Source organism: Varanus komodoensis, unplaced genomic scaffold, assembly GCF_004798865.1.
Source record: "Varanus komodoensis strain SLA01 unplaced genomic scaffold, ASM479886v1 scaffold37, whole genome shotgun sequence".
In the NCBI taxonomy this organism is placed as follows: Eukaryota; Metazoa; Chordata; class Lepidosauria; order Squamata; family Varanidae; genus Varanus; species Varanus komodoensis.
The window spans coordinates 4,600,399-4,672,487 of NW_025335889.1; the positions used below are offsets into that span (position 1 = coordinate 4,600,399).

Here is a 72,089-nt window from a genome sequence, read left to right on the forward strand (position 1 = left end):
CTGAAATTTTGCCAGGCTCAACTGAAATTAACTCCTGGCTTCACCAGTCATTTGATGGGTGTTTGACATGGCGGATTGCAAGTTGTGCAGGCCTTGCTTGAACACAGAACAACACAAGCCCTCTTCACAACCATCTCTACTCATTGTCTGCTTGTGCAATGTGCACGCCACTCCCCACATGCACCAGCCCTGCCCACCGGCCCAAAGGTCTCCCATGGGACAGCCATGTGTGTGTTGCTGTATACACGCAGGTGCGCCATGGCCTCGGGCACCCTGCTTATGAAAGATTCTTAACCACATGGTACACCTGGGTTCTGAAGTTCAGGTTCAAAACCCTTCTGCACCAGGTACAGAACATTGGGACAATACCTTTGTGCTAGTTCCCACATGCCTGCCTTGCATTTCCAGGATAATCTAGTTTTACTCTGGATCTCGCTCTGTTTGGAATGCCTGTTGGCCTTGCATCGGATGCTATCCCTGCACTACCAGAAGCAGAACAAGGATAACTTTCTGCTTCCCTGCCTCTGACCTTTTCAGGATATACGTATGGTTTGCCTTTCTACTTCAGTGCACACAGTGACTGCCAGACAGATGATATTTGCCTTAACCATGGAGGGAGTCAGAACACTCTTTCCCAGTCCACCCACCTGGGAGCATCGTTCTGAGCAAGGCATCGAGGCTCCAGGACAGACAGGGCAGCTGGAGCACAGTGGCTATGCTACCTGCCACTCCTGCTGATCTGCCACCCGAGACAAGCAGCACGGCAGAGGAAACGGCTGTCTTGTTGGGACCACAAAGAGGAGGGGTTGTTTTAGGTGGTGGGTTTGCTCTGCAGCAACTTTATTGTACAAGGGCATCATCAAATCCAGTGCATGTATACCCAGATCGCAAGGGGGGTTCTCAGAGTAAATTCCCCTCTATATTTGGCACCAACCTGAGAATCATCGCATTGATGATTCAACTTCAGAAGGCCTTTTTTGCCCTGTCAGTCTCACTCACCCCAAGCCTCATTCTGTTGTGTGCTCCAGAAAGGGGAGGGGGGGGGGAGATTGTGCCAAGAGCAGTACAGAGCTCCAAATGCTCCAGAGCACGAAAAGAGATTGCAAACAAAATGCATTGGACCCTTGTGGCTGTCATAGTACTATGGATGGTATTTGTTCCCCCTAGAGACTCTCTAAAAAACAAAAAACAAAAAAACCCTCTAGTATATAAATTCAGGGCAAATTCTGGGGGTAGCAGGGACCACATGTGGTCTGCAGGTTAAGGGATACCCACCTTGTAACTTTTAGTCGTAACAGATAACGGTCAGCATAGGCTTCTTCATTTTGGGAAGAATAACACAAGATGTGCCACACAAAATGGCCTCACTCAGGCAAATCCTCACTCAGGAGAGAGCAACACACCTCCTGCAGGCCACAAGCTGCTCCTGCCATTCCCACTGCCACCAAAAAAATCAGGAATAAAGAAAAGCAGCAGTTTGTGACTAGGTTTGGCACTGAACTGCTGAAAAAGCTCACTGAAGTCAAATATTATCTGAAAACAAACCCAGCTTTTCCTTAATAAGTCTCCAGTGTGTTTTGCTGCTGAGTTTTGTGGCAAACCTCAAGACCACACATCTGTTGAAGTGTGCATCCATGTGTGAGCATATGTGCACCCATGCACACACACACACACTGTCACACCAGAGGAAATTAGCCCTGTTACTAAGCAAATTTTCTCACACCTGGTTTAAAGAAGGAAGAAACTTTGTAACACAAAGTATAACCCTGCCCTGGTTAACATCTTCAGGGTAGATTAGAATTTAGATAATAATATTTTTTCTTTAGTTCGGCATCAGCGGAAACAAAGAACAATTGGAAATGAATTTCTGATTTCTATTTGTGTATGTGTAGCATAGCCTGGTTAGTTGTTAGAGTCAGTGCAGCATAGGGCCACAAGGTTGGTGGCCGGTTTGCAGGGGATGAGGTATGAAGCAAGACTGAGGGAACTGGGTCTCCAGCCTGGAGAAGAGGAGACTCAGAGGGGATATGTTGGCGACATACAGGTATGTGAGGGGATGTCACATGGAGGTGGGTAGAGACCTGTTCTCCCCTGCAGAGGAAGGCAGGACGCTCTCCAACAGAGCAAAGCTCAGGGAGCCAAGGTTCCATTTAGATGCCAGGAAGCACTTCCGCACAGTCAGGACCCCGAGGGTGTGGAATGGGCTTCCATGAGAGGTCGTTGAGGCCCCATCTGTAAGGGTGTTCAAAGATAGGCTGGACACGCACATGGTGGGCATGTCGTGAGCAGAGCCGGCTGTTGCTGGAGGTCAGCCTAGATGGCCCAGGAGGCCCCTTCTGACTTGCTCTGTTTCTATGTTTCTATGTTGTGTGATTTGTTCTGCTGTCCTATAAATAATACTGGCTTTCATGCCCATCAAAAGAAAACTGTGTATGTGGGGAGAAATTAATTCCTTATGGAGTACAGTTTTACACACAGGCACAGATATACACCATCTCTGGTCAAGCTTATAGTGGGTTCAAGGATGGTTTTTGCTTTGAGCTATTTAGTTTCCCTTCCAACGATTTCCTTCTGCCCTCTAGTGATCATGACTATGAATAGCAGTTCACCCTTCCATTTTTTAAAGGCATGCCATTTAATATCTTGAGCCCTTTCTAAGAATAACATCCACTGAGACTTCAATATGCCTGGAATTTTCCTCACCCAAAAGAACTTGGAGACAACATTCTTGGGCATTTCCAACTTAAGCAGACTGGTGTAAAAGTGTGATATAGCTCTGCTAAACAAGTTGACAAGAGAGCAAAGAACAGAAGAAGCAAATATTCAAAAAAAATGTTGAAAAATTGATGTTATTTATAGTACATTAGTGTGGCAATTTTCATAATACTGTTGCATTATATACATATCTCATGCAATAATTATATAACTGTATTTCTTTTCTTTAATGGGAGGAGGAGGAGAATCGTCCTCTTGGATCCACAGGGAATCAAGTTCATATTTTGTTATGGGTTTTTCAGAAGAATCTTAAGGGCAGCAAATTCCATTTCCTGTTGCACAGACACTTCAGAGGCTGGTACAGTGATTGCAAAGAAACTGTTGGAAGAATGAATGCATGCAGCCGCCATTCTACTGGGATAAACTGAATATGGGTTTTACATGTTAATTTACTTTTTTCAAAAGCTATTAGCTGATACATAGAAACCTATAATTTCATCCACCAAAGTTCCTAAGATGCAACTGAAGAAGCATGCATAGTAACAATTTGCTGGTGATTTTTCTGGCCATATTCTCCTTCTTTCTCTTCTGGTTTACTATTTTCTAACAATTTCTGGGACTCGGAGGAGAAAGGTCAACAAAGCACAGTAAATATCAGTATGTGATTGGGTGGAAAGTGACTTCCTGCAAGAGAGGGTGGATGGTCTGCTGAATTTTAACCCCATATACTCTGTCTCTGGTGTTTGGGGTGTTTGACACGAATGCTCCTGTGGGATGTTACGCTGGAGATGAAAAGGAGAAGAGGGGCACAGGAAAAGAAAGAGAACAAAATTTTACTGGTCAAATGTAGTCCATTCCCCATCTCAGAAAATGTTGCCACTGATCTTACATCCCTGAAAGAGAAACTCAGACTGCAAGCCCATGTCTGTCCAGACAGAAGAAAGTCCCTGAACTTCTAGCAAGCTGAGAATTGTAGGCCTTTTTGTTGTTGGCCACCCAGAGAGCTTTGACTATTTGGTAAGGCAGAAATTCAGCAGACTACCTAGGGATGCACCCACAGCATGCAGTCTGCCTTGTTAAGCTCAATATGCTTTTGTTCTTATTTGGTGTAACCTTAAGGGAAAATCCATGGGCAGGCAGCTGAGGGGCCATTGGATGCTGCAAAGTTCCTTCTCCACCAGTGGAGGGTAGGCCATCAGCAGCTGTAGCAGGAGATCTCTCCTCAGAAACACCACAGTTCCACCAGCAGAAAGTTCTACATCCACCAGCCCTTTGCTGTAGCTCTTCTGACAGTAGCAGAGACTGAAAAGGTGCACCTCAAGGCAAAGGAGGGAAGATGGGCGGGATAACAGTATCGGAAGAATCTCAAACTCCTGTTCTCCCAACATGTCCATAATAGGAAAGAAAGCTACAGCACTTCAATGCAGGGATGATTCTTTTCCCTCCCTTAAAGACAGTGGGAGGGGGGAAATTTCGCAGAATGGCCAATTACAAAAAAATGTGGGGGAAATTAAAAACCACCCCTCCACTTCTTGGATATGGAGATGTCCTCTGTCATACATTCTCCTGGCCTCCACAGCATTGGTCTGTTTATGTCCCTTTAGAGGGTTAAACTTTAACCACCAATGATTCTCCTGGGGAATTAGGCATGAGAAACTGGTAGGGTGATGTTTGTTAATGGCTCAACTAATATCCCATGGCTTCCAGTTTTCCTGTTTGCATCAGGCAAAGCATTACAAATTACATGTAATGCAGTGGCATGCAATAAACATTCATCATATGGAGATGAAAATACCTTATCTGCAGGTCCTGGCACAATTGTAATAGCAGCACCTTTGTCTTCCTGGGCAATCGTTGTCATACCTACAACGATCAATTCCTGGAACAGTGCATCTAAATGGAATTCGTGGGCAGCTCCAAGATATCGCTAGGATAGAAAAGCAGAATCATTATTAACACAGGCAGGTGGCCGGACTCTGTGAATGGAATACTGGATAAGATGGACCAGGGCTGATCCAGCAAGACTTTTTGTGGTTTTTACCAATATCTGAGCAGCAACTGATTCATTTGACCATTTTGATTCTGTACCTAAAAGTCCTCCTGGAATGGACAATTAGCAAGTCCACACACTGAGGTGGAGGGTCAAACTTCCTTGCATTCCTGCTGCTTGCATTTGATAAGTTCTGTATCCATTCCAATCTATTGTTGACCAGAAGACGTGTATCTTTGCCCTGAAGCCAATGAGAGCAAGGCAATGTGGCCATTCTTCAGTCCGATGCCTCCTGGGGCGAGAGCTGGGGGGAATAATGGCTGCCATTTGCCATCACCCCCTTTACTTCCAAGATAAGGCCCCAAAGTTCACATCCTGGAGAGAGGTAGTCTGGCCTCAGCAATCCACACACCGGTAACTTCAGGACTGGATCACTGCATCCTGTTTTGTGTGGACTTGCCCTGAGCCTGATCTAGAAACTAGCTAGTACAGACATCAGCAGCTAGGTTGCTGAGTGGGGCAATCTATTGCAATCAAGAAATACCTTTGCTCTGAACACTACACTGGCAAACAAAATGCTAGTAGGTCAGGGTGATCTTCTTGGCATAGAATGTCCTAAACAACATGGAAAAAATTTCAGGTGCTCAAAGAAAATACTTGTTCTGCCCAGCATATTTTGTAAAGCAACAACAGCAACCAAAAAAATCCTTCTTCAGGGGCCACTAATCTTTTTCCAAATTTTTATTTGTTCATGATTTATTTCTTACATTTTATTCTGTCCCATAGCCCATGGGCTTTCTGGGTGGTGTACAATTTAAAATAATTTAGACAATAAAAGTTATATTAAAAGAATATAAACCCATAAACAGAAAATAGTAACAAGGCAACAACATTGCAGATATAGTAACTTAATCTCCTGTCGCAGCAGTAAATAATAATATCCTAGAATTAAATAGTTCTTCATCAATTAAAATGACTGGAGAATTTAAAAAATCAGTAGGCACTGAAATGTTAACAAAGATGGTGCCATGTACCTCTCGGGGGAGCATCTTCCAGAGGCAAGGTGCCACTGCAGAAAAGACCCTTCTCCTAATTGCTACCCGCCTCACTTCTTTAGGAGGGGTTCCCTAAGAAGGGGTGCAACAGACAATCTTAAAGAACAGGGAGGAACATGTGGGACAAAGTATTCCTTCAGATGCATGAAAAAGAAACTTTTTCAATGTCTCTTCTGTACTGAAATGTTCCATGAACATCTGACAACTAGGAGAAAGACCTTTTGGGTACACCACATTTAGGATTTTCTCCCCAGTACAGTGTATCACACACTAACCATGATCATGTATCTTCAGCTGCAGAAGATGTATTTGTTTAACCAAGCATTTAATACCTAGTTCTGTCCAGTTTTCTGTTTTATTGTAGATTTTTGTCTCATTTTTTGTTTGCTTGTTTTTTAACTAATAATGTATTCTGACCTGGAATTTGTAATGGATTAGTGGAGAATGCTACTAAATGTTTGAAAATTTTAAAATAAATAATAATAACATTATTCATGTTATTCCTGACCCCTTCCAACCTTGTGAAACCAAGTTTTGGGGTACATGGAATTATGGCAAAGGCTTATTATTTTGAAGCCTGGGTCCAATCTGAAATGAATGCAAAGTGCTTGTGACTGTCACTGAAATAGCTGAACTCATCAGATGACAAAGAGTCCTGTGGCATTGTAAAGACTGACTCATAGAGCGGCAAAGCATTTCTCAAGCTAGACATGGAAAGCTACAGAAGCAGCTCTGGGTATGAAAGGATCCATGGAATGATGCTGAAATAAGAGGGTTCAGGACATTGCACTGCACTGCATTGGGTAATGGATGTTTCCTTGTAGACTAAATTGAATTCAGTTTACATATTTATACTCCACTTCATACTTTGTTCAAGGCAGTTGAGAGAATCCTTAGAATGTAAAATAGCAAGAAATCACCATATGCTATAACGAATATTTGGAATAAATGCAGCAGCACCATAGTCACAGAATCATAGAATAATAGAGTTGGAAGGGGCCATGAAGTCCATCAGTTCCAACCCCTGCTGTTGCAGGACACCAATTTAAACCATCCCACTAGATGGCTGTCCAGTTTCTTTTTGACTGTCTCTAGTGTATGCAAGCCCACCACCTCTCTAGGCAGCTGGTTCCACTGTCGTATTGCTCTGACAGTGAGGAAGCTTTTCCTGATGTCTAGCCTGAATCTGGGTTGTCACAATTTGAAGTAATTATTCTGTGTCCTACACTCTGGCATCAGCAAGAAGAGAGCTTGACCTTCCTCTTTGTGACAGCCTTTGAGGTACTTATAGAGGGATACCATGCCCCCCTCAGCCTTCTCTTCTCAAGGCTGAATATGCCCAGTAGTTCCAAAGACCAGATTGAAAAGATCAGCCAAACTCTTCCCCATACAGACTAAAAAGGGAAGTGAATTCATGTACCTCTTCAGTAACATCACCCAACAGCCTCAGGGCCACCATGGAAAGATCTCCACCCATCTGTTCTTACTAACTGCTGATCTTATCTGCTTGATAAAAAGAACTTGGAGCAGCTCCCTCCCTCCTGAACTCTACGAGAGGAGCATAGGCTCATATTTTATCAAACTTTATGTTCTTACTCCTGTATGTAACACCCGTCAATATAATTCTGAAAGGCAGAATTGAGCCACTGATGTCACCTTAGAGAATAAGACATTCCAATCCCAGCCAGTGTTGGTAGTAAAACCATCCCCCACAGCCCCTGGCTTCCCTACCGGCATCACGCATATTATAAGGGAAAGCAGTGGTATAGGAAGCATGTTTTGTCATAGACGACAGTACCTGGGCGGGTTCTGCAGCCCCGGCCACAGCGAAAGTTACAGCAGCTTAGGTTTTGTGGGCAGTCATAATCACTCCTGCAGCGATGGATTCCTGGCAGAGAGCACTGAAATGGATTTCCTGGGCAAATCCCGCCTATTGGAGACACAGAAAAAGAACAGTATGGATCCAAACACAAACGTGCATGCATTTAGCACATCCACATAGTAAACTCCACATTTGAACTGATTATCAAGGAGTTCACACTGTGCACGTGCAAGACCTGATTATCTTGTATTCTCCCCACATGTACTTTATAGGTGCTGTTTCTCTTTTGGTTTGCTTGAGGTTAGAAACCCAGGAGATGCTGCTAAGGGGAACTGTGAGTGCTGAGTAATGAGGCTCCCATACATCTAAGTGTCTGCCAGATTTTAAATGTAAGTACACTTTGATTTGATTTGAAATTTTGTCACACATCCACCATCGCTTGAGTTACTGTCTAATCGATAGCACATGCTAATCCAAGTGACTCATTTTTGTTGCTTTAATCAGGAAGATACTCCAAATAGAGGTGTTCCAGAATGTATAAACAGCACACATGCAATCTTTAATTATTTGTCACCACCTGCCAGGGTGCAAATCCTATGGCCTCCTGACAACATCTGAGTGACCCCAGGATTATGTGGAGTCCTGGGTCTGAGATCCTGCAATTTCAAACTGGAGGTTTGAAAGCAAGTTCCCAACTCCCTCGCAACTGATACAGAAAGAGCCATGTTGGGAGCCTTCCTGAGGTCACAACTGTACCTTGGATGGGAGAAAAGGGGGCACATGGGGAGCTAGGAGGAGAGCAGGCTATGGCCAAAGGCTTGTGCCAGTTCCTCTCAGTGCTCCTGCCTCCTTCCCACCCTCTCCCTGTGCTTTACCAAGATGGCTGAAAATGGCTGTCCAGATGGTGGCAGAGACCACAGCTGTGCCTCATCCTATGCACAGGATGCGCATAGGACTCCAAGGTCAGAGGCTTGCATGCACCAAGGGAATGGGGTAAAGGAGTGTGCCCATGAAACTGACTAGTATCAGCAGGTGCCTAAAATTAATTTGACTGCTTATTTTATGCACCACCCTGTTCACTTCTAATTTGTTGTAACTTGACATTTTAACTTGCTCTACACTGTGTTTATTTCCTCTATGGTTAACTGACCTTCTGGCAACCTTGATTAGAAAGGTGAGGTATAACTGAATTTACTTAAATAAATGGAATTTAATTATGTCATAAAATGCAGTCTATCCAATTTCAGCTTGAGAGGGAAGTAAGAACGGCTCCTGGCTTCTTATAGCCTTTATGCAGATTCCAGAATTCTGTCAGAGTTCAAGGAGAATTTCCCTGGGGAACCTAAGGGTAGACATAAATATTAGCTCTTTTAAATCAAGGATAGACTTGTTGGCGCCAATCAAGTTTTTTCTTTTTCTTTTCCTTAAGCTACATGGGGAGGGGGGAAGGGAATCTGAAGAAAACGGTAGCTGAGTAAGAAAGTGGTAACTGCTCCTCTAACTCATACTTGATGGTTCTGATCCAGACCAGGGGCTAATGCATTAACACAAAAGTAAAAGAAAAAATTACGATCATTTACAGGCTATGCACTGAACATCCTATCTGTCTACTTTAGCCCTCAAAGAGAGTTTCATAATGCAACCCTATGCATGTTCCACTGTGCTGCATATACAAACTGGAGCACTTTCTAGGAAGTAAAACCTATTGAACACAGGGGCTTACTCCCAGGTAAATACAAACTTGATTCTGCTGCTGCATGAATTCCCTTAATCTTTCCTACATGCTTTATGCAAAATTCAGAACAATCAATTACTGAAAAGCCAAAAAAACACATTTATTTTAAGATGCCTTAATTTTCAACAAGGGTCCTTTCTCCGGTTCATGTTACTTTTCTTAAGCTGGCCACATGGCTATAAGACTGATGCCCAGCTTTAGCTACTAAAATGGGTTTTTCTGACCTGCATTTCAGAATCTCTTTGCAACCATTTCATTTCTTACCCCATGGAATTCTGTACCCAGCCGTGGAGGGTATTTCTATCCAAAGGGCGAGAAGCCCCACGAGAAGAAAAGCAGGCAGTGTCTTCATGGTGCCCTCAAGAGTCCAGTATGAACTCTCAGAATGGAACAAGCCTTGTATTTAAGCACTGCGTGGGTAGGGCTAAGATTACATCTTTCCCACCTCTTGGTTATAGTTAATAGCAACTGCAGTGCAGTTTTCAGAAATTTTAAATAATTACATTGTACCATCTTTACAGACTACATGTGCTGTTGTCACAGCAGCCAGGCCTGGGACCTGAGGGTGGCAACACCTGTAATGCTTCCAACCCATAAACATCCTCGCTTCAAAGAACTCTTGCGGGTCACACCCTAATTGCAGCTTCTTTGAACATGTGAGGAAAACTCACTCACCCCTGGGAATGGGACCAGGGCAGGGCTTGCCTTGTGAATGAAGCTGGACTTCCTATATTCTAGGTAATAATTGGAGATGGTTAGAGTTGTCACATTTCCAAACGGAAGAAGGAAAACAAAACAGCCATGGGGTGGGGTGAGGCATAGCTCAATAGCACTGCATTTCCGGAAAAGGTATATCATAAATTACAGAAGTGATCCACTGTATTTCCCAACTTTCCGAGCAGTTGAACGAATCTGGAAACAATACACAAAATTCAGACAAAGTATAAAAAACGTGGAAGTTGCATGGGAAGTCCTCATAACCAGTTCCAGAGTGAATCCATCAACTCTGCACTTTGTGGTGTCTAAATGACCACTGGCAAAAGGAGTGTCAAATATTTTTCAGATGGAAGAGCACTGATTTCAGGTAATTTTCCAGTTGCACTAGCAAGTGCTACTTTCCCATAGTTCAAAGGTCTGAACATCACAAAGGTCTTCAGGTTTCATGAGGTTTACATCTTGATTCTATAAGGGTCCGGGTGTCATTGTCACTGAGAACTTTATTAAGAAACAATCCATCCACTGCTTCCCTTCCCTTCCCTTCTTGCTCTGTTCTCTTAATCATGCTAACTGCTTCCTCTTTATTCCAAGCCTATATTCTGGACAAACAAACTTATTGACTGGCAGGATACAACAATGAAGGCATGGATTTCGCCAATCTGGTGCCCTCCAGATGTTTTGGACTTCAACTCTCATCAGGCCCTGCTAGCAATGACCAATGCACTGGAATACTGGGAGATGTAATCCACAAGATCCAAGGGGCACCAGGCAGGGGGAGGCTGCCCTAGACCAAAACCACAAGCCAAATAATTCCCAGCATTTTAGTTCTTCAGAAATCCTTCCTAGTGAGCATATAGAACACAAACAGGGATAATAACAGACTGTTGTAATCAGTATCACTCTCACATTCATTTGACTGAGCATGAGTGTAATTGATAGTAAAGTTCATAATATCCTTTCAAAATAGGCTGAAGGATAATTCTTGTCCTCAGTTTCTAGGACTAAGCAGGCATCCACAATCAAATATTTATTTATTTATTTATTTAAAACATTTCTATGCCGCTCCCATTGCAACAAAGCCTCGGGGCGGCTCACAACATCCATAAAATAAACATAAAAATACAATCAATAATTTAAAAACTGGTACCATCTCGGCTATATATATTAAAATCTATAAATACAATAATAATAAATTAACAGTTAAAATAACTTTTAAATAAAAAGGTCTTTGCCTGGTGCCGAAAAGCAAATAATGACAGTGCCAGGCGGACCTCTCTGGGGAACGCATTCCATAGGTGGGGCGCCACCGCAGAAAAGGCCCACCTCTGGGTACTCACCCTCCTAATATCCTTCACAGAGGGTTCCCGGAGAAGGGCATCCGCTGCCGATCGTAGGGGGTGGGCGGGCACATATGGACACAGACATTCCTTTAGATAACCAGGTTCCAAGCCGTTAAGGGCTTTATAGGTCAACACCTTGAATTGGGCCCAGACTTCAATAGGGAGCCAGTGAACTGATAGAGAACTGGGGTTATATGAGAACAACACCCAGTCCCTGTCAGCAACCTGGCAGCTCTATTTTGTACCAAGTGAAGTATCCGGACCGTCTTCAGGGGTAGCCCCACATAGAGCACGTTACAGAAATAGGGTAATATAGAAACATAGAAACAGAGCAAATCAGAAGGGGTCTCCTGGGCCATCTAGTCTGACCCCTCAGCTCCACTCATGACATGCCTACCATGTGCATGGCCATTACTAGGCTCAAAGTATACATGCACTTTTCTCCCTCCCTCCCTCCTAAGTCTAAATCAGCTATAGAAGCTGTATTAGCAGATTGACACAGCAGGGATTGGGGAGTGAAAGACAGAAAGGGCACCTTAGCTGTTTCCTCTGTGCTTGTTTCCCTCTTCCAAATTCTACAAGCTTTTACCCTTATAAATGAAAAGATACGAGTACCTGTATGCATTCTCCTATTTTACCAAAATCAGGGTATAATGCAATTTGGACGTGAAAAACTGGGACAAAGCAAAAGGTTATGATGGCTGCACACTCACTTGTGCACAGCTACCTGCCCGCAAAAGAGCACCTGCAGCCTCCTCGGCTCCTTTTTCCTTCTGTGCATCGCTGTCCAGAGCCCAGAGTGAGGCTGATGGCCAGGTCTGTCACGCAACCACCACTAATGCAGTGGCACAAAAACAGAGCCACACGGGAGAGGTGGTGGGGCTTCCTGCCTCAGGCAATTCTCTGCCCCGACCCTCTGCTACTTCATGGGCAGAGTTTTTCATGTGGGCATCATCTCATCTTGAAGGAATCCTGTCAAGAACTCTAGCACTGCCAGGACATGCTCAAATGAACCATAGAAATAGAAGAGCCATGGAAACTATACTGATTTTTTCCAGATGCCCGTAAGAATACACTGCAGAGGAGAATGGCCTTTGGAACGCATGAAGCCAGATTAATTGTTTGCTTGCACCCTGGCATCTCAACATTTCATTTCATGGTTTATATTTCTATACCACTGAAAAATGGTGGGTTACAAAGATAAAACCTTAAAATGCATTATTAAAAACCATATATGCACAAACTTACAAACAGCTGATAGAGAGAAGCCTAAGAAATGTTAAGCAACGATAAAAAAGATTTTAACATGGCGCTAGAAAGATGCCAGAAAGATGCCAGGCCAGGTTAGTCATGGAGAGCATTCCGTGAGTGAGGGTCACCCCGCAGCGGGCCCTCTCCCTTGCTGTGATCTTCCAAGCCTCCCTTGGAAGGAGGCACCCAGAGGAGACCCCTAGACGAAGAACACGTATACAAGTAGGTTCATTCCGGGAGCACTTCAGCCTACCAGCAGTTATGTGTAACTCATAGAACTAGGGATGGGTGAGAATCTGTGACTTGCCCATCCATGGACCAGGCCTGCAGTTGCAACTAGACATGCATTCTTGCAGAACACTGTGCTCAGGTTCAGTCTTTCTACAAATGTGCACCAAAACCACACATATTTTTAAAATGCACACAAATATGTAAACATTCAGAAGCAATATGCACAGTATCTCTTCATCCTAGGGAAAGGAATGTGAAATTTTCTAAAATGCTCACAGAAAAAGGCAGAGATTTATCTGCGGATTTTAAAAAGAATAGTTTGCAAATAGATACGGCCAAAATTATATCCCACATGCAAAACCTGGACTCCTTTCAGAAACAGGCCCGACAGGATCACCTATTCCTAGGTGACCAAGGGAAGGTGACCAAGTGACCAAGGGACCAAGGGAAGAAAAATAATAATAACTGGTCTGACGTGATCTGGATGATGTGAAATACAGAGCTGATCTGTTTCTTCTGTATGCTGATCCCAGAATGAGGGATACTGTATTACTCCTATGAGCTTGCAATAAAACCTTGAATAATTGACAGACAGTGATCCAGTGAGCAATATGACTGAGCAGAAATTGGAATCAAGACGCAACACGTCTTCTTCACTGAGAAATAAGGCAGATTGAGAACAAGTGCTGATGGCATTAATTAAATCCCTTGCGGTTAATTGACTTATTGACATCACTCTTCCCAGTTCAGGGCTATTTTACATGAGGCTTTTATCATGCATTCATCATTCCCTATGCACAGTTGTCTATGCTTTCTTTACACAATACAGTGACCCTCCGATTTCACATCTTTGTCTAACCAACACTTGCAATGAATTTTTAAAGAGCATTTAATCATGAAAGTGAAACTGTGATTTTCTCTTGGCATTCTGCTACCCCACACTGCCAGCCGCCTCCAGATTATGCAGCAGAACAGCAAGAAAGGAAATGCTTGGATCTCCATTTGAAGCTGATACTGAAAGTAGAAGCATCAGATTAACAGCTTTGTGCAGAAATGCTCTCGTTTGAGTCCTTGCCTTTGCTTCTCTGCAGAAAGAAATGCTCATTTCTAGAACGGGGCAGGTCAGCTGAGCTCGCTTAAGGAAGCAACCTGTCCTGATCACTGTTATGCTTTTCAGAGTTATAAATTCAAATTAAAAATAACTGCATAATATTCTTATATATTTTTATTCTATTTTTATCATTCATTCAGTTTTTGAATCACACCACAGCCCCAGGCTCTCAGGGTAATGCATATAATAAAAGCAAATGCATGCCTGAAATCTTCTTCAAGAGATGATTTAGCCCTTGGAACTTCACCACTACCCTAGGCACTGCAAATTGACAATGACAGACAGACAGACAGACAGACAGACTAGGGCTCAGTTGATCCTCTAGTGGGAGGAGCAAATTTAGGCCTCGAGCAGTAGGCAGCCATATCCCTTGGTGTTTCATGGGGGTCCAGCACGAAGGGGAGGTTACTTGATCTCTGGTGGCAGGGCCAGTTTCTTGTTACTTTTGTTGTGCTTTCTTTTGCTGCCTTTATGTGTGCATCTGGTTGACTATTAATAGAAGATGGTGCAAAATAAGCCTGCACATATGATCACCGCAGCAACAAATGATGATGCAGCCCAAAGGAAGCAATGAGAAAGCACTGTGAACTTCACACACACTATTGGCTTTGTACAGAATTCAGAAATGAAAAATGGAAGAATAAAGAATTCCTAATGCATGGGTATTCGGTATACCAAAATTTAGAGAGTAGCTTCAGACTAGGAAAAATTGAGAAACTTCTTGAATAAAGATAAACTTGTCTCTATGCAAATGAGATCTGGGCAATGCCTAGTAAAATTTCCAAAGCTGAATGGATTGAAGATATTTCTGCAAGTCAGAATGTGGATCGTCATTATCTTGCAGCTGTTCATTTCTCTCTATAAATAACTTAAGCAAAAGAAACTCCACATTTCCTTTGTTTGCCTCATTCATACCAGTTGCAGAATAGGGGATTTTTGGAGCAGAATTAGTATTAACTTGACACAGATCAGCTCAGGCCTGAGATGAAAGACCAGAAGCCTACTGGGCTGGCCATGGAATCTTACTTGAACATGAATTGTGGAGTAGCATCCCCCACAGCACCTGAGAGCAGCAAGCTAGCTTAGGGGGTGCCACAGAGCTCCACCCTCCAGCACTTGGATGCCACCCATTCACTGCCTTTGCTGCCTACTCAAATAAACACTGTGCCAGTTATATATATCTGCATGTATCAGTGAAGAATTCCTTTACCTGCCTGGGTGTAACATGAATGTGTTGACTGTCAGCTTTCTGGCTTGCTCAAGGGCTTTTTCCAGGGATGTTGTTGGTTCATCACTGGAAAATTCAACAAGCCAGCTGTGCCCCCAGCACTAAGCACCAAAGTCTTGGAGGAAGCCACCACAGCCTCATGGAACAGTCTGGACAGCTGCTACCACCCCCACCAGCTTTGCCACCTGAGGCTGCCCCTCACTGTGCTCCAACTCTGGCCTCACCAGAATTATGTCATTTGATTTGCATTCTCACTGTCTACCCACCCCATCTCATTTTTAGTGAATAATCTATATGTGCCTAAATACAGATACTATTCCTCCACTTCTAAGGAATGCAGATGATTATGATAATGGCAATTACGATGACTTTGTTTCAACATCACCCCATCACTTAAGTTCTTTGAACAATAAAATATGGTACAAAAATATGGTACAATAAAATATGGTATTAAAACCAGCATAAAAATAAATACAGAACAAAATTTTAGAACTATTTGAGGAATTAAATTCATTCAAGACTTTGAATGCTTGATGGAGAGGACAACCCTAACTTGGCACCAGAGTCAGCACTAAGCAGGCCTCAGTGGGGATCTTGCTCCATAATCAAGGGGCTGCCACTGAGAAGGCCCTCCTCCTTGTTTATTTATTTATTTGGAACACTTATATGGCACCCCATTTGCAAAAGCCTCGGGGTGGCTTCCAATACAAATAAATAGCTATACAAATACATAAAATCTGGAGACATCCCAGCATAAATATAAAATCAATAAATAAATTCAACAATTAAAATAATGTTTAAATAAAAAGGTCTTGGCCTGGCACAGAAAAACAAATAACAACGGTGCCAAGCAGACCTCTCTGGGGAGCGCATTCCATAAGTGGGGCGCCACCACAGAGAAGGCCCTCCTCCTTAGTTGTTGACACCAACTAAGCTTCCCTCAGATGGGACTCTCAGGAGAAAGCCTCAAATGTTGATCATGGTGTCTGGGTAAATGCTGGTCAGGAGATGACCAGCTTAAAGATGGAGAGTTTCTGATTTGTATCTCCTCAAAGCATGAGGAAAGACAATCAGAGGCAGATGCCACATGTCCTCATGGTGCTGTCAGTGGCTGGGTGTGAGACTCCTGGAACCAATGATGGGAAAACAAGCTGGAGTACTATTTGACTGAGTGCCTGCTAATGCTCTCTCCTTTCTGATGTTGCCCAATCACTACATCTCCCATCCTGACCACATGTCATTTCTGTGTCTTGCCCAACACCTAAACATTGGTCACAGGGAAAGGAATGTCTTCTCCTGAGTAGCAGCTGGGCAGTTCCACTATTGCTCAATAACAACGTCAATATGGTGCACCTCATTTTTTACCTTCTCCCTACACCTGCAAGTCATTCAAATGATCCTCAAACACATGGAGCCTATGCATATCAACAACTGTAAGAAAATGCTTAGGGTGTGCTTTAACGTTTGTAAATCTCTGCCTATGGAAAAATAGGTCTGGAAGCATTACTGTGATGAGGGCACCTGCAGTGGGCTCAGAGGTTTTCGGAACCCTATGAAAACGATACACCAGGCCCAGGTTTGCTTAGATAGAGATTTATTGAGTAACTTCCTAGTAACTTACTAGTAACTAGTAATTGAATAACTAGTGTGCACTCAGCAGCAATCAGTCAGTGAGGTTCCCATCAACTGGAACAGACAAACCATGAAAATTTCTGATCTTGACAAGAAGTATAAATGGAGGACTGGGTCCAACTTATATACCTTCTGTCATGATAAAGCATGCATTGCTACAGGGGTGTGTGCTTTGAAATTACATGGATTACAACTGCATCAGCTATAATGCCTAGCTCTACTAATTGGCAAAAGACTCTTTCATAGTTTTGTCACCATAAGGTAGTATTAGTATTGATCAAGTGATTGTTGAGCTCATACTATGGTTAATGAGCAAAGCAATGCTGTGGTTAAGGGTAGTCTGTACCACATCTAATTAACACAGCATAGGCCTAGAATGCAAGCTTGTAATGAAGCCTGATAAGCAAAGCACCTGCTCATTATTTCCACGTGATGCTACCTGTCATTCCTTTGTCCCTCTTCCCTGCCAAGAGGTCTAAAACCAGGCTATGCCAGATGGAAATGATGTGAGTATATAATTTCTTTCCGGGGGGGGGGGGGGGGTGAAAGAAAGAAAAAAGAAGAGGAAAAAAAGAAGAAGAAAAGGTTGTTTGTTTATCTAGCTACCTAATACTGGGCTTTCAGTGCATTGTAATCTGTTCAGTTATAGTTCATTCCATGCTGTGCTTAGTGTGAAAACAAGATCTGTGGAGATACATGCATATTTGGAAGCTGCAACTTTGAAATTAGCTTAAAAGTGGCTAGCAAATAGGAGAGTTTTAATCCTACCCATATGGCACCATCCCAAATGACACACTTAAAAAGCTGTTGAAGCTTGTTTGTGAAGATTATATTCCCTTAATTATGAGAATGTTCACCATTGTTCCAGTCTCTTGACTTTTATTGCTTCCTTTCTCCGATGTGGCTTTGTCACTATGTTCCCTTTATAATGAATCTATCCTACTTTTCCTAGGATAGCCACACCAGTGAATATTGCTATATTATATAGTGAAAATGATGACATCCTGACACTATAATTCAATCTGGTTCCATGAACAGAGGCCTTGGCATTGTCCGTTCAAAGTAACCATCCAGGCCACAGACTCAACAGAGAAGCACACAGATCGCCCATTCACAGTCTTCTCCTCTGTGGTGAGCTGCATTGTATTTCTACTAAAAAATACGGTAATTATAGCTAAATGTGCATTGATATATCGACATCAGCACATGCAAACCTTGTGCAAATCTGTATTCTCTTTTTAGTGTTTTTTTAGTGATGCATTTTTCTCTTTTGCTAACATGCAAATGGCCATCCTGTGAGAGTGTGTTGTGGCCTGGCCTGCCCTGCCCCTATTTAAATCCTCCCTTTCTCCTGCTCTCTTACTTCTTCCTCCAGACATCCCGTTCTGTTTTTGTGTCTGCTCTGTAAGAAGGGATGCTTCGTACTTTTGTGTGAGTTCGGAGAGGCATGTGTTCAGAATGCCAATGCAGTCCGCTGGCTGCCATACTCTCAATGCTTCCCTTTCTATGCAAGGACACAGCATCAATCACCCCACATTCCACTGAAATTAAATACTTCCGCCTGGGTTATGAATTGGGTCAGCACTGCTGGTCTGTCTTCTGGCCATATTTTTACCAATAATGCTCTTTCTTGCTCTCTCAGTGTATATGACAAAGAGATAATGTGACTCACTAATCACAGACGCTACTGCATGAACAAGTTAATTTGGTTAGAATGTTGCCTGAATCTCTCTCTCTCAGATCTCTGGAGAGCCACTGCAAGTTGTTTTCCAAGGCACCATCATCGACTCAAAAATAACTCAGGGAATTGCTATGGGAGAGAAAAGAAAAGAACTGTGATCAAGGAAGCACTTCAGAATAATTACTACTCGTACATATTCTAGATTCATAGCATTTACAATTTGGTGAGAGAAATACAAAAGGAAATAGGGAAATGCCAGAGCTTTGACTATGTGACACCCATTCGATCCCAAGTCAGTTCCCATGTGGCTTGCCACCATTGCGGAGTGTCTGTGCCCCATCAATGGCTGCAAGAAAGTTGAGTGGTGGGTGGTGATCTTTTTGCTATTTACTTGTTAAATGTCTTCACATGATCCTTCACATAATGCTATGATTCACCTGATAAGATGCTCAGGGACAAAACTAAAGCTGGCAGAAGGATTGAGAGCCAGTTTGCATAACGAGGACTGTGAAGACAGAAGTCACCGCAGTCAGATGTGCACCCTCCACTGGAGATGCTTCATTGTGTACACATACAAATGGTGTTTTTGCATGACTGTTCTCGGCTGAGAACTAGCTCATAAATATGTTTGTCCTTCTGTACAACAGCAACAACAAATTGAAAGGGTTATTAATTTGGAGTTTCTGTTTGCTTTCTGGTGTCCCTCTGACGCTTGAATATAGTTCTGGGTTCCAAAATCAGTCCATGCTCCACCCCAGATTTAACTATTGTTATTATATTGTTCCATCCAGAGAAGGAGCTTGTATCAGCATAATGCTGAGATGCCTGCTCAGTACACCAGGCTGCCAGGAAGGCTATGCACAATAACTGGTTATGCTTACATGCACTGACCTTTGGGGTTCTCTCAGATTGCCCCCATCAGATACCATTGATGGGGAGATGCATAAAAGTTTGTTTGCATAAACCTATTAATCTGCTTCATCTACTTTCGGTTTCACCACAGAACTGAAATTCAAGCTGAACATGAGAAGCATTTCCTTTCTTGTTTTTTTTCAGCCATAACATCTGGGAAGTACTGTGGTACAGCAGAAAAGCACAACCACAGAAGAGGGAGTTAGGCTTTCTTTTGTTTTGACAATGAAATACAAGATCTCTATTCTAAAAGAACTTGCCCAAAGTACAGTGGTACCTTGGCTCATGAACTTAATCTGTTCCACAACTCTGGTCACGACCCAAATTGGTTGTGAGTCAAGTCAAATTTCTCCATAAGGTTCAATGTGAATAAGGTTAAGCCGTTCTGTAACTACTTTTTTTAATCACAAAAATTTGAAGCAAAGTGACAAAGAACAACAAAGATCGTGGCCATCTCCCCCCACCAAGCACAAGTGTGGCATCTCCTCCCACAGCACGACTGCGACCGCGGCCATAGATGGGCGTGATTGCGGTCGCGTTGATGCAGGGAACATGGGCACGATCATGATCATCACTCGATGAGGAGCTCACCACCTGAGGCAAAAATTCTCTGAAATTTCTGTTTGCGATTTGGTTGTGACCTGAGGCGTTCGTGAGCCGAGATACCACTGAACTGGCTAGATACTAAAGCAAAACTGGAGGGACACTTGAGAAGCCATCAGCAATCATGAGTAGGAAATAACAAGCGCATGACAAAAACTTCATGCAGAAAAACTCTAAGGCTACAGCATAGCACAAGTACATTCACTAATATAGAAAATGTTTCTTTTCTTTCACAGAAGAGAATATTCACAGAGCCAGTAGAATGACCTTGTCCAATAGCCCAGGGTGTGTGTGTGTGGAGGGGTGGGGGCAGCGGGGGAGGGAAAATGTGTAAAAACAGCCTCTTCTGTTTCCTTAACAGGAACAGGACATTCCCAAGTGGCCTGGATCCAGCCTGATGCATTTTTAAAGTAAATTCTACCACTGTGTGGTGAGAGCTTGAAAAACAAACCGTGTTCAGCAAAGCGAGCACAGTCTCTGCCAAAGCCACAGTGCCCCATTGACACTGGTCTTGTCTCCCCCAGGATACTTCCCCCCATATCCAAGCATGCTGCTTGCTTAAGAAAATATATGTCATAAAAAGTAAATAGTCACTCTCTTATCTGCTGCACTCATAGTGATGTAGTGGCAAATGTTCTCATTTGGTACCTACATTTGTCCTTCTGCCTCCTCCTTGTATCCCTATTCCCGAACCACTTTTAATATTTCCTGGTTTTGTTGGTAAAAGGACATCTATGCATGCCAATGCTGGCACAAATGATGTTTTAAAAGGGTATTTAAAAGACTTTTTCAAAGAAATTGAGAAGGCCCCAAAAAGGTCAAATGGGCAAAATGCTTGCCATATATACAAGAAAATGGTCTTGCATGGCTGGGATGCTGGGGTAGGTCAGTCATGAAGCAGGTTCGGATTGTCACAGGGCGCAGTGGCCACCATCTAGTTCTTTGACAGAAGGATTCTGCAACCAGAACTCAAGAAGCGGCATCTTGGGTTTCCCATACTTGCTGTTGCAAAACTGTTTCAATGAAAATGGGGCAATGCAGTAACTGGAAATGTCTGAACAGTGAAGCTGATATTAGGTGTGAGAAAGATTTTTAGGAAGCGTTTAGGAAGATGATAAAATATAATCTAGCACACACACCCCATGCCCCTCTATATAAACCAGCATTGTTCATTTGTTCAAGTCACACTTGCTTCTTCACAATATCATGAAGAATCTGGCAAACTTGGTCTTTCTGTTGCACAAGAGGAGGGTATCACAGACACAACATAATCAGTGGAGATGCAGCAACAGAACCGAATATTTATTTATTTATTCATAGCCTGCCTTTTTCTGACAAAGGGCTCAAGGCAGCTTACATCTCCTCCTCCATCTTATCCCCACAACAACAACCACCCTGTGAGGTAGGTTGGGCCGAGAGTCTGTGACTGGCCCAAAGTCACCCAGTTGGCTCCATGGCCGAGCAGGGACTCGAACCCAGGTCGTCTGAGTCCCAGTCCCATGCGCTTTACCACTACACCACCCTGACTCATACCTAATATGACCCTTAGGTAGCAGTAAAGTTTTATCAGTGGGGTTCTTTTCTAGCTGTATGGGGTGACTTGCCTAGTAAATATATTTATTCATTTAAATTGCTAGAAAGATGTCTAAGCTTTGGCCCAAAAAGGCCTTTTTTCCCCAAAAAATAATGTCCTCCATTACTCTCTGTCTCATTAAGTAGACTAAGCTCGCAATGGCCACACGCAGTTGGCATTCTGGGAAGTTTGCTGGTTTACTTCATATGTTAGAAGGATCAGGAATATAATCAGCATGTAATTTATACTAGTTCACAAGTTTATCTCCATGCATTCATGAAATACTCAGAAAGGAGAGCATGACCGCATACACTAAGTAGCTTAACAGATTAACATAAAGGTGATGACAAAATGCCATTGAAACCACCATTGAGCAACCCTGGACCTATCCTGCTCCTGCCCTGGAACAGAAACTCCCATCTCTAATTACACTATGCTTTTGCATCAATAGAACTTCTGCTTTTCAAGCAGGGTTGGGTGAGAACGTTGTTCATTTAAACCACCCATGCATGCCATATCCAGGCAAAATGTGTTATCTGTCATAGCAGGAGTAGCCAGCCCTATTTACCAGTCACCCTCTAAGTTTGCAATAGAGGACACTATGAGGAATACCCCAGGCAGGCATGCCTAATACTTGGGGACAGAAGAACAGTCTGGCTGGATCCAGTCAAGAGTCTATCCAACTTCTGCAGATCAACCAGCTGCGCCAGGAACCCACAAGCAGGGTGCAAGTGGAACAGCACCCTTCCACCCCTGTGTCCGATGACTAACGTGTGTAGGCATACTGCCTTTCATACTGTGGCCAAATATAGCCATCGCTCAGGATTAGTAGCCATTGCTAGCCTTCTCCCTCATGAACTTGTCTAGGTTCCTCTAAAAGCTGTTCGAATTGGTGCTCCATCTGGTGGACATGAATCACAAAGTCGAGTGGAAAAGGTTCTGTGTGAAGCAATAGGTTCGTTTATGTGCCCCGAATCTCCCACCAGTCAGCTTCATGGGATGACCCAAGTTGTAGTATTATATGAGATGGAGAAAAATGTCTCCCTATCCGTTTTCCACACACCATACATTTATTTTCTAGACTTACTTTTGAACAACCATGCATGAATCAAGCTGCATATTGTTTTCTTCATCAAGCAGGAAGCTCTTTTCCAGAGTGCCACTCAAATACGATTGGCATCTTCACACTCATTAGCATATTCCAGGTTGAAATGAACTGTATGGTGTCTCCATTGCTAACTAATTAAATGTAATTGGTGCATTTCATTGGGTGGCATCCAGTTCTCTTGATAGTATAAAAGGATCACAAGATGATTTGACTACATCCTGTGCAGTCGTTCATCTGTGATGACCACCATGCCTGCCCAGCGAGGCCTTGCAGTGGGGCCTCATGAACTGTATCCTTATATACTTATTTATTTATTTAACGTATTTATATTTATTTATTTATTTATTTAGACAACTTATATGCCGTCCTGTTGTGAAAGCCTCAGGATATCTCACACTATTAAATTACTTTAATTGTTCCTACCTAATTTATGCACCACCAAGCTACTTTCTTAAGGATATATTTCTATTTTTAAATTTCTTGCATTTAAATAACATTGAACTCTTATTTCCTATCAAAACAAATGATCATAGTGTATGCACCCACTCCACAATCCAATGACATGTTATAGACATGCCTGTGACACATGACTCCATCCTGTCATGTGAGCGTGCCTTCTCAAACCACATCTCTTCTCTTTATGATCTGAGAGGATCTTCCGTGTTATTATCTGTGACTCAAAATCCAATCAGGAGCTAATGCAACCACCCAGCCTCTAAGAACATTGACACCAAGGGTGAAGAGCACAGGGCTTCCCTCTTAGGTATATTTTCAGGTAGTAATTGAAGTTCCCTAAATTAGTTCAAGCTAGGGGCCTGAATGGAATTCAGGTTGCTTTTGTAGAATCCAGGTGGCTTTTGTTTTAAAAGCCCAGGGGCATACTGAGTAGGTTACTGGAACACAATGGCTCTTCTGGTTCCTAAACCTTCACACTTCATTCCTTTAACCTTAGCTCTAGACAAGTGGTGGCGAACCTATGGCACACATGCCATAGCGGGCATGCAGAGCCCTCTCTGTCGGCATGTGAACCAAGTCGCCCAATCATCACCTCAGCTGCTTAGCATCGTATAACAGTGCACACAGTGGCCATGCGCATGCATGGCAAAGAGTAGTGGCGCCAGCTGATGACATCGCAAGCCACGACTCATTAACCACGACTCATCCGAGCTTCTGAATGGCCGGTCAGTGCACTGGAAAGGAGAGAGGGAGAGGGAGAGGGAGAGGGAGAGGGAGAGAGATTTGCTTGGACAGGCTGTGAGCTGTTTTTTCTAAACTGAAACCTCAGTTTTCAGGTTATATTGCACTGTTGGCACTTTGCGATAAATAACTAGGTTTTGGGTTGCAGTTTGGTCACTCAGTCTCTAAAAGGTTCACCATCACTGGGCTAGGGATAGAAAAAAAAGATGTTGTGGCATGATTTTGATGGTTGGAATGGGTTTATAATGGGGAAAAACGATGAGCAATGCAGAAAAATCTACTCAAGGAAGGCTTTTCCACATCGCTCTATTTTCAAAGGAACTTTAGCCCTAAATGAGGGTTAGGGGTGTGCACCAGGGTAGGATTGGAGTTAGAAATACAAGGTGTCCTCGGATTAATTTGATGGAATGTGTTCAGAATGGGCAGAAATGATGAACTGAGCAGAAAAAGCTACTCAGGGAAGGCTTTTTGAAAATTGCATTATTTTCAGGTGTATTTTACCTCTAAGTAAGGGTTCAGGGTATGCGCCAGGGTAGGGTTAGGGTTAGAAAACTGAGGTCTTCTGGCATGATTCTGATGGCTGGAGTGTGTTTAGAATTTGAAGAAATGATGAGCTGTGCAGAGAAAGCTACTGAAGGAAGGCTTTTAAAGAATCGCCATATTTTCAATGGAACCTTAGCCCTATATTAGGGTTAGGAGTGGGCACCAGGGTAGGGTTAGGGTTAGAAAAACGAGGTATCCTGGTATGATGTGGATGGTTAGAATGTGTTTCGAACGGGCAGAAACAATGAGCAGTGCAGAAAAAGCAACTGAAGGCTTTTTCAATATTGCATTATTTTCAGTGTTGTTTTACCCCAATTTTAGAGTTGGGGGTGTGAACCAGATTAGGGTTTGGGTTGGAAAAAAGAGGTGTCTTGGCATGGTTTGGATGGTTGGAATGTGTTTAGAATGGGCAGAAATGAGGAGTAGTGCAGAAAAAGTTACTCAAGGAAGGCTTTTTAAGAATCACCATATTTTCAATGGAACTTTAGCCGTATATTAGGCTTAGGGGTCTGCACCAGGGTAGGGTTAGGGTTAGAAAAACAAGGTGTCCTGTTTTTCAAAAAATAAATATATATATTTGCTTGGACTGACTGTGAAGTTTTTTTTCTAAACTAAAAGTTCAGTGTTAAGTGTAGTTTTGGCACTAAGAGGGTTTTGGGTTGCAGTTTCGGCTCTTGGTCTCTAAATGGTTCACCATCCCTGCTCTACACTAATTCTTCTGCTTGTCTTTGGGCTTCCTTTGACTATGCTGTGCTGAATCCAAACTAGATCATGGTACTCCCCATATTTGTTGGCTTCACCTCGGCTGCTTGACCATTCCTCTGTCTCCCTCGTAAAATTCAGCATCAGTAATCTTGGGACTATCTTTAGGAAACTGTTTTTTCCATAAACCTATCTTCATTTACAACTAGGTGTGCAGATTTCCTGGCTAGATGGCCTTCTTATAATTCAGACTTTGTCAAAACAAGACAGTGGGCAGTAAGTGTCTTTGCCATGAAGAAAATTAAGTTTTTGAGCCAATATAAATAAGAACTGAAGTTAGTTTATTCAAAATGTACTAAATATGAAAAACCGAGCACGCTGAATAAGCACTTCATCTCAAAATGTTAGCAACAAACTAGCTCTTTAAACACTGATATTCCTTTTATTTCTCACTCAAATTTTACAATGTTATACATGTATTTCTGCTTGCATACAGCAAAGGGGAACACATTTTCCTAATATAACAATGTGAATTTTATAAATGCATTCCTATAGTCCCAAAAGGGCATTTCTCTGGAGAGTGGTCCTCATTATGATGAACCTCCAGGAGTAGATGTCTCTCCCCATCAAGAAACCCTTTTCTGTCCAGTGGATCTTGTAGCAGTAGTACGTTTGTCTCTCAGAGCCTCACCCATTTGGCCACACTCCCTTCTGCAGAGGTACAGAACCTTCAGCCTGGGAGACAAATCTCACTTTCCTGGGTACAAGGCCAGCCCCTGGGATTCCCCAGCTGGCCAAGTGCAATTCCCCAAGCACAGCCACCTGTTGTTTGGTGTTTTCCTGGCTTTTAAGTTCTTTCTCCCCATTCTGAATGATCAAAATGCCCCTGCTAAAGCTTACTTACTGGCACTAAAATCTTTAAGCTGAAATATGCTGGTATTTTGTCTCTACCTCTTTTGCCTTCAGTCCCATCACTCCTGGAATGTAGCCCTCAAAAGGCTATCCTGGAATGGAATTTGGCACTTGGATTGCAATACATTCTGTATCCTTGATCGACAAAAGCTGAGTGTGCTTCCTCATTCCCTTTCACTATTTTTGTTCCCCCAAGCTGTCCCCTCAGCCATATTAGGAGTCAGAGCTGATTCCACCATTAAGCAAAGTATAGTGGCCATTTCAGGTGGCAAACACGGTGAGCATTGGCAGAGAAGGCAGACCTGTACGCTCTCCAAGATACTAGAAAGCGCCAGTGTAGACACTGTAAGTCTAGTCAGTTTCCATATGCAGAATGTGGGATAGATGCCACTTTGTCCTTCATCTCAGGCAGCAAGTAGGCTGGATTTGGCCCTGAATGGTGCTTAGGAATCTAGACCTCTCCTGTCCGCATTTTCTACTGAACCACTGAATTTGAAGAATGTTTTTTTTTTATTTATGGGGCTTTTTAAATACTGTTCTATAGGAGAGACTCTTTTGTGCCATTTCTCTGAGACCCAGTTAAAAGGTACCATTTCTGATTGATAAATGACAATTATCTCCATTCTTGCTTAACAACCAGCTGGGAGAAGGAAGCAATCTCCAGGAGGGAGTGAGTGGCAGTCTATTTGCTACTTTCTCTTTGAACAGGACTGCACTTCACAATCAATGTCCACTCAATTTTAATATTAAAATATCACTGTCACAATCAAAAGAGAAAAAAATCTGCATGTGAGCTCTCCAAAAGATTCTAATACGCAGAGTAGAAAGTTTCTGTGCCTGGCATGTGAAGATTAGTTCTAAAATCAGTCATTTTGCAGATCAGGCAAAATGCAGATGTTAGGAACAGGGGAAATTTAACCTGGTCTGCATTTTTACATGAACCAAACATTTTGCCACTTCCAGGACTATTAGGTCAATCAGAACTTTCTTGGGATTGTGCACCTCTCCAAATTTTATGAAGCAGTTGCCAGATTGATTATTGTATACCAACATACATATATGAAGGAAAAGTGGATACAAAAGAGGTACAGTGGGGCGGATTGTGCATGTATGCTAATTTCGAGAGGCTTTAAATTTTATTTTTAATTGCAGACTGATGTGAAAACTTAGTGGAGAGAAAATCAACATGGTCAACGAATAAACTGATCTGCCCATCTCTACCAGATGTGATAGCTTCTGATCTTGAAATCAGACGTTTTGTGGGTGGCTGTGCTGAAAGAAACACATTCACAGAGAGTTTCACTATTTTACTATTGCTTTCAAAGAATTTAGTGGAGTGTTTTTTTCCAACATCTATTCTTCTATGTTCAAGATTTTCCATCCCTGTGGCTTCTCATTCAATTTCTTCCTGCCATCACCACATGCAATTCCCAACTTAGGGGGCAATCCTACCCCAGTTTAGACAGAAACAAGGGGTACAACTCCCAGCAGGTCCCACCTTCCAAAAGTCTCCATACCAGGTTTAGAATGGAGCAAGCAACAAAGAACAGATCTTTGCAAAATAAGCGAGTGTTCATTCATGTGGTCTGTTTCAGTTTTGGATTTCTTTCCCCCTTTCTTCCTCTTTTGGTATGTCTAAATTATGTTAAGTTTATGGTAAGTCTAAATTCTGTTCATTTTATGCAGTATATGAATTACTTGATTCAGAGCTACCAACAATACATCTATGCAGCTTTCTTCACTGGATTCCTTCTTGACTTCCCCTGAGTGGGGGCTGAGGGTGAAGTGTGTGGTACGATCGACCAGCACTATCCAACCCATTGGGAACCCATGAGGATTTAATGTTCCATTCAGTGTCTTACCTGTGAAAACAAGAATTGTTCTAGGTGTGGTTGAAACGTCTATGCCTCAGACATTCTACTGGGGGTGTCTGCCACCTCTCACAAGCTCTTATTCATCAACAGACTCAAACACTCCAATTGTTCAGTCATGAAGTGCACAGAGTAAGAGGTGGGTAGGGAAACAAGTTTATATCTTGGTATTTCCCGGGAGAGGAACTTTCAAGGGGAAATGCATGAAGCTGGCCTCTCACAGCTCATGGAGACGTTCTGTTTAGAAACAGGCGGTACGGGGTGTGTGGGGGAACACGCTCGCGTATTCAGAGGACTGGGCGATAGGCTCAGGACATGAAAATCAACTGCATTGAAAGGAAGTGCTACTGTTGAATTCTCCCCCATGTAAAAATATCCGCCACTAAAAAAATTGGCATATGGTATGGGGAGAGGTCTACTCTGGCCTGCTCCTTCCCATGCTCCTTTTCTATTTACACATGATCTTCACACAGCAGCCAAAGAATATGTTTAACCATATGGGCTTTTCTACATAAGCCATCTAATCGAGGGCTTCCCCCCCACACTTTTTTTTTTTTTGCAGGACAATTAAAGGGTCTTTTACATGAGTTTTTTTCCCTTTCTCTGCTTGTCTGTATGTTCCACTGTGCTCCATTCCCCAACACCATGTAGCAGAAGTGTGGAAATACCATGTGGCAAATCATGGTGCCATCTAGGAGAACAGCAGACTTTCCTTTGTGTAGAAGAAAAGCCACAGGATGACTGGAAAACTCAGGAGAGTCCCTGGCAGGAGGGTGAGATGATGTAAAGGATGAATGGAGGCTCATGAGCACACAATGGACGCTTCTTGCAGAACAGCCCCCCAAATCTATACAGGAACAGACTAGCCCATCACGTCTCTGTTCTTATCACCTCATTCTGCTGCACCTGCAGGCTGCACCATTTATTTAATTTATTTATTTAGAAAATTTCTATGCTGCCCCATTCGCCGAAGCCTCGGGGTGGCTCACAACATAAATTTTATTTAAACCAAGAGCACAAGGAAAGAGAAACCAGCTGACCATTAGAACCACTAAAGGAAAGCGCTTGGTTTGAGCTTTCTTTTCTATTGTCCCAAAAATCAACTTTATTTGCAGTCTGGGTTCATTCAACTGAGACTAATTTCTACATGTCCCCAGGGTGAAGAATTAATAATTCAAGTCAATCTCAGTTACTAGTTATTTATGAACATTCTCAAATAACACTTGAAGAGAACATATAATAAATGAACAATGTACACAGTTCCTTTTTGTTGATTCCTGCACATTTTGTAAAGGTCTATGGAGACCTTAGAGCATGGACAAACTACAAAATTACAATCAGATTATGCTAATTCTCTAGTATTTCTTGGAGACTATGCGTATTGCCCAGATATGCAAAGCATGCGCATTCTCCTAACAATGCACATATTGTACAGAAAATGTACAAAAGATCATCAAATTACACACATTCCCAAAGGTTTGATGGGAGTTATGCACAACGGTAAGACAATGTACAAAATGCAATCAAGACCTTTTCCCAAAACCTGTTGGGAATAATGCATAATAGCTAGAGAACAAAGCTTGTGAAGTTGCACAGTACTTGATTGTTACACACACTAACCATTGGACTCATATTAGTTCTAACATATACATATGGAAAGTATCCTAATGAGTTTTTATGTTTAAAAAATAATAAAGCAATGGTACTTATAAACCATATTGGTATTTTTGTCCTGAAAGATGTCATATAAACCATTTTAATAGATTACCTCTGACTGGGCTCTACTTTGTTGTTGTTAGTTGCGAAGTTGTGTCCGACCCATCACGACCCCATGGACAACATTCCTCCAGGCCTTCCTGTCCTCCACCATCCCCAGGAGTCCACTCAAGCTCACACCAACTGCTTCAGTGACTCCATCTAGCCACCTCATTCTCTGCCGTCCCCTTCTTTTGCCCTCAATTGTTCCCAGCATCAGGCTCTTCTCCAGGAAGTCCTTCCTTCTCATTAGGTGGCCAAAGTATTTGAGTTTCATCTTCAGGGCTTCATTTAGTCCATTCTAAAAGAAACCTCTGCAGTTGTTTGGATGCCAGTTGCCATTTTTGTTCTCTTTCTGCTTCTCTCAAACAGGCTTTTAATAAATGCTGTTAGAGACTTTCTTGATTATCCCACAATCCTATGACAACAGGATTATAATTGGAATATAGCATAATGTAGAGGTAGCAAAGCTTTGGCATTCTAGGCGTTCTTGGACTCTGGCTTCCATCAGCATGGTCAAGTCAGGGATGATGGCAATCGCATTTCCCCAAGAGGGAAAGGGGAACAGGTCAATGGGCCTAACTTACATGTAAGAATATCCAAGATTTCAGCTTTGAGATAAACTACTCAGTTTGCCCCAGATGGAAGAAGAATATCCTGAAAAATTGCTAATTGGGCCCTCTCACACAATCCTTCCTCTTACTGTTGGAAAAGCTGTCCTATTCTTTTCAGCTTTTAAAATGACTATTGAAGGGAATCAGACTTTGATCCCTCCTGCACTGATTCTGCTACACTTCTGAATGCTGGCATTGGATTGTGGCTGGGTGGCCTACATTTTTGTATGCCTCCCACAACATAAACAAACCCCCTGAAAGTAGCACTAGAGTGCTGGAATGGAGAGAGAATTGCTACAGGAGTTCTAGTTGATTTAATCCTCAGTTTGTAGAGGAAGGATTCAAAACTGCAATTACACCTTTGTACACACTGCAGTCTTAAGTGGTCTGCTCTTCCACCACCCTAGCATTCTGCTGCAAAATCACATTTCTGGAAGAAGCAAAAAACTATTTAGGACAATGCCTTGGTCAGTGCAGGAAATTCCCCAATGGACAGCCGGCTTCTGCTTGAAGACTGTTAGTGCAAGAGGCCCAACACCCTGCATCCAGATAATTGGTTTCAGTGTTGAACCAAAATCCACTTTTCTATAACTGAACCCCACTAAATCCCTCTGGGACAGTAGAGAATGACTGAGTTCAGACAACATGAAACCCATGTTTCAAAAACATTTCACACTCCCTTTTATTCCAGAGTCCCCACTGAAAAGAAGACATAAGCAGATAAGAAATCTTCAGTAAGTTTATTAATCAGGATAAAAATTTACATATAATAAAAAGATGTTTGTTTAAAAATGACTACCCTGCCCGGCTTTCAGAAAGAAAGATACACACACACACACATATTTAGATTTTTTTTTCTTCTGAAGGGAGGGAGAGAGTAATGCCAAAATCTCCCTCAATACTGTCAAATTGGGACTAGAGGCTGAGTATACCAATCAAATACGTCTCAACTCAAGTTTGAGGAGCACTTTATTCTAGTTAAAATTTTAAACTTATTTTTAAACTTATTTTTCCTTTTAAAAAGCAGGTATTTGTGTGAGACTGAAGCAGAAAGCTTTAGACAAAGAAGCTGCAGGCACTAGCATTCACAGTGAAAGGTAACAAAGACAGAAACAGAGTCTTCTGTTTGAGGATGTTAGAAGTTGCTGCTGTCTCTCCTTCCAACAGCTGAGTCTAAAAATACAATTTAGCAAGGGAGAGGCTTTGTCTGTTAACCAGGACTTTTGCTCTCAGAGGCTCTTGTGTTTGCCATGAAGCCTCATGAAAGAATCCACAAGTTTTGAGCAACCTCCAAAACTCTTGAAGATGTTATTTCTTACTTCGTGTTCATGCTCTGGAGTGTCCATCTGGTGGGGCTGAACCAGATTTGTCACAACTTAACTCAAATATCCATCTCAGGTAAGGGGGGAAATTTATTCCAACATGAGTTTCTGCTTTATTTTTTAAACCCCAGGAAAGAAGTGGGGTGGTTTCACTTCCCCTTGAAATCCTGTGATATAAGAACAAATGACCATTTACAACAGGTCTAGGAATGACAGTGATGAGCCCCAGATATAGGGTGGTTGTCTCCTGTGATCATTTTTTGCCAGCAATCTGGTTTTCCAGCTGGTCAAGTCGGGCAGTCATCTGGGCAAGTGCTTGCGTTAAGGAATCCAATATACAGGTTTGTGCAGGCAATCATTGCATACCAAAGGGAAGGCAGCTGAGGATTGTAGCTCCTGGCATCAGAATATGGGGAAAGACTGATGAATGACTGAATGGCTGAATGACTGATAAGCATGGGGCAGAAGCCAACTGGAGACCTCTAACATACAGCCTGTAGCTTTAGCTGGTGTAATGAGTTTGAAGGAATGCTGCCACACCAACCAATACTATTGGTATTCGGCTCAAAGGCCCTTCTGCTAATGCAGTGTAATGTACATTAGCACTAGTGTTCAACTGGATACTGCCAGTTAAATGGTCATTACATCATTCTCCTCTTTGAGATTTTTTTACCATTTCAAGCAGTCGCTACTGAGGCTAAATCACAAAGGCACTTTGCCGAACAAACCCATTGTGGTCCCATCATCTCACATTACACTGGCAGTCCAGGAGCTCCTGCAGTGCCCTTTCGTCTCACACCATGCCCCATGCGTGCTGCTCACCTATGGATGTTCCCTATGCTACCTTGCTGAGGTGACTAGCCAGTGTGACCCAGGCACCTACGAGGAGGTGTCAACAGAAAAGAGATAATCAGTCAGCAAACATGGTGTCCTATCACCACATTTGCAGACATAATTGGAATGTCGGGTAGCACTTGCAGGGGAAATTTGTGTTGGCAGGAGTTCAAATTTCCCTTTTTTATCTCTAATTCTACCCTCAGAGGTCCATTTTGCCTAACCAGTAAGCTATGTAACACTGTATATTTGTGCCTGGGGTTTCCCCTATTTAAACCTTTTGCTCAAGCCACCATCTTCCCTCCCCTGAAATCCTAAAAAGCAATTATTTGGGTCTTCTGCATAAGGTTTCCACATGTGTCAGGGCACTAACCCTCAAGTCTCTAGCTCTTAGGTGCCCACTTCCTCAGGAACATTTGCCACCCAATGCCCATGGGAGAGGATATCCAATGTGGCAATTCCAGAATAGGAACATTAGAGCAACATTCCTGTTTAACAGGACTTGCTTTGTGAAGGTTAAACCAAAAGGATATTTTTATCAGTGAGGTCTTCCAGGATTGCCACTGTGGTTGACTGGAACTGTACAAGGGCCTCACATTCACATGGGCTACGGAATTCAGTTTCACCTTTGCCCTCTTCTGAAATAATATAAAAATGCATTAGATATATGATCAGACATGTTTTGTCAATACTCAACATCTGAAGCTTCTAACTTCACTGCAGACTCATCTATGAATGGACTGAATATGACAGTTTCCTTTTATGTTGACTCCTATACAACATTAAGGACATCTGAAATGTGAGGTGTGATTAGAGGTGTATTGGGGGGCAGGAGTAAGAATTGTTTAGGGACTATAATTTTGACCTCAAAGATGTCAGGAAAATAATTATGTGCTTGAGGCAGCCTCCTTTATGATCTTGCAGGAGGCTCAGCAATATGTAATTGCTCTAAGACCCTGGTAGTCCTGAATTCAGCTCAGGTGTGGGCCCCTGTGTGCAAGCAGAGCTTGCTAAGTTCAGTCAATTCTTTTAAAATGTTTTAAAACCATTTTGTTATGTGCAGTTGCTCTGTCCATAAGAAACTCCACAGTGGGGTTGGGCTGCGAGAGATAAGAAGCTAAACCACAGCTCAGCTGCAGGGTGGAACAGTCTTAGGAAGAGATTTTGTGTATCTTCCGGCATCACCTGAAAACCCTAACAATGTGCCTCTGGGATGTAGGACACCCGAAGTGGCAAAACACCCATTCTCCATGTGCAAAATGTATATGGAACCACAGATGAAACTTTAAGGACATCTGCTGTTGCGTCTACACATAAACAACACTGAATTCTAGCAAGCTCCATGGTCCACGAGCTGTAGGAATGCAGTGTTGATCAATCCAAGGAAAACTAAGTTTGCTTGCAAAATCTGAGTATAACGGCATGGGTACAATCAGATTCATCTTAAAAATCTGATAAAGGTGATGGGAAAGACAGCCAAATCTTTGCAAAACTTTTGGCCACATGATTGCTTATAATAATTGAATCCTCTTTTTAAGAGGCTTCTAAATTTAATGCAAAATAATCTGGACACTAAGTGCTAGCTGGGCAGGACAGAGAACTGGATACGGAATAAGCCATTTACCAGTGGAATCTACTGAAAAATGCCATTCAAGTATCTGATGGTGCCGACATAACAGCAAAAGGCTTTGTTTTCATCCCCAGGTTGCATCCTCACTTACCAGGACAGATGTTGAGTTTGAGATTGTCAACAATATGAGTCATCGTGTTAAAATCTGCTGAGTATGAGAAGTGCTGTTCCACCGGCTCAGAGGCAATTTCCCTGAGTTCCTCCTCAACAGCTTTACCAACGCCAACCGCAAACATGGTAATCCCTGCATTCCAGCAACATAGAATGGATCCAAGTTTAGATATTTGTAGGAAAGAATTCAGTTTGATGGGACTCTGGTCAATTGTTTGAACTTCAGTAACAAGATAGTATTCACACTCAGTCCAGGAGGCCTTTGGAGGCACCATCTTAAATATAGGTATCCGTCACAAATATTTGACCAGCAAGCACTGTACCTCCTGGTTTAGAATAAGAATTTTTTAAAATCTATGTTCTTAGTTTTTCAGTTGATGGCAAAAAGAGACTACGCCTTCAAATGCTGAAGAAAATACCATTTCTTCCTCAATGGAATTTTTAGCCCTCAATGTTCATTTTAGCCCTCTTCCATATATTTTAGGCCTTCTTCAGAGGTTGAGATTTTTAAAAAATTGACAGTAGAGACAGTAGAGAGAAAAGATAAGTAACCTGAAATTTGACCTTGAGTCCAATCTTTTCAGAAATCTCTACTGCCAAATTTTAAACATCTAACCGCAAGTCCCCCTTATCACAGTGAAAAAATATGGCAGAGGGCCAAAACAGGATAGACTATTTACAGAAAATATATTTATACACACATGTACTTAATTATATAAATGCAATATCCTAAGACTTTGTCCTTTTTTACCAGCAGGTTATTTTGGATGTTTCCTACTTTTGCCTGACCTTAGTTCTTCGTCCACAAATTCTGAACTGACCAAGGGCTGAAAATGGCTCCCCTCGGGCTCTGTCTTCTAACATGCTCTGCATGAGCCAAGGCAAAGGCAAATATTTTTAAAATCATATTTCCCCAGTATGAATAGGAACAGACAAGAGGCAAATTTGCTCCACTGCTCCTCTAACAGCTTCCTGAAAACAGATGGGTGGTGGAGCACTTTATTTCAATAGCTGGCCTGCTGCAGTGGTTCCAGCATACAGACTTCTCTGCAAGGCTGAACTCTGCATACATTGCAGATAAAATATGACTAAAAATGCATATTTTGTGTATAAGAAATGCATAGTTATATGCATATTTTTAAAGCTACACATTAATTTGGAAAGGACAGAACAGAGTTGTGAATAAACACATGCAAATTTGACATGGACTAAGAAACCCTGACCATTCTCTCCATCTCTACCATTGGTGTTCCCAGGTCACCAATGGCTTACTTCCCCAACCTGGAGCCCTCCAGATGTATAGGACTACAAGTTCCAGCCAGCATGGGGATGATGGGAACTGTACTCTAACATATCTGGAGAGCACTAGGCTGGCGGAGGCTAACATATCCAATCTAGGCAATTAATTGGAATACCCAATGAAACCAATCAGAGCTGTAGGATAAACAGTGAAGAAGTAATATGTGGCAATTATTAAATATTGTGTATCGGTCCACTTGAATTTCCTTTATTCTTCCCATCATGCTAATGTCTTTTCCTCCCATGAGAAAGAACAAGACCACAATCCAGATGACTAAACAGCCAAAAAGAAGAAGCAAACAAGCACTTCTAGACACAGGACTGGCCAAGGACAAACACTTCTTCCCCTCCCTTCTTTTTTGTTTAGGTTTTACTGCAAAACGCAAGCTGACTGCATTCATCTGGGCAGACATCAGAAAGACCACTGGACCGTCTCTTCTCCTAATCTCTAGGAGTTTTGCAACTGGCTGTAAACGCATTCTGAGGCCTCACTTCTTCTAGGAACTGTAACCTGAGCCTCCATGCATTTGCCTTTTGGCAATAACAAAAGGAAACCAGAAAATTCACTAATTAGCCACAAATTCCTGACACTGCCCCAAAACACAGAAGCAGATCGGTTGGCTGGAATGTTCCAGCAAGCTTTAGTTCACCTTCCAGAAGTGGAGTTTTTGCCCACGTTACTTTGCCCAGATCGTTAAAGGCAAGTGCTGCCAGCCCATTCTGCCTACGGAGTGGCTTCAGGACAATTTTACAGCACAGACTTAAAACTGGTTTGAGGATCATTCTCATTCCCCATTCCCAGCAGTTCTGTGCCAATGGGACTTGGGTTCTGTAGCACAGAAGTTTCAGCACCTTCACCAAGCTACAAGTCCCAGGGTGGGCACTGGAGGCCAGTGGCTCCATTGTGAGTGGGGCAAAGCATCCTCTCACGGTTCTAATCGGAACCTTTAAGAAGCTTCCTATGACACTGAAACTACATTGGGGACAGAGGATGGAGTTCAGCATGATGGGGAGCTCATTGTAAGTTCGGACTCAAAGCCAAAGTGGATGCACCTCCCCATTCACCTTGGAAGTTACAGCATCTACTCCCTTAGGGAAGCCATGACAATTCAGCAGACATAAAGCCCCTATTAATTTGCAGTGCAGGTGGTCAGCAAATGTTAGCATCCTTACTGCTACAGAGGTGTGGGCCAGATCTGAGCTTTCTAAAAAGAAGATGACAAAAGGAAGCATGAGGGACCACAGAAGGAGGGACTTAGTGGCAAAATATATGCTGTACTTGCAGATGGTTTCAGTTTTGATCCCTGGTATCTCCAGTTTAAAAAAGTACCGGGTAGCAGAGGCAGTGAGTGTCTTTAGCTAACCAGATATCACTGCTGGTCAGAGTAAGTGATATTGGGCTAGATGAGGGGCGGCTCTTCCAACGTGGTTGGGTACAGCTCAGTTTTGGTTTAAATGTATCATTGTGTTTTTAGATCTTTTAGATCTGTGCTACTGGCCGGCTCTCTGGGTTTTTATTTTGGTTGTATTCTGCTTTAAACTTTTAAAGGTGTTCTACTTTATCATGTTGCTTTCACAGATTTTAACTCTGGCAATGCACCCAAAAAATCTATTGGATGGTAAAGAAATAAACTCTGCAACAACTCTTCCATTGTCCCCATTTTTCTCCAACTCACGCATTTCCGTAGCTCCCTCACCTGACTCCTTTGCTCTTCTAGCCCACTCGGAGATGTCATCCTGAGAGCGCCCATCAGTGAAGACCAGGCCAATCCTAGGTACATTTTGTGAGAGAGGTCGGGCACCTTCTGTCTCAGAGAAGCTGTGCTCCAACATGTGCTTGAGGGCTAGTCCAGTCATGGTGCCCTTCTCCATGTACTGCACCCTCTGCACGGCTTTCTTGACATCAGCAGCTGTCGTGAATTTGTTGAGGGGGAACTCTGTGCGCACACGGCTGGAGTACTGGACCAGCCCCACACGGGTACCATGTGGAGACACATCCAGGAAGTCCACAATCTGATTCACAAACTGCTTCACCAGCTCAAAGTTCTGAGGCCGGACACTCTTGGAGCCATCAATCACCATCACCAAGTCAATGTGCCCAGCTTTGCATTCTATAACCCAGAGAGGAAAGGGAAGGTGAAATGAATGAGACAACACTGGCCTTGCCTTCAAAAGAGCATAAAGTCAGACCAAGGTTCAATTTGGATGCCAGGAAGTACTTCCTGACAGTTAGGACCCCAAGGTTATGGAATGGGCTTCCACGGGAGGTGGTTGAAGCCCCATCAGGGAGGGTGTCCAAGGATAGGCTGGACATGCACATGGCAGGCATGTCATGAGTAGAGCCAGAGTCAGACTAGATGGCCTGGGAGGCCCCTTCCGACTCATTCTGTTTCTATATTTCTGTTATGCTCCAATACTTTCTAATTTCCCAATCTAGGCATCTTTGAGGACCCCAGCTCTACAAATTACATTTCCAATCATGCAAAGTTTTGCCTCACAGGCCTTCAGAGGATCCCTACCCAATCCTAATTCCAGCACATTGTAATTTGGTGTTGGGAGCAGCCTCAAATAAGGTTCTCAAGAGGGGGTCTCCAGTGACTTTGCAGTGTTTGACCTGGTGTGCAACCAGAGCTCTGGTTCATCAGCAAAAAGAACTCTGAACTGTGGATTTAAGAAGTCCATCTAGGCTTCAGTGCCTGCTTGAATGCTGTCAGCTGACACCACAGCCCCATCAGGAACCACCATGGGCCAATCGAGTCACCTTCCTCCTCTGAGCATCTTGTCCTTGGTAAAAGCTGTTAAGCGAACTCTCCTGATTTCCAGCCCAGCTTAAACCATATACTCTGCCTCTACTCCTTCGGACTCTGACCTGCCTGCTCCAGAAGTCACCAGCTGGCTTGTTTCAGGGCCCAAACAAACATTACTTCAAACCTCTACCTCTTTTTTTCATTTTTACCCTAGGGTGAGAATAGGAGGACCAACTCAGATTTGAACACGCCCCCCCCCCCAACCCCACATGCTGTGGCCCTGATCCAGTTTAGTGCCTCCCCATGCCTGCTCTAGAGTAACAATGAAAAAAGACATGCAGAAAGGTTTAAAGTTGTTTAAACTTTAGTAGTTTAAAGGTTTAAACTTAGACTGCACGGTCTCATTCCTGAGCTGCCATCGTCTTGGTGTTTGATCGGCTGCACACTCTGTAAGAACGTATTCCTAAACTGAAGTTCTTGTGCTTCTCTTCACAGAATCTTTACAGATCACAGACAAATCCTTTTATGACAGCAGATCCTTTGGTATGGGAGGGTCAAACGATACTTTTTTCCCTTTCATTTCAGCCCTAGGAACCTCTCCTAATTCCATGCAAGTCTGCTGTTACCCATCCCAGCACATCCACTGTAGTGGTAATCAGAAAGTTAATGCATTCCTCATCATGTCCCATGTGTTTGGTTAAAATAGACCAAAAATGGTGATCCGTTATGACCAAACAATACCATCACCATTCTCCTATCCCTTTGAAATTATATGCGAAGCTATGGTTATGAGATGTCTTGACTGGGCATCATTCCAGGTTGAAGAACCATGGACCAAGAGCATTCCATGCCATGCCCAGCCACTGATACTCACTGTTACATGTCTTCTTATCTGCCTGAAGCTGCTGACCCTCAGGGCAGACACAGTGGTAAGAGCCAGCAGTGCTGACACACTTAAATTCGCATCCATGCTCAATGCTATTGCAGAGATCACTGGCTGAAACAAACCACAAGAATAATTTCAGTTACCTGTGAAGTGGATTATCATGTTGTGTCTGGCACAGAACCATTAAAATGATGTGTCAAAGAAGACTTGACTTTCTCAAAGAACTTTCCATGCAAAGTGAATAACTGCATTCCAAAATCCCTAAGGAAATGACTTTTAAAATAAGGTTTATAATGGTACACTTTTGGTAATGAATCCAAAGCCAGGAACAGAGTATCCTATCCCTATGCAACAGATGGTGAAAAGAGTACAAGCCAATCTCATCATCTATATTGGGTGGGTGTTGGCAGAGATATTTTTTATTGCAAATGAGTACATTATAAAGAGCATGTTTTTCAAACTCATCATGACCTCAAACAAAAAAATCTACAGAAGAGAAAAAAGTATCAAAAAGAAAACAAGTATCATAAATGCTACATCTATAAAATCCCAATTGAAATTTGAAACTAAAAGGTGACAGAATAATCCTGACCGTGTTTACTCAAAAGTAAGGTCTGCTGGCTTCAATAAGACTTACTTTCTAGCAAGGTTAGACAGGACTGTACATTATTCATTATAAAAGGGGCTATTTTGGCCAGGCTAGAATTACATTTTGACAATTAGTCATATAGGATACACTTAATTTGACTACATTCTATGACTGGGTTTGCATGTAATCAACAATCCATGGTTTGTTAACTGAAGGCTGTTGAAAATACAATAGGAATAAGTGTGCATGCTGGTTTCAGATGAGATCACATGCTGGGCCATTGGTTCCATAATAATCCAGAGTTCCAGGTTCAACCTTCGCAACGAACAACCCAGGGACAGATCATTCCTGCATTATCACACCAGGAACACAGGATCCAGCACACACAATCCTGCTGTATTAACAACAATCCACATTGTCTGTTGATAAGGACCTATATCATATTAATCCATTCAGCTTTTGTTAGATTTGATTTTGTTTTCCAATGCTTAGCAAAACGTATCCTAGAGATCATCACAAGAGTTTTCTATTATTTCTTAGGTCTGGTTTGCAATCCTATATACATTTACCTTGGAGTAAGCATCCGTATAGTCAATAGAGCTTACTTCAGAATTAAGATGTATAGGACTGCACCCTCAACATAATTAAGAAGGCATATTAGGGCTTCCCTACATGAGGCATAGAACCTGGGGTCTTATTGAGACGTCTTCCATTTTCTCTGTGGGATGATTAGGGGATTCTTCACACAAGTTTGTATGTTTGTTTGTTTTTCTCCTCTGCCTGATCCCAGTGGTTTTCTTATTCTGGAATACTCCAGCTCATTTTCAATAGTGACCTGGAAAGCCTAGGTCCAAAACAAACCTTACTTTAAATCCATGTCTGGCAGGTATGTCTTTTGTTTCTTTTGGCCTTCATATTTACTCTACAGTATCACAGGGGGGATTTTGCACTGGGACCCTTGCACAGTATTGGGGGGGGGTAGGAAGCTTTTAAGATTAAGCTCCCCCCCCCCCCGTGCCTATGCCAGAATCAAAACAAAATAAAACAAAAGCTAGTTTCCAGGTAGAAATCACCCAGAGTTTTGGCCATGGAGCAGTATAGAAATGCATACATTTAAAGAAATGTTTCTTTCACCCCCTAGTTATTGCTCAAAGGTAGATATTGCCCTGGATGTTTTAACACCCCTGTGTGTTGTGTGTGTGTGTGTGTGTGACACTAAGGTATCTCACATCTCACATCACAGTCCTGCCCATACAGAACTCACCTTGACATGCCTTGCCATCAGCCTGCAGTGTGTAGCCATCACGACAGCGGCAATAGAATCCATTCAGGATGTTAACGCATTCATGCTGGCAACTGTGGTTGCCAAAGTTACAGAAATTGATCACTGAAAGAGAGAGATCCCAAGAACTGTTCTGTAAGGCCACCCTTTACAGATCAGCACATAGACCATGTATCCCAGACCCCAGGGGTCTGGTCAGCAAGGACACCTCACTTTAGATTCAAGGATACTAGGAAGAAAGTTTATACATAGGTTAAAGATTATATACGATTTACTTAATACGATGATGAAATGTAGATGCAGAACAGAAACAAGCGAATGAAAGTTCATATCCCTGAACAGGCTTACATCCTATCGTACTGGTTTACATCCTATTGGCTCCTATTCTGCCCAGGGGATGCTCATGGGCCTCCAAGGCTGCCTGGGTGAGTGACGCATCAACTCCTCTGCCCAGGCTAAAAACAAAGGACAATGCCTTGTGCCAAGCATTTCGTAAAGCTCCTCTCTCCCACTATTTCAGTGTCTGGCAGTATGCACGTAAGAGATGGGGAAGGGGTGGGCGGGGGGCTACTTCAGGTGAGGCAGGCAGTTTCCATTCTTGTAGCTCTTATCTGAGAAATATACTTGGAGAAAGCAGCTTTAAGCCAATAATCTCTGGTGCTCTTCTGAAGGCCATAAGGTCTTTGCATAGCTCTCAAACATCCATCCTGACTTTTGGATACTGGAAAAGTTCACCACATTACCCACTGAACCTTAATAAGCTCCTTGCCATTCTTCCCATAATGTCTACCCAATGCAGAGAGGAACCATCCACTGCCCAAAGCTAGGCAAGGCAGGTGAGCAAGCAGGTAGCAGACAGTGGCTGTTACTTCGTACCATCATCTTTTGTTCAGGCCCTTGAGATGGGGTGGGGAGCCTCAAGCTTGGAGGCCAATTTTTCCCTACCTGGCTTCTAGTAGACCTCTCCAGGTTTGCCCAGATGGCCTGCCCTTGGGTTCCATCCCCATGACCACTGATTCTTTGGCTTCTTTCCAGCATTTGTGAATTCTGATAGGTTGACATGAAGCTCCTAAGACCCAGGGCTGTAAATGCTTTAAACTAAAATATAGTGGGGGGGGGGGGTTTGCCCTGCCCCTTTGGCCCTTACCCACTGCTGGAATGAAGCCCTTGAAAGCACTTCCAAAATGGAAACCAGCTCTTATGTCAAGAGATGCCCAATGCTTGTGCCCTAAAGCAATCATGCATTTACTCTGTAAGCTTCTCTCCCTGGTCAAAACAACCACTATCACCCCACCACCACTACCACCAGAAACAGCAGCCAGGACCCTTCTCTGTGCTTCCACAATCTTGGTCAAATTTAAGATAAGCAGGTCAAGAGGAGGGATGGTCCCTACCCATACCATTCTTCTGCCAAAAATCCCCACCTCAAACTGACTTTCCCTTGAAATTTCCCTTCGTATAATGGTTAGAGTGCTGGAGTGAGATTCGGGAGATTCAAGTTCTAGTCCCCATTCAGCCAAAAAACTCACTTGAGTGGCTTTGGGCTTAGGGGAGTTCCGAGACTAACATGAAGAGAAGGAGAAGGCTTATAGAAGCTGCCTTGCATAGCTTGCAGGGAAAAGGCAAGGCATGAAGAAATGCTTACTGCTACATGTCTTCTTGTCCTGGTTGAGCTGATAGCCTGTCCAGCAGCGGCAACTGTAGGAGCCATGGGAACTGACACACTGGTGCTCACAGCCATGCTTCCCATCAGCACAAGCATCAATGACTGCAGAAGCAGAAGAGAACACATAGTCTGGGCCTTCAAACAAATGACTGAAGGAAATCTTGTATGTTCTAACTATTGCAACCAGGGAACTGAGGTGCAGCTATCCAGAGTGGCAGAAAGCCACAGCAACCTCAGCTCTTGAACAAGGCGAGTGACAGCGTACCTTTGTTTCAAGTGCCATATTCATACTTTACTTCTGTCCTATCTGGAAATGTATGTGTAGATACTGTTCTTTACATGTCCACTTCTCTGGCTCCTTCCTCCCTAGCACTGATTTCTTTTGCAAGGGATTTGCACAGCATAGTATAGAACTAGCTAACAAACACCACATTGTTTTCCACACTGGCACACGTCCGGCACAGACTCAGATTATACAGATGCTTCATTGTCAAATTTTATGATTTGTTTCCAATTCAGCAACATTGTAAAATCAGTTCCATTCAACCTGCAGTTTACATTATGAAACCAAAGCTCAAGAACAAGGATAATTTTTATCCATGTAGTCATCTCTAAACACCATTTGACTGATACCATGTGTTACACTAGCAGTTATTTAGTCATGCTTACTGGAGCAGGTCTTTCCATCCGTTTTGAGCTTGTATCCGGGTTTGCACTGACAATAAAACGAGCCTGGGACACTGACGCAGGTGTGCTGGCAACCATGATCCAATTCTGTGCACATATCGACGCCTGAAAGATGCAAGTTGGTGCCTTTAGACAGGGATCTGCCGCTTGCATCACACATGAAAAGAACAGATGCATCAGGAGGGTGAAGGCAATCCATCCTGAATTCAGTCAAAATGAATCTCTCTCTTTCTCTCTCTCAATCTCTGTTTGAGCTCTAGAGGGAAAGGATTGCAGCAGAAACCTGCAGTGAGCAGCGCAGATTGGCAGGTGCCTATGACACCACCAAGAAATCTCTCACAACAGGATCTCTGCAGAAAGCCTTGTGTGGGGAAGCAAGCCCTTGCACACCACCCCATCTCTGATGTCCCCATTGTCACAGGCAGCCCCACAATTTTTGTGCATTGAATGGGAAAATCTGAAACAGGAATTTTCAGGTTTTCTGCTGAAAACCCTTAGATTGTAAAGGTATATCTAAACTAAGCATGTAAAGGTTCCATAATACTTTCTGTTCAATATAGGGTGGTTGAAGTGAAGCCAGCAAAGATGAGGACATTAGAGCTGGGGCCAGACTGCATGTATTCTTGGAACTTCTAAACAGGACTAGTCACACACTGTAATCCAAAGAGCAGTTTTGTATTTTTAAGAGAATAAATAAATAGATAAATTCATACAGCACTCTTTAAGAATATTCAATATTTTATTAACTATCCTTTTACAAACTGTCCAGGAAATGTCTGTCACTGGAAATGTGGACAATTTATACAATGAAATGGAAATAAAATTTGATTCTCCATCAAAGAGCTTTACTCAAGAGTTTGTACTTGAGATTTCCCCATTGCTTGATGTATTGCTTATGGCAAACATGAAAACATCATTAATGGATTGCAGACTGAAATGCTCATAAAAAAAAAAAAGGATGAAAAACAAGGCAAAATTAAAGTATATCTTAGCAAACAGCAGGTGTGTGTACTCATGTTACAATTGAAGTATAGAAATCTGAGGCATAAAAAGAGAGTGCCAAAATTATGGCAGGGATTGAATGAAGCATTTCCAGGTGATATCATTTGTGGATAATAGTCTTCTATTTTGGAAAGTGTGTCATCCTGATCACTGCTAGTCTAAACAGACTAATAAAGGTATCATTTATATAATAATGTTCAGTGTTTAGGAGTTTATGTGTATATGGAATAGCAGGATCAGAGTACAGAGAGCAACAGTCATATTATAAAAATGGCAATGGTGGCGAGAAATGCCTACACTTGTGGAATCCCATCAGTGAGGCGCTCATTCGCCCAAGCACACATCCTATTTGATATTGGAGAAGTTGTCTGAACTTGAGGAAGGAACTCTTCTGCAACCAGCCTAAATGCAAAGGTGGATTGTGCAAAGGCATTTTAAACAATGGAAGTAGCAATATAGTTAAATATGTTGAGCAAAAGGACAATGAGAAAAAGGATATGGATGAGGTTGTGCAAGAGAAAATAGGGCCCATTGCCAATGGTAGCTTCCCAAAAGGGGATTTGCCAAAGGGTGGGACATGTCATCCCATCTTTTCTCCTTCCATTCTGCTCTGACTTGTTAACGCTCATCACAGGCCATGAAAGGTGACTTTACCCCATCACTTACCACACAATTTGTCCTGAAACTGTTTGCCAAACTGTTGGATGAGGTCAAAGGACTCTACCAAGAACACATGCTCCTCCAGTGGGGGTGATGCCATGGCCCGCAAGGAGCTCATGTCTGCCCGCTGCACACCCACGGCATAGATTTCAATGCCAGCTGCCCGTGCCTGAGCTGCCACATCGGTCACACGATCCTGGGGACGTCCATCCGTGACGATCACAGCCACGCGCGGGACCTTCTTGTGCAGTGGCCGCGCCCCCTCCTGCGTGGTGAAGGCCACGTTCATGGTGTACTGGATGGCCAGCCCGGTCATCGTGCCTTGCGCCAGGGGGACAATGCTGTTGATGGCCTTCTCCATTTCAGCCCGGGTGAAAAAGGACTTGAGGGAGAAGACATTTTGGACCTGACTGGAATACTGGATCACGCCCACCCGTGTGGCATTAAACCCTACGTCCAGATTGTGAATGATGTCGATCATGAAGCGCCGCATGGTCTCAAACTCAAACGGGCGGACGCTGCGTGAGCTGTCAATCACAAAGACAATGTCCAGTGGACTGGTCTTACATTTAGTTGCTGGAGGGCAAAAAGGAAGAGACCCAGTTTAGCCAACTTTTATAACTTCCTTATTTAGTTAAATAAATTTCTATTTTACTCTTCTATTAAAACAACAATATAAATTAACAAACTTTTTAATACCCCAAATTAGGATTTAAAGACAAGTTGCAACAGATAAAATAACCTTGAAATGAAGAGTTGGAACAATGCACTTATTAAGCCAAGGGGCCAAATGCCCTCTCTATCACTCCTCCAACACAGGACAGCTTTTAAATCCTCAGGTCTACTTTCAAATAAAACTCTTCAGTCCATTGTTCTAATTGCATAACATTAAACCAGGTAATTTTTTCTTTTTATAATATCACCTTTATCCTTTCCCTGTTATTCGTTTTTCCAACCAATCTTTTAACCTGTAAAGTTGTTTTTCTTTCAGTATTTTTCTCAAAGTACAAGTTTTCTGGACATTCTTCATTTTCTGTGATTGGGATTAATGGTGAGATTATCGGCATTAATCTTGCTCTATACTCATCCCAGATTTTCAGCATATTCTTAAGGAAGGGCTTTTCTATCTTTCTTAACAGATAGAAACCCTAACCCTAACCCTTAAAAAGCACATTTGAAACAAGCAACACATTCTTGCTAATAAACTAAAATAAAATGCACACATTTTCAAAAAAAGTAAAGGCAGTTGTGTTGCTTCCTAGTATATAGTATTTTACGCTGAATGACAATAAAAGATTTGGCTTGGTGCAGTCAAATGCAACAAAATATTCTGTACAGTGGTCCTTCTCTGTGTGGGAAGAAGTCTACATTTGGCATTCAGTCACCTGAACTAGAGCTGTGGCTATAAAAATGAATTATAAAACATCTTCATTTTGAAGTAGATGGTTGGCTGAACTGGGGATGGGGAAGCCACAGTCTGCAAAACACTCAGTGTAATTGAGTGTAGAGTCTTCCTGTAAAATAACACTTAAGAAACCCCAAAAACCTCAGTGAATAATGATATAAGCTGCTCTCATTACCCAAATGTCTTCTCTTATTCCCAGAAGGGAGCACCATGGCCAAATGGGCTGAAAATTATAGGAGCTGTATTCCAACCTCTTGGTCTGTGTCAGTGAGCTCATGGGTTATTCCCCACCACTTTTAGTGCATGTCTGATTTGATCAGGATCAGCTAAGGCTGCTGTAGACAATGGTGGCTGCTTGCTTACCTAAGACTTTTGGTCGGGCTTCCAATGTTGTAAAGGCAAGGAAAAGAAGAGGAGCAATATGTAGCAGCTTCATCGTTCTGTTTCAAAATGAAAACACTCCAGCAAGAAGTCTGGAAGATTTCCTGAACAAAGAGAGAATGAATGTCTGATGAGATTCTGCAAATATTAATCCTGCTTTTGCATTTTTTTTAAGTAGTAAGAGGCCACCAATGCACAAAGACCATTTTTGGAGGCTAGTGCTTGAAATAGCATTCTGGGTCATTTTATGTGCAAGTGACAATCCAATCTTAAGGATATTTACTCAGAAGTAAGCCCCACTAAGTTCAACAGCTCTTGCTCTCTAGTAAGTGCGGTAGGATCACAGTCTCTGGTGCCTCTTTAATGAAACCCCTGCAGAAACAGCTGTTTTTAATGCAGTGCAGAAAAAATAACCATCACCCACCCAATGTTTGGATCCTTTTGGAAGCTCAGTGTAAGTGTCCACATTCATTTGGCAACCTCACAAGTTCCAAGTTACTGCACAAAGGACTCTTAATTCAAGGGTATTTTCCCCCACTTTGTGGTTTAGCTGTATTACTGTAGCTACAGAATATTGCATTACAGGTCTCCCATCATATAGCAAAGAAAAAGAACGGTCTGGCTTTCAGGCATGAGGCTGAGCTGGCAGACGAACAAACTTCATTTCAACATATAAACTGGGAACAATTTATTGCAGTGAAGCTCTTTTAGGCTTGTACCAAGCCTCCCCCTTATTCCTGATGCCTTTCTGAAGAGGAATTCTATGCAGCAAGCCAAATTGTCCACCATATTGTTCTCACAAGGTTATTTTGTGCAAGCAAGTTCTTGTTGTTACTTTTGAATCCAGTGCCATTTGCTCTTGTGTGTACAAATAGCAAATTGAAGTAGACCCTCCAAACTGGCAATCAGCCTCTTAGTGGGATTTACTTTCCAACAGAAGACTCCAACTACTTCTCAAGGTCTTCAGTTGCAGTCTTGCTTTTATCCCCAGATAATTTTCTGTTCAGGATGTGGCTATCGCATGGGCAATGAGACTAAGCTGTGAACCACTCCAGTTTGAATCTCAGTTCTCCCATGAACATACCAGATGGGCTTCGACAAGTTGCTCTCCTTCTAGCAATCAACCCTTGTCTACAACTACCATTGGTGGATACCAACCTACATTGCAGCATTATTGAAATGTTTATTCAATTGAGAATATTGAGAACTTAACATTCTGTATTAATGCAAAGTGTTGTTAGTATCAACTTCTTTGGCCTGAGATAAGCATTGGTGGTTCTCAGAACTCTGATTGAGCTCTTAAAATTACCAATGGACTGGGACACAGGACTGGTGGAAACAGCTTGGTCTGCTCTTATTCTTGACACAGAAACATAGAAAACATAGAAACAGAGCAAGTCAGAAGGGGCCTCCCAGGCCATCTAGTCTGATCCCTGGCTCCAGCCGGCTCTGCTCATGACATGCCTACCATGTGCAGAAGCATAACATGCAGAAATAGAAAGGTGAACTTTTTCATGACATGTAATCAAATATTTTCATTAGTTAATTTCTGCAGATCAAGCTGCTATAAAGAGCCAAATCGTCCAATATGCAGATAATGTGATGTACATAATGCAGCACTTCAAAAACAAAAAGCACCAATAATGTATCCAATTATACATTTATATATTTAACTGTCAGACTATTTTAATCAGATTTTAAACAAAATAAAACTTTAAAAGTTATTTAAATGTTTTATAGATTTAATTATATACACACAAAGATTTCAAAATATGAAACATTTCACTATGGAATGCCAGCTTCAGTGCTATAAAAATGCAGCTACAGTGCCTAATTATAAAGTTGGCAATCCCCACTCTACTCTGTGTCAATAAGTGAATGTTAACAAGCTTAGGGAAAATATATTGTCCAGTTCACAGAACATAAACATATCATTCTTCCCTCCACCCACTTCTTTTTTCTTGGCCTCAAATCTGTCTCATTCCCATGGACCCAACCCACCCAATTCTCTAACCAACCATTATTTATTCATTTGATTTAAATTATTGCTTGCTTATAAGAAACTGAAATGAACAGTGACTCTTTCAGTGATGGTACTTTGTTGCATGCTTCGCATCTAAACCTTGAGAAGGGGACGGTACCCTCACTATTTCTACGCACATTAGCAGGACGGGCAAGAAGTACATTGCCACTGGTGTGCAGGAGGGAAGCTTATTAGGTTCCATAGCACAGAGGAAGGCATATAATCAGAGTCAGACCCTGCAGGAAATGAGATAGTTCAGAGGAAAGACATTCCAAAGTAATGGCAACATATAAAGTAAAGGCAATGGAAACATGGCACAAGGGCCAGGTTGGCAGATTATAACTATTATCTGATTTGGAGTTAAGGGACGGAAATAAGAAGGACACTTTTGGAAATGTAATGTGAAGGAAATTTAAAAAAGTAGAAGGGTCCAGCTCTATACTGATGGTAAGATATGTTAATCTTTGCCCCTGGGCCAAGAATCACATTCCTCCGGCCATTATAGCATAACTCTTAAGACATCAACAAAGAAGGGAAAATGCATCACCGACAGAGAGGATCTGTATAAAATCAGCATATGCATAATACAGATTTAGGAATAATTACTATACTTCAAATAGAAATGTAATAATGGGAACACGCCATTTCACTGCAACTGAAACTCAAAACTATCCAGATGTGTGACAGTTTTGGCAACAGCCGCAAATATTTGTGATAAAAATAATGGTCCAGAAAGGTTCTAAATTGCACCAGCATTATACAACTTCATAAGGCATGCGTGCATGGGAGGACTACTTAGTTTTTCTAGTTTTCTAACAATTTGAACATGCTTAGATTCCCAGGAAGATGCAATATTTTGAAATATCCACCAGAGGACACTGTAGTGCAAAGCAGTAGCCGACTCTCACCATACTAGGAATTACGAGTATTCTGTTGTTGGGTTTCATAGAATCATACAGTTGGTCTCCCTCCCCTCCTCCCTCCCTCCCTCTCTAAACTTAGTATTTTCCCAGTTCAGTCCTAAAGATTTCATCCTTTCCCTCCCCCACCCCTCCATCAACAGCTCACTCTGACTGAATAAAACCTGTACAAGGACTTCCTTTTTTGAAAATTGAGGGATTTATTGGCAATCCTACACAAATGTTCTGATGGCAGGCCTGCCTGTCCACTAAAGGCCTATTGCCTTCCTCTTGAAAATATCTTCATCGGTTTCATCCTCTCCATACCCTACTTCATTTAAACCACAACTTACAATTTGCCCATTTACACACACTTTTATAGCATGTAGGATGAAATTGTCTTTGAGGAGGGTAGTTTGCATGTAGCCTTTTGGAGTGAGAGGAATCCTGCTCCCATAGAACTAAATCTCTAAGAGTCAGCAGTGTGATAGGGAAGATGACAGAAAGGAGACAAAGTACTCGTTCATTTGTTTTTGGTACGGGAAACCAACATATAACAGGGAAAAGGAACTTCCTTTGTATTACCTTTGAAAAGGGAGGGTGTAGGAGGCAACATCTGTACATTTCCATATCCATTTCAAAATAAGTTTTCCTAGTAATTTCAGGGTGGAGATAAACTTAGTGGGAGATCAATATGTGAAAAAGATATGCTTGCTTTTGTTTGGTTTACATATTTCTTTTGTGGTGGGGAAGTGAAGGCCCTTTGTTAATGCCTTTATTATGCTTTCTCTTTCTGAATAGAACCTGTAATAGAACCCTCAGCTTCTTTCTTCCCAGTCCCTACAGTAATGACCAGATAACTATGAGCTGCTGGTAACATTATATTTTAAGTGAATTCAACAGGTTAATGCTGCCACATTGCAGACTAGGCACTGAATCTAATATAACAAAAATACGCGATTTGCACAACAGGGGTTTCCCCCATATGCATCACAGATATACTCTAGAGGGTGTCCCAAACATCTGGAATGGGTTTGGAGGATGTGGGAGAGGAGCTGCAAGGGCATGGGAAAATTGTGTCCACCAAAAGAAGATAGCATTAGAGACAACCTATATCCCATACAAGCCCCATTCCAAAAGAGCTGCATCATAGTTCTTTAGTCAAGGCAGCAGTTATATGTTATCAATTTCCTAAAAATAGGCAGAACTCATCAGGATTTATCCTGGAGCAGCCTGGAAGTTATTGGCAAGGCTAGGACTTCCCCTGGAACACAGGCTAGGATAATGAATGAAAAGGGGCCTCTGAGCATATTCAGAGTGAACTCTTCTCACCAGTATGTAGCTGCAATCAGCCCTTGCACATCAGAAAGCAGGATGAAACCTAGATGACATTCACTTTAGAAATTAAGGAGCCCTGCAGTAATTGCAATAGCAAAAGATAGGCTTGAGGTAAAGATAATCAAGAAAAGCTTGCAGTGGTAGATGGCAGATGTAGCTGCCCTTGCCTTTTCTTTCTAAGCTCACTCATTGGCAGCTATTCAAACTTAAGATGCAGGCACCATTGGGCATTATGGTTCTCTGAGGATATATGCTTAGGATTGTCCTACTTTTTTTTTTAATGTGCAAAGGCTGCCTTCTCATCCGAAGGTGAATTTTATCTGCCATGGGCAAGCTACTTAATACGTACAAGCCTGAAATGCCCAGTCCCAGTCTACAGATTTCCTCCAGAGTAGCCTTCATGTCATCAAACGGTAAACAAAACTTTGCTTCTACCCCAAATGATTTGACACCTTGATGCTTTATGCCACTTCCTCATTTCTAAGAAATAGCATTTAATTCCTATAGTTAATCTAAAGGCTCTCTTTTTTTCAATCTATGTGTCACAATCTCTCCATGTGCAGATCAGAAACTTCTTCTTGGTGATTTGTATTAAAAAAGATTTGACACAAATGCATCTCTAAGCCAAAAGGGAAAAAATTAAAAGCCTTTAACAGTTTGCCCCCTGCTCAGATCCTAATCTGGATCAGGGCTCCATTCCCTTCTATCACCAAAACTTTCACTTGCTTCAATGGATTGCTTTTGGTCAAAGCAAATTACCTGTGTGTGGGCACAAATCTGGTGCCTTGCTCTTACTTTAGAATAATAAATATGCAGCAGCTAGCTATGTCTTTGAAGTAATATGTGGCTTGGCTCTTAGGTCAGGTGCTTTTACTTTCCAGATATATATTTGCAATGCTCTTTCAAACTCTCATTATACACTAATGCAACTCCTGTAAAAGGGCCACTAAGCAGTGAAAGCTTACACCTGCAAATTAAAATAACATAAAGGTTTTGAAATCCAGAGGTCATAGAGGCCCTAAATTTATTTTGCAAAACTTCGGGAAGACACAAAAAAAGAACAAAGTTACTTGCAGTCATGTTCTAACTCTGCCTGTTAGGTAGACCAATTAAACTTTACCAGGATACTGATGAACCAGTCTTATACATGTCTTCTTGGAAATCAGTCCTATTGATGTCATTGAGGCTTATCTGAAGGAAGTATCCTTAAGCATTCAAAACATGGTGCTTTGATGAACAAGATGAAGAAGTGGGTCCAAATTAAACCAAGCCAGAACTTTCCCAGGGAGCAATGATGGCAAAACTATAACTTTCATACTCAGGGTGCATCATGTGCAGACCTTGGTTGTCTCAAGGAATGTGGCCAATAATTAGAAATGCTGGGGACTGTAATTTCAAAACATCTGATGGGCACCTGGTTGGAAAAGGCTGCTCTAGTATGAGCCCAAGATCTCCTATTCTTAAATGGTTCCAACCATTTTCCCTTGCCATTCCACATGTCTGGAATTCTCTACCAGAATAGCTATTTGTGGATTCTTCTTCCTTAATTCAAATCTTTCCTCAAAGGTCATCTTTGTCATGAAGTCCTTTCTTTAAAATGTCATTATCCCAAATGTCCCCCTCCCCTTTGTTCCCTTTACCTTTTCAATCCCTGTTGTCTTTCTTTGCTGTTAAACTGTATATTATAAAATCTTTGGAGGAATGCTCTAACCCCTTCTGGGGCAGGAAGGACCATATTGACAAAAAAGCCCATATATGATCCATCCTTTGTACTCCTGGAAGGTAAGAAAAATAAAAGGAAAATAAAGGTTCATTTGGTAATGGGAGCCATATCTCTTGGAACAATTGTCAAAATTTATGTATTTCAGCTTTTCATTATAAAATAGTCCTAAAACATGGCAGAACAAATACACTACAATAAAATCATAAAACAACCAGAAAGTAATCAAATGGAAGAATAGCAAGACAGATAAGGAACATTTTAAAGAAAGTTCACGAAAGTCAAATGAAAGCCCAAATGAACAGATGGATTTTCAATTGGTGCCCAAAGTTTGCAAGACTCAGTTCTGGTTATATATGAAGAGGGAGAGAGTTCCACAATCATTTCTGTATGGAGAACACCTTCAATACAAGCATGTGGGGCTCAAGGCAAATGAAGAAACCTGAAGATGGGATCCCATTTCAGTCAGCAGCCACACAAGGGAGAAAGCATCCATCAGGAATTTAGGTACCAAGCTGGATAGGGCTTTCAGCACAATCACTTAAACTTGGCTTAGTAGTTTATTGGCAGCTGATGCATCTCCTTCAGAACTCATATTACATATTCCTGGTAGATGCATCCACTCAGCAGCTTGGACACAAAGGTTGTATTAGCTGCAACTTCCCAGTTAACCTCACAGATAACCCTAAATAAAGCAACAGCAAGAAAAGGATGTCTTCCCATTGAAAGCCATATAAAATGCATTCACATCTGTTTTAGAGCTAAATAAAAGCATTTGAAGAGCTCTTGTGCAAAGGGACTCTCAAGACAGCTTCTGTCCTCACACTGAACGGAATGTATGCAGATGCAATGCCACACATCTTTTGTGGCAGAGCATCAGAAGCAAGACCCATAAACCAGGGGTGAAATGATGAACCACAAGACCAGGCCACAACTCATGTGGGTTGGCTTAATCTTGGATTCACACCTCATTCCGGTCACCCAATTCCTTCCATGATTCAGCTATAAGAAACCTCAACCTCAACTGGCACAGAAAAGCCATTTGCCATTCCCATAGTATGTTCCCCCTTTAAAATATGTTTTGCTTTTACCACACTTTGAAAATTACTTTTTCTCTCCTACCACTTTTTTTAAAGCAGCGATAACCACAAAACTAGTTTAGGGCAGCTATGCCATGCATAACATTTTTAAGCCTGTGATGTCCAAGCCTCACCTCAGTGGCAGACTGGCAAACAGCCTGTTTTTGTCTGTTTCCAGATTACTTCTAGCTCAAGAAGAAATTTCTAATAACTCTGAAGAAAAAGTAAGGTGGGGGGAAATGGTCTCTATTAAGCCAAGAAAAAAAGCCAACTTTTGTGTAGTGACTTACGTAACAGGAAAGGAATCTGTCCATCATTATACCTAGCAGCCTTACATGTTTACAATTAAAGATCGCTGGAAAAAAATTGAGAAGTGCTTTGAACACTCAGAAGTGAACCAGTGCAAAGACCTGCATTACATGCTTACCTCAGCAGCAAGCCATCACTGAATATCCTAGGAGGCTATTCGGGCAGCTGCCCAAGATGCTTCAGGACAGATCCAGGACCACTGCTAAGGGTACCGCAGAGTCACACCCCAGCCTCTCCTTACCATGCGCTTGTGTGATACTTTTCATTGCAGCATCAAGAGAAATGCAACATGGCTGGATCCAAAGATACCTCTCTCCAACTCTGTATTTCTACACAATGTAGGTGCATTTCCTAATTGAAAGAAGAAAAGCCTAAAGCAGTGACCTTCAGAGAGGTTTTATAGGCTCCTTCCATTCAGAACAGGTAATTCTGCTGCCTCTCTAGACCAAGATGCTGCAGTCTCTTCTGCTGCAATCACACTTGTTACAGAGGAGGCAGAACAGAATTTCCCAAACTCCACAGACCTTGGATAGGAAAAAGGCATCGCTAAAGCAAAGAATGATCATGCAGAGTTGCAGCAATCTCTTCCACAGTGAGTTGCGACTTGAGACTCCCTGCAATTAATCAATTCCTTATGGAACACAATTTGAAAATTGCTAACTGCATAGTCTTCCCATTCAACCAGGTCCAGCACCAAGTGTCGGCCGCAGCAGGCATACAGCAGGCATCCTGCCCTGTACAGGAGGGCCACTGGTCCTGTTTCTTTTCTTGCCACTGCCGTTTGCCTGCCTGCTGTCCCTCTCTGATAGGGATAGCTTGTGACTGGAACACGGGGCTGCTATGCCACCTGGCTGCTCTCTCAGTCATGCTTTCATCCCTGGTGGAAAAGAGTAAGTGGACAGTTCCTGGGAGGAAGAGGAGACCCATTGAAGAAAACTTGCCCAAGCCCCTACCACAATAAACCGGAAGTGGCACTGGCTTATGTCCCGCCCCATCTCTAACCAATGCTGCGAGTGATTGCTTGACGAAGTGGGAGGTGTGTGGGAATCCAGCAGTCTGGGAACAGCTGGAAAAGGGATATGCAAATACTGAGTTGCACTGAAAACTTTGCATCCAACCAGGAGACCTTGGAGATTAAATTAAAAACAACACATACGAACACACATGTACACAGAGGGACATCAGGCTATGCTCCAAAGCCAAAGAGTCCTGGCAGATTGTTCAAGGCAAAGACCTTCACATATCCGTATGGTGGGATAAGGATATTTGTGTTAGGTGAAACTAGTCAGGAGATAAGCAGGTCACCGGAAGGACAGTCTACCATTCCCCATGCGAAGGCATGAGGGAAGAAACCGCAGCAATCGGGCAGCCCAAATGCTTATCTGTCCCAGCAGCTTCATGTGAGTGCATAAAAGGAAGGAAGGGGAAACTGGAAAGCAAATGGAGGCCACGGCTGATGTGCTTCAGTTCCTGGAATGAACACCCATTAAGAGAAGGCATCCCCGAGCGCATAATGGAGCCAGGTAAGCCAGCACAAAAGCAGATCAGGTTCTGGCTCTCCCCCTCACAGCTCTGCTCAGTAATGTCTTGCCCTGTTCCCTTTTGTCATGCCGTATGTCTGGATGGTTTGCCAAACACTGCGTTTTCAGGGAAAGCAGTCGCTTTGGGTTTCAGTGTGGCCGGCCTGGCCATTCTTTTTTTCTCTTCTTTCCTGGCTACTAGTTAATAGAAATGCTTTAAATATTCCATCTGTGACTCACACAGGCAAGCCAAAGACTTGTGCTCATTGTCTGCAATGGAGACAGGCAGAATAGCATATGGCAAGGTGTCTGGATGCGTTTCAGGGCACTTAATGGGGAAGCAGGCAAAGCACAACACCGTGGGATGCGAGGGCTGCACAAACCGAACGGCTCCACGGCCACAGCTGTATCAGCGCCAGGGATGGCAGGAAAACAGCTCCAGTGCCAGCCAGTTTATTTAGTGGAGCTTTGGCCACATCATGATTTTTTTATTCTGTCCTGCCACCAAGGAATAGATAGGAAAAGTCAGTCCCTCACCCCGTTGCCTTCTGAGGTAGGCTAGACTGAAAGAGTGCTCCTTACACCTAGCAGGCTACTGTGTAAACACATGTGGCCTCAATTTGGATCAGGACCATGGTGTTCTGGAAAGGGGATTAAACCCATCTTTCCATAAAATTCCATCTGCCACCCAATGGGGGAATGGGGAGGGCGGGGCAGAAGGGAGCCTCTATTGATTTCTATTTTTACCTTCCTCCTGTGTTCAGGGATTGATGCATGGAAGAAGCTTAACATCTCCCAGAGCACCATGGTCCTGATCCGAACTGGGACTGCATGTGTTTACACAGGAGTAACTAAAATATTATGCACAGCTACACTGTGCATGATTAGAACATCTAGTTTGGCCCACAGTGAGGACTGAACCCACCCAAGGCAAGCATCAAAGCCCGCAGGAAGCCACTGATAAGAGCACCATGGACTTGTTCCTCCTCTTTAGCATTGCGACCTGACCCAGACAGTGGTGCTGAGGAGGAGGAGCAATAGCTGCCACAGCTTGCTTGCTGAATGATTAGCTACCTGTCGGTCAAGCAAAGGGCACAGTGATGAGAAGAGGAGGAGGAAGAGCAAGAGCAACTGAGGGCAATGGCACTGAGATGGTAGTCTTGGTGGAAAACAGAGCCCACTTGGTAGTCTTGCATAAGGGCCCTCCAAAACCTGGGGCTGGCCCTGAATCCAGGTCTCCCTGAGCAAAACCCAGCACTCGGTTCGTCACTGCTTTCAGCGTCTGACTCCATAACTGCCTTGCACAGGGAGATCTACCTTGAGTCCAAGCATCCAGCCTCCAGGGTGAGAAACAGCATGGCCAGCCTCTCCGCCCCCCACCCAACTTTCACCTGTCAGCATAATCAGTGCTTATTCTCATGCAGAAACTGAGATGCACACCATGAACAGGCACAAGAAGGATCACTCCCCACATTACACATTTCCAAGATGGAGTACGGTGCTCAGTTTGGAGCATAACACTTCATCAAGGATGTTGACCAAGAAGAAAGATTCCTACAGAAAACCACAAGGCAGATCACATGATGAAAGACCAAAGAGGCCAGGGGTATGTTTAGGCTAGAGATCAAAGGAAGGAGCAGAGGCATTTTGATCATTGCCCAAGCCCATGACATGACACCGCAAGGAATGTTTTATCATATCTGAAAGGGATGAAACAGGAAGCAATGGGAGGGTAAATTTGGAATGCACCTTGAAAAAGCAATTAGAATCAGTAGAAGTGGTATTAGAGGTCAGCCCACTGAGGCTGAAGCCCTGAGTCTTTCATTTGGAGGCAAGTCACCATGCTGTTCTTGGGTGCTTGCCGGCATGGTGGTATAGAGGCCCTGATCATCTCCGCTGCATCTGATCCCGCTGGATTCACTGGCATTTTGCCCATTCACCTCCTGCTGATCCCCCTCCCTTGAATCATTCTGCCTGTGCCCACCCCATCAAACATCATCTTCTCCCTGCCTGTGAATCTCTTTGCACAAATCAAGGTACCCTTAGGAGGCAGGGTCCTTTAAAGATGCAAACACAGAGAGGGTCTTTAGAGCAAATGTAAATCCATAGATGCACTTGGGTACATATTTTGTCCTGTGGGCCGGAGCCTGCGATCTTTCCAGTACCTAGCCCCCCCACTGCTCCTCTCACCCCCAGCTCCCAGCAATCCTCTATCTCATGTCTTTTTAGCTCAAAAGTCTTACCCTGGAGAGGCAAAGGAAGCACACTGTTCACTAGGAGAATCAGGACAGGACAGGACAGGACAGGACAGGACAGGACAGGACAGGACAGGACAGGACAAGACAAGACAGGAAGTGGTGGTCTTCAGAATATGATGGTTGTTCCTTCTGGACTGACCAGAAATGGCTCTCCTGTGATTCTGGCAGCCCTCCTGGAAATATTGGGGATCTAGCTTGGGACATTTGCAGACAAAGCATTGGATCTCCCAGTGAGCATCACTCTTGGAAACAGCCAGGTTGGGTTTCCTGAAATGCTGGAGGTAGAAAAGACTTAGTTTAGCTGAGCTAAGTGTGAGCCCCAGAAGGAAATGGCAGGGCAGACTGGGACTTGGGCCACCTGGATAATCTTGAAAGTTACTCCACTCACTCCATAGTCTCTTGCTGTTATTGTGAGGATAAAATGAAAAGGATAAAGAGGACTGATGTAAGCTGCCTTCAGTTCCTTGCAGACATTCAGCTAGGCTACTGCAGGACGGTCACACGGAGAAGGTCTGGCATAATGCTGATGCAAGAATGCGCAGACCAAAATGGTGGTGGAATGTGCCACGAAATCAAACCAAATTTGCCCTGAGCATGAATTCAGAGTTGTGGTTCACACGATCTAAGCAGAAGACACACGTGGTGGGAGGTTTAGGACAGATAAGAGGATGTACTTCACCCAACGTACAGTTATGCTATGGAATTCACTGCCACAGGAAGTGGTGACAATCACCAATTTGGATGGCTTTAAAAGGGGGTAGGATAGATTCATGGAGGAGGAGGCTATCAGTGGCTACTGGCTTGCTGGCTATGCGCTATCTCCTTTACCAGAAGCAGCTTGCCTGCAAACACCAGTTGCTGAAGAGCTTGGGCAGGAGGGGGTCTTGCACCCATCCTGCTTGCGGGCAGCTGGTCTGCCACTCCATACCTAGAGGGCTGAACTAGATAGAGCATTGGTCTAATCCAGCGTGGCTTTTCTTATATTTTTATCTTCTTACATGATCAGAAATACTGCAAGGTTCCTAAGACAAGTCCATAGCATTTTGTGGTGAAACATTTCACATATAAAAAATCAGTGTTTTATTTTTCCATGGAAAATTTTCCATTTTGTAAGTTCATTAACAACAAAACCTGGATAGAACGTAACATTCAGTATTAGGCAATACTGGTTGTTTCAGAATTACAACTGAGTGATTGCCAGAATATCATGCACAGTTCTTTGGGTCACTAATATTTATGAGTGTGTCCATTATTTTTACTACCTTGTTTTTCCTTTCCTTAAATTTAAATCATGTAAGGGCACAATCCTTTGCATGATTGACAGAAACAACACCAGCAACTTCCAGTATGCTTTCTTTCTTCTGTCTCATATCCAAGGTTGCAACTCAAGTGAGGCACATGCCCTTTCATCTTTTATTTTTGCCAAGCATTATAATAAAAATGTCTATACAACATAACATTTGATTCATATTAAATGTGCTTTAATTTTTCCACTCTCAAATATTTCACATCAAATACTTAGGTACTAGAACAAAAAACAAGACAAAACAAAACAAAACCATGAGCTTTTTTAGCTTTGTTATTTGCAAAATGCAAGTATAATAAACATGCAAAACGAGATCATTCTCTAAGACGGGGGTCCCAGACCTTTTTGGATCCATGGACACTCTAGGGAACTTGAGAAAATGTGGTGGTCACCACAGCAAAAGCACCTAGCTAGTAGCTCATCACTTCAGCATTTACCTGTCACTGTTAATTACCTGTTAGCTGTTGGGCTGCTTCTTAATAAGTAAAAACATTGGACATTACAATGACTCTTTAAAAGGGCATTGTCTAATTTGCTAATTAGAATATGCTTCTTTGAAACTTTTTTAGCAAAGTCCAGTGGTTGCTTCTTTTTAAATGGTGATTATTACATACACACATTTTGTACTGGAAGAGTCCTGTAGCATTTCCTGAGGTTCATACTCTTTTAGATCCTTCACCTGCTTCATGGAAATTAACAAATGAAAAGAGGAATTGTTTCATTGTACCCTTTTGTCAGCTGAAAGTCTCATACTAAAATTGGAAGGATAAATACTCATAAAATGCAATGGATTGAGGACTTATAGTTCTTTCAATATATGAATAGGTGACATATTGACACCAACTTCAAAGAATGTAGGTTGAGAATAGCTATTCTGAGCTGACCTTGTAGGAAAGTGGCAATCAGTTTTACCATGCATCCAGCTTACAAATCCACTCATATTTATTTTACCTTTGAAGAACTGCTAATAGTGGTGTGAGCAGCATGTATTTTCTTGGGATGTAATTCTAACCTGGGCTTGTACTGAAGCAATCAAAAACCATTTCACAATCATCAGTCTCAGAAGTTAGGGCTCGTACATCAATTTAACATAGGAATGGGGCACCAGAGCCCAAATAACTGTGTGCTGATGTGGTAACCTGCAAAGGTCCATAAAACTATGGAATGCCCAGCTGAGCACATGAAAACTTCTACAGAAGGATGGGTGAGATCTGTCAAGCTCAATTTTCCCCAGATTAATATTTTTTCAATTCTGTGTTTGTTCTGTCCCAATTTCACATAAGCTTGCAAAAACAACTTTTTACGTGTATGAAAATGTGTACAAGTTTTCATGCAGATGTCTTTAAAATACAGTTTTTCATCAGAGCACAAATAATTTTTTCAATTAATTATATTTGTCTGCATTTTAGGCACTTTAAAATACACTTTTGTGTGTAGTGTTTCAAATGTATACAGTTACCTACTTTTCTTGCAAAGTGCATCCTACACTTTGGTATTGTATGGATTTTGATGAAAAACCACATTCCAGTTCAGGCGTAAGTATGGAAAATGTGGATTTGAGAAGCTCTCGTGAAAATGGAAACTAAACAAGTTTCTTATGTATCCATAGGTGAGAATTCCAATTGCATGGGGCCCTTCACATATACAGCTGTATAAACCAAGGCTTTGAAAATGTCCGTTGAACTTGTCCAAAGCACTTGCAGACATTGGGGTGGAGGACAAGGAGTCACATGGTGTTGGGGCAGGACTGTCCCCATTATGACTCTCCTCACGTGCTCAGGATTTGAACTTGGACTTCTGAAATGGGCTCGGTTAGCACTGAACTGATTCTGTCAACCCAGCCGGCCATTCACCAGTCTAGCCAAGTTCTGAGCTGTTCTGAATGCACCAGGCATTCTGGCTCCTATACAGGGGAGTTTCTAGAGCCAGGGCAGCTGCACTCCCAGTCTCTCTCGTGCCACATGTGCAGCAGTGGCATACAACTTGAAGCTCTGTTTTGCTCACTGAGACGAAGAGAAGGATGGGGGCGTTTGTTTCCCCCCAGGAAATGCTGTCTAGGAGCAGTGCTGGCTGCACAGCTTGAGGTGTTCAGTAAACGGAGACCAAGAGAAACAGACAGACAGACAGACAGACAGAGCGAGTACAACCCCCTCTGGTAGCAGCTTGAGGATGGACAGTGAGTTTATCTCCCTGCCTCTAAGAGTGCCACAGTTGGGAACAATGAGTAGCTTAACCAGCACTCTGTGCAAAATGCTTCCCACTAGGCTGGTGATTATTTTTCCATATGCCTTTTCCTAACACCCCACTCCTAGCCAGGCAAACTACTGCAAACGATTGAAACATGAACCCATCTTTGCCTCTGACTCAGTGACAAATTGTTTCCCACGTGGAAACCCTGGGTCAGACTTCAACCCAGTCTTCTTGCAGTCAGAATCAGTGATGAGCGAGTACGTTGAACAAAAAGCCCTTTCTTAATCAGAGAGATCGTTTTACTTTTTATGTTTTTACAAACCAGGAGCTGCCTTCTGGTTCTGAACAAGTCTTTTAACTTGCTTCAAATACATTCCCATACTGAAGGATTAAAGCAGTACACAACTGAGCTAAGGCGTTTGAGCTAGTGCTATGCTGAAATCTTAGGGGGAGCCATTTTTGAGGCTTCAGAAAGATTTTCAATATTCTTCAGATCTGTCCTTCGTTCACACTCATTTACTGCTGTTCAGCAGTGGGTGCTTCAGCTTAATGGTTTTTGTTTCAAATCCGCCATCTTCATAGCAAGAGCAGTGGCATCACACAGTCATAGACAATTAGATTTGGCCATGGGGTGACTTCATTGAGGGCAAAAAAGGCTGATTTAGAATGAGGGCATGCCTGGGCATCTGCAGAGGGGGCAAGGAAGCAGTTTTTCCAGATTCCCAATGTGCATTTATTAAAGACAAGTGATTTTCTAGTCTTTGCAAAACCCAAATACAAGGCAAAACATGCAGACACTGTTCTGCCTTTGGAAGTTGGAGAACTCTGCAATGGGTTCAAATGAGTTCAGATATCTACAAATCCAGCCTACATATTCTGCATCAAACTAGATTTTCCCCAGTCACACAGATTTTACAGATTTTCCAATCACTTTTTCATTTTGAGGGGAATGTATGCGTACATTAGTGCTAAGCCACATTAATTACTGCAGATGAGTGTATTTGTACAAGTGTGTATTAGACTGATAGGAATCAGTGTAAGTTGAACAAAATTCTGATTTTAAAAATTCTGATTCCATCAATGAGTAGATGGCAGAATAAAAGATGACTAACCATCCATGAAACACAGAGTTTTAATGGTATTCAATCAGTATATCCCCAATTCTGCCCAACTGTTTTATAAGAAAATAGCCTGCTCTCCCCTTTAAGTGTTTGTTGCCAACAACTGCACACCAAGATACTAACATGTATTAATATTTGTGCAGCTCTCACCTTCTGTGACACAGCCAGGAATTCCAATTTAATCCTCTCCTCTGCCCACATTTACAAACGTAGCATCCATTGCAACCACAACCGCATAACATTTGTTTAGTCCAAACAGTTTGCTGTGTGCTGGGCAAACTCATAAAAGCAAAGCATTTGCAATCAATAGTTTGCAGAAATGTCCTAGACGAAGCAATATGGATATTTTGCATCAATTGCAAGCAGAGGAGAGAGAGGTAGGTTCTCCATTAGGTTGTTCCTACTGTCATAAGATACTCATCTTTACCATTATTGCTCTGTACTAATTTAGTGTAATTGGCTTATGCAACTTAGATTTTGATTTTTTTAGCTGCCTTGAGCACCCTAGCAGAAAATTGTAATTGTAATCACATAATACGTACATACAGACAACACTGATCGCTTCCCCGTTTTCTGCCTTCTCCATCGAATGTGGGTTACAACCTCTCTAGACAAGGAATAGGCAAATATGGGCATCCAGATGTGTTGGGCTACAACTCTTATTAGTCCTAGCCAGCATAGCCAGTGGTGAGAGATGTTGGGAGTTGACGGACAAAACATCTGGAGGGAAAGAAGCTGCCTGTGCCTGCTTGAGACAAACACTTGAATCTTATCAGTCAGTTTCCATGGCAATGTTACATGAACACTGTCCATCTCTGCAGCAGAACCCAACCTCAACAGCATTGCTGAGCTATCTTGATTCCTAGGAACACACCTTCTCCTTTTCTCTGGGAGTATCTCCAAGGACCACTGACCCAAAATTCCCATAGGATGCTTATGGGATATAACAGAAATGGACCCACACCAGAGGAGTACTGTTGTCCTCCCATAGTACAGCTGAACGTTTCTGGAGGTACGGCAGAAGCATGGGTGCAACTGTGCAACAGTTATGCCATTCTGAATGAATAGTTCCCTCTGCGTAATGGTTCACAAGAGCGAACCATTATTATTTTATCATCCTGTTCCCTCCTCTGAGCAGGCCAGTGCAACATCAACCCTTCTTATCTTCACCTTACCTTTTAATCCAATTTAATGAGATTTGAACTTGGTTCTCCCTAGTTGCAGACCTGCACACCAACTACCACACCAAATGAGCACAAAAGAGCTTTCATCAGATTTAAAAGTAAAGATGCTTGTGCTTTTCAGCTGGGAGAAATCCAATTGCAGTAATGTTCGATGGCCTGAGACCCCCACCCTAATTAGATCATTTTGAAGGGCACTGTCCTGATTGATTTTCTCTTCTGAGGTGTCGCTGGAGCTGGTCTCTTTGATCTTCTCACGGACATTCTGATTTTCCATTTCTGTACACATCTCTGCTGGTTATTGGGATCAAAAGCATGGCACACAGCAACCCTGTGCAGTAAGCTGGTAGGAATGCAGCCTTTTGCTCCAAGTTCCTTTGCAAACTGAGATGAGTGCCTAAATCACAGTTTCAGGCCAGCTTTGTGAGTACATTTACTGTACTCTGTGCCTTTTAGCTTTTAGGCAAAGGGTAAAATTTGCAATGCTCCTGAAAAGGGAATTAATGTCAGTGGTAAAAGGCTGCATACATTTTTCTCCTCCCAAAGAATCTGAGGTTTCATGCATTTTATCTATGATCAAGTTAGCTTTCATATCAGGTGTCACCCCATGCCCAGATAAAGCTGAAGCATAACTCTAATCTAACCCTGTGTGATTTTAGAACCACACAGCAACTTGGGACAGAACTTTTCTAAGCATTTTGGGGGATTTTCAGTAGTTTGCAGAAATCTTTAACATGGCAAATGATGCACAGCTAGACATTGGGTTTCCAAGCTTTTATGGGAGGCTCCAACAGACACTCTTGTGCCATGCACTGCTTTCCTTTCAACCCCACACAAGAAGCCACCCCCAGGATCAACATGTAGCCTCTGAACCAGTAGGGGCCATTCCCTAACTGCCCTGGGCTCCTTGAGCTTTTCTACACAAGGCTATTAATCCACTGGATGCACTTCCAGGTCCCTCACAGAATTGAAATAAGAGGTCTCTCCTGCTTTCTGAAACTTAGGTAGCACTATGTTATAGCAGATGAACAACATTACACAAATGTGAAAAAAAAATCTTTTCTCCAGCACTCACAAATAGTACTCTTGAAATGGGGAACTGCTCTTAAAAGCAGAAGACAAACTGAAGAGTTGCGTGATTCAGTTGGTTTGCTGGGTGCTTGAGGCCGTTTTAATCTCCCATAATTTCCCCTTCTCAATGCCTCCCATGACATTTGCATTGTCACAGCAAATACAGGTTTGGAAATATCCGTTTGTCAACCTAATATGTAGTTCTACATTTACAATAGCTGCTTTGTTGTTTTCATTTGCTGAAAGAAGAGGCAGCATTATGGGGCAAACTCTGGATCTATGCACATCTACACCCACCGCTATTCTATTCTCTGTTTTATAGCAAGTCTATTTTTAAAAACCTACCCATTTTTGCCAAGATGTGTGAAAGCAGGAGGGAAAAAAAAAACTACTTCCAGTCACTAAAAAAAAAAAGTTACACGATATTTAAAGCGACGCCTGTGTTGCAAAATCCACAGGAGACTTAATTCTACAACACAAGTAAGTAACATAGAAATGCAAAGGGTGCGGCAGGGCCAGCCTCTGAATGAAAGCTTTATGAGATCCCTGATTGAAAACTGAATGATAGGCATTTGGTGCCTGGAACCCACATATTCAAAGCAGTTACTGTTTCGAGGAAACTTGCCAGAGGGCAAGGGGAGAAAGGGAGAAAATAACTACTTTTAAAACAATGTTGAAACTCTTTGGGAAGACTCTAAGTTTCCTCAAAAGCTCATCTGGGGCCTCACAATGAAATATCAGTAATAACTGATGAACATTTCTTAAACTCTTTCCTACTGCTCTTGACTTGCTCTGCCAAGCTTCAGAAGCATGGGCCATTTTCGTGGGTCTATCTCACAGGAATGCACATGCAGGATGGCAAAGGGCAACACCATAGGGTGTGATACAAATAACACTTCTGGGCACACATACAGGCCTTTAATTCCACTCTTCACAGAACAAACAAACTAGGAAGTATTTTCCATTTACCATAGTTTCCTGTTTCATCTGTACTGGGAATATATGGTTTCCATGGTTTGAAGTTGGTTTAATATCTTGGCTTGTTCTGAAAATGGTATGTATCATTTCCCCAGTTTGGACAAAATGAAATCTATGATTAATTAGATTTCATTTTCACTTGCAAGAAGAGAGGAGCAAAAGGGTTGTATATGAGACCAAAACACTAATTCACATCTGAGCTTCTTATGCTGAGATATCAATATCTGAACTTTTCCAGTGGAGGCCACCAAGCTTTGCAAACAAGGCTTGCAAAATAGTGTAGGCTTCTTAGAAAATGGCCCCAAATCCTTTCCCTTCCCCACAAAATAATTAGGGTTTCCAAGGCAGACACAAAAACAGGAAGTTAGTCAAAAAGCAGAGAGACCCTAAAGTTACACAGTTGAGGGTGAGAAATCAATGAAGAACAACAAGAACCTAAATACAGTAGGGCAACTAGGTTTAAAGTTATTTAGAGCACAACCCAACATTGCTGCTCTTGAGAACAGAGTCTTCCACCTATGCAAAGTACCACAGGTAGGACATGTGGAACAACAGAGGCAAAACCACCACCTGTTCCTGTCTTAAAAGCCACTATCACTTTCCTTGCCTCTTGACAGGTGAGCAGGTGAAGGAGAGGCTTATGGATCTAGTGGCTTGAAGTCCTGCCTGCCTCCTCCCTTGGCTGCCTGCTGTCACTAGGAAGAGGTACGCTAGGAAAAAGGAGTCCCTGCTCAGATCCCACCCTCAATGTCATGTCTCTGCCTCCAATCTCACAGAAGGACTCTCAGCTTAGTGTCCTTGGGGCTCCATCCCATGGATCATACGATGGGTTTGTTATGTGTATTAAATATTGATAAAATCAGAATTTATAGCATTTAACAATAGAGAAGCATGTGCTTCTCTGGTAACCCAGGTTCTTTTCACTTACTGACTTGAACACGAAAAGGCAGGAGCGAAGATACTTCACCGTGAACAACACTGCAATCTTTTCCTTGTATCACTATGAGTAAATGACCCAGAAACGAGAGCCAGTATGATGGAGTGGTGAAGAGCATGGGACTGGGACTCAGAGGATCTGGGTTCTAGTTCCCACTCAGTCATGGAGCCAACTGGGTGACTGTGGGCCAGTCACAGACTCTCAGCCCAACCTACCTCACAGGGTTGTTGTTGTGGGGATAAGATGGAGGAGGAGAGAGATGTAAGCTGCCTTGAGCCCTTTGTAGGAAAAAGGCAGGATATAAATCGCAATATAAATATAAATAAATAAATGCTCAGCTTTCATTTTAATAAAACACATAGAAGTGGCCTAAAATCTCTCTAAGGGAGACTGTCTCCCACTGGTGCCCCAGAGGCTACAGGCCTAATGTAAAGGTTCCTCAACAAACTTGGATGAAATGAGTTCCCTTAAGATAGCAAGTTTGTAAACTTTGCTTCTACAGATAATTATCATTATTTTTACCTCAAGTCAAGCTACAACTTTCCCTGATGTAACTGTTCCGTGACATTGCAGATGGAATGAATGGATGGTGTTTTGCAGATGTTGCTGAAAGTCCACCATCCCTCCCACCCCACCAGGTGGTTTTCGATGAGCATTCCATGGCTGGAAGCCTGGAGCAGCCCCATTCCCTGCCACAGACGTTCCGTAAGGCTTCTTTAAAATCAGTGATTTGAAGAATGTTCCTTCTGACCGCCATGCACACATTAGTTGACTGCACTCCTCTGATCGAAGCCAATAATTCATGCTCAGTGACAAGAACCTTAATGTGCTGCTAGTTTGAGTTTTTTAAAGTAAGACTTTTAGAAAAGCCAAATTCTGCAAATGAAGTGGTAAAAGAATGAGTTATGCCCAATGCACAGTTATGCAAATATTGGTGGATTGCATCAATGACATCAATAAATCCATTTTAACTGATCAAGCAATGGTATAGTGCAGTTCATTTACCTTGCATAAATATAGCCTATGCACAGCATGACGAGCTGGGCTGTGTCTCCAGCACCAAATCCATATATTCAATGCAATGTCACAAAAAGGAGTCCACATGCATGCAGCCAAATATACAATGGCAATCTACCTCTATCCTCCTCAACATGGTCCCCTCCAGATATTTTAGACTTCAGTTTCTATCAAGTCCAGATAGTATAGGCAATGGTCAGGAATGTTGGGAGCTGAAGTCCAAAATACGTTGTAGGCACCAGGTTTTCAACCAGGAACACCGTGTGTTCTGGGTTCTCGCTGGTGAGAAATGTGTGTGCATACAGTTTACATGTTCTGCTTGCTGATGGTCCACTAAAAGGCAAAAATGTACGAGTTGAGTGTAGGCCCAAAAGACAAACAAACATTGCTGATGGGGCCAACAGGGCTGGTCTTCCTCCCCCTCCATGTGTATAGTATCTGCATGGAGAGCAAATGAGAAATCTGTCCCATTTGGTATCAGTAATTGCAGCAGCTTCATGATTGCACCACACAAAACCATCTCTCTTGCAGAATTCCTGTAAACTATCTTAGAATTTGGATATATAAGGATGCCCCTAAATAGGAAGGCACTGTACAGCAAGCTTCTTTTTCCACTTTGGCATCTTTGAGGTCTAGTTTCTCTTTTCTGCATTCTTTCTGGTTTGGGAGTTGCAGTCCAACCAAGTCTGGGAGATACACAAGTTTAGATAGTGGGCACGTTCAAACAACACAAGCACCCTGGTTTCTTGCCCAGGATGACGTGTCATCCAAACCCTGCCTATGGTACATTTAATTTTTAGAAACCATGATAAGAAACAAGAGTGTGTTCTGTGGCTTCCATGCTTCACTGTGGTTTATCTAGTCACCCAAACCTGACATCCTGGTTTCCATACTCCTGGTATGTAGCTACCACAGAGTCCCCGGGAAAGAGTGGCAAGTGAAGGAGCTGCTCCAGCCATTCAGCATGGACTTGAATTTCAGGTCTTAGTGGCAGGTCTAAGCAAGCAAGGATGGTATAAGCCATGCTAGTGTAGAAACAACTTGATCATCTGTCAGGCACATCCAGGCAAAAATCCACCCATAGTGGAGCCAGGCAGCATTGCTTGTCATGACATGAGAACTCACCCAGCATCTTTGACTTTCCAAGAAAGCTCAGGGGCTAGAAACTTGCTCTGTTTTGAAAAAATCAAGCTGGAATTCTCAGCAATCTAATTAGTGTACCGTATATTGCTGTGCAAGCTAAAGTACAGGACTTGTTACATGATTATAACTACACATTCAAGTTCTTTCCCTTTGTACTGGTTTCAGTGGGACAAACAGCATACTCCTATGCATGTTTGCTCTAAAGTAAATATTAGGGTGTATTCCCACATAAATGCACATAGGATTGCTACCTGTATTTTATGCAGACTTACCTGGAGTAAGCCCTGCTGTATTTACTGGGGCCTCAAACTGCATGTGCATAGGATTACACTGTAAGTCATTCTAAAATAGCATGCTCTAGTTGGAACGATGATCTGGTCTGTGGTTCAGGAATCAAGCTTTTGTTCTCCCAGCAGTGTCAGCTGACTTCTCATTTCTTCAGATGTTTCTGCCACACTTGAGAGCAGAACAGATTTTTCTTTTCAAGATGAACAGAAATTGAGGTTAGAGACATTGCTAGGAAGTTTAACCGAATGGCCCCATTGGAGATGCAGAAAAAATGTTTAAACTTTCTTTGTGAAGCCTTACAGGAAACCTCAGGAGACATATTGTGTTTTGAGCAACGAAAGGGCAAATTTACATGGAATTCTAAAAAAGAAGAAAAGAACCACATTTGTCTGGTGAAAAAGAACTTCCAAATGACAAAAATATTCTCCACCAAAGATTATCAGATCAAATGCTTCTAAAGTGGGGGAAGCATGCGTCTCTTTGGCAAAACTTATGAAAGTTTTCAAAAACAATTCTTCCAGATGGCTAAGAAAAAGCCTATGAACTTAGGTAGATAGTGTCATTTTACTTTTTTAAAAAATAACGTACTCTCCTGCCTGCATTCCAGACAGGAATTCATATTTCACGTGGGACCAATTCCATCTCTGAAGTAAATCCACTTACTGTACTGAACCACCCTCTGAGCGGCAAATGCTAAGCAGAGCTCTGCAAGCGAACCATAAGGATTTTTGCTTCAGAAAAGACTCAATGTTTACTTGAAGGTCCTACAGGGCAGCCTCAGGCTGCTCATTACCACAGCTTTTACAAGATTTCATTTTTAGAGGTCTGGCGATTCCTGTACAAGATGCAAACTGAGTTTTGAAGGATAATTCATTGTGCCAGTGTTAACCACTTGGTTTATGGGACAAAAGTCCCATTGACTCCAGTGAGATTGGAGCCAGGCCCTTCCTGTCTGCCTTTTTGATATTAAGCCACTAGACTTCTTCTGGTAACTGAGGCACTACAAATACGCTTCTGACCCCACACAGGAGTTCTTTCTGCCCTGCCTTTACACATATGATGCTTTTCTTCCAGTAACTGTTTGCCCAGTGACAGAGAATTCTTTTATAGCTTAGTTCTCTCAGCCCCACACTGGGTAACTGACCCCATAACATTACTCTGTTCTGGTACTCTTATCAAACATCCCAATTCTGCTTTGGAAAAGCTGAAACAGAAAGATGGGCGGACAGGTAGCTATTTCTGCAAGCCTGGTTAAGCCTATTAATCCTTCCAAAGTTTCCTGAAGTGCTTCATTCTTAGGTCTTTTTAAAGGAATCGGGTGTTTTTTTCATACAAGTGGATGCAAAAATTGCAGGTGCCCATAATCCTGTTAGGAGATGCATTCAGCACTTCACTAACGCATAAGATGGCATGTCTTTTCTCAAATGCTACTGTATGACCATTATCGAAAAATCAATGAATCTGCTTCCCTGTAGCCAACCAAATCATGAAGATTTAGGGATGAAAAGCTAAAGATTAGTCATATTTTAAGTTCCACTGAAATCAGTAAGACAAGTCAATTACACCTAATGGCACAATCCTATACAAGTATATTTGGAATTCCCATTTAACTTACTTGGGGTAAATTAACCCACTGAGAGCCAGTGTGGTTCAGGGGCAAGAAGGTGTTAGTCCTCCTCAGCCGTGGAGCCGACTGGGTGACTTTGAGCCAATCCAAGACTCTCAACCCAACCTACCTCACAGGGTTGTTGTCATGGGGATAAAACTGAGAGCAGGAGGAGGAGAATAATGTGAACCGCTTTGAGTCTGTTATATGTAAAAAAAAAGTGGGATATAAGTCTAATAAATAATTAATAAATTTATTTATACTGTGATGGTTTCAATGATCTTTTAACTATGACTAATTTTCTCTAGATTGGGGCTAATCTAAAAAATCAATGTATTAAAATCCATGTGATGGATTGAGACAGCAATCCTGTACACATACATTCTGAACACAGTGCCTTTCAGATGGCTTCAGACTAATTTTCCATCAGATCCAGCCAGCATGGCCAATAGTCAGACATTATAAGAGTTATAGTCCAAAACATATGGAGGGATACAGTCCGGGGAAGGCTGCTGTACACCCCAATCAAGCAGTAAGTTCCACTGTATTCAGTAGTATCCACTTCATAGTAAACATATGTAGGACTGCAATCTTCATTTTCTTTAGCTGGAGAAAAGCCCTAGTCCCACACCACAAACTCTCTAGGGCTTCATTCTTGATTCTGTGACTAATGATTCCCCTGTTATCTCTTACAGAGGTAGGTAGCATCACGCCTCCCTCCAACATCTGATGCAGCAAAGAATCCCATACTCCCAGCTGCTTAATTGAATTAGCTTGTGCACATACCTAGACAGCCTGCCAGAACCAAGTGGCTACTTGTGCAAACATGCCGGCCACGTGCACTACATTGGCAGTTTGCAGGTACATTTTCAATAAATACATGACAGATGTAAAACCGAAATACTCAGGCATGGAAAGAGATCTGACAGCTTCGTGCAGATCTTTTTCTGCTTGGAGCACTGCACTGTGTCAGTCTTAACATTCACGTAAGAGAAAAACAACATGCAGCCAGTGAGCGACAACTTCAGAAATATTTCAGGCAAGCAATGGATGTACAAGGTAGCTGGATGCCTTCAATACTAACCACTATTTCAGCATCCCAAGGTAATCATGATATTAGTAGAATAATACAAAATAGTGTAAGTCTTCACTAAAGAGCAAGGTAATTTTAGGATTTCTGCAGCAATACTACAAAGAGTACAGGAAAAGAAGGAAAACGAATAGGTTTTTTCTGGATTGCCATACAGGTCACATCAGCAAAAACAAAGGACTGAAGCAGATGAATTTGGTTCAGAAAAGACAAAGA

At 42.5% G+C, this 72,089-nt stretch overlaps 1 protein-coding gene across 1 annotated transcript; it reads right to left on the bottom strand.

Moving 5' to 3' along the window:
• Positions 1-31,138: 31,138 nt before the first annotated feature.
• On the bottom strand, positions 31,139-45,521 carry MATN4 (matrilin 4). The gene is made up of 7 exons (XM_044440289.1): positions 45,020-45,521; positions 40,981-41,103; positions 39,116-39,238; positions 37,192-37,605; positions 34,176-34,328; positions 33,015-33,092; positions 31,139-31,959 (listed from the first exon to the last, which is right to left on the bottom strand). Exons 1-7 carry the CDS (start codon positions 45,504-45,506, stop codon positions 31,874-31,876), a joined length of 1,464 nt encoding a protein of 487 aa, XP_044296224.1. The 5' UTR covers positions 45,507-45,521; the 3' UTR covers positions 31,139-31,873.
• Positions 45,522-72,089: the final 26,568 nt, after the last annotated feature.

Bases quoted from the DNA above. Each gene is read 5' to 3' on its own strand.
- MATN4 (XM_044440289.1), bottom strand. From the start codon at position 45,506: ATGCGGCGCTTCATGATCGACATCATTCACAATCTGGACGTAGGGTTT. The intron at 34,329-37,191 runs GTGAGGGAGCTA...GCTGGAATGCAG, and splicing joins TAGAAGAGCAAAGGAGTCAG to GGATTACCATGTTTGCGGTT. The intron at 31,960-33,014 runs CAATCCTGGAAG...CTGCACAAACCT, and splicing joins GTTCCAGTCAACCACAGTGG to GTATATTGGATTCCTTAACG.